General features: G+C 36.1%; 4 protein-coding genes across 8 annotated transcripts in view; 3 read left to right on the forward strand and 1 right to left on the reverse strand.

Annotated features, from left to right (window-relative positions):
• The first annotated feature begins 351 nt into the window (after positions 1–351).
• On the forward strand, positions 352–13269 carry sgpl1 (sphingosine-1-phosphate lyase 1). 2 transcript variants are annotated; one of them, XR_014029092.1, is made up of 15 exons: positions 352–504; positions 4187–4352; positions 5298–5365; positions 6122–6269; positions 6522–6601; positions 7641–7769; positions 8057–8145; positions 8370–8478; positions 8589–8687; positions 8796–8942; positions 9646–9884; positions 10058–10204; positions 10433–10553; positions 11345–11756; positions 12594–13269. XR_014029092.1 is itself a non-coding variant. In XM_081351339.1 (14 exons), exons 1-14 carry the CDS (start codon positions 493–495, stop codon positions 11507–11509), a joined length of 1719 nt encoding a protein of 572 aa, XP_081207465.1. In that variant the 5' UTR covers positions 352–492; the 3' UTR covers positions 11510–13269. The 2 variants fall into 2 exon arrangements, 1 of the variants encoding a protein (XP_081207465.1); XM_081351339.1 differs by having other exon boundaries at positions 11345–13269.
• On the reverse strand, positions 13209–16935 carry pcbd1 (pterin-4 alpha-carbinolamine dehydratase/dimerization cofactor of hepatocyte nuclear factor 1 alpha). 3 transcript variants are annotated; one of them, XM_081351367.1, is made up of 5 exons: positions 16525–16618; positions 15568–15741; positions 14279–14410; positions 14087–14167; positions 13359–13915 (listed from the first exon to the last, which is right to left on the reverse strand). In XM_081351367.1, the coding sequence occupies exons 3-5, from the start codon at positions 14384–14386 to the stop codon at positions 13823–13825; spliced, it is 282 nt and encodes a 93-aa protein (XP_081207493.1). In that variant the 5' UTR covers positions 14387–14410; positions 15568–15741; positions 16525–16618; the 3' UTR covers positions 13359–13822. The 3 variants fall into 3 exon arrangements, with proteins under 3 accessions (XP_081207492.1, XP_081207493.1, XP_081207491.1); XM_081351366.1 differs by lacking the exon at positions 15568–15741 and having other exon boundaries at positions 13209–13915; positions 16525–16935; XM_081351365.1 differs by lacking the exon at positions 15568–15741 and having other exon boundaries at positions 13444–13915; positions 16357–16547.
• Positions 16936–20717: 3782 nt separating this feature from the next.
• LOC308682120 (heparan-alpha-glucosaminide N-acetyltransferase) lies at positions 20718–52172 on the forward strand (the record flags this gene model as incomplete). The annotated part of the gene is made up of 18 exons (XM_081351610.1): positions 20718–20739; positions 20853–20947; positions 21187–21305; positions 22418–22536; positions 24635–24704; positions 25266–25332; positions 27672–27751; positions 35733–35809; positions 37006–37036; positions 37739–37899; positions 40972–41084; positions 41300–41421; positions 42697–42820; positions 43251–43337; positions 45330–45407; positions 49817–49887; positions 51796–51908; positions 51991–52172. The coding sequence occupies 18 exons, from the start codon at positions 20718–20720 to the stop codon at positions 52170–52172; spliced, it is 1731 nt and encodes a 576-aa protein (XP_081207736.1).
• Positions 52173–57537: 5365 nt separating this feature from the next.
• The window catches only part of ret (ret proto-oncogene receptor tyrosine kinase), a 28704-nt gene continuing 14152 nt past the window's right edge, over positions 57538–72089 (forward strand). Inside the window, exons 1-2 of one of the 2 annotated variants that reach the window (XM_081351313.1) lie at positions 57538–57743; positions 71923–72089. The exon at positions 71923–72089 is cut by the window's right edge and continues 67 nt beyond it. In XM_081351313.1, coding sequence (XP_081207439.1) covers positions 57680–57743; positions 71923–72089 — 231 coding nt within the window. In that variant the 5' untranslated portion in view covers positions 57538–57679. The remainder of the gene's footprint in view (positions 57744–71922) is intronic. The other variant, XM_081351314.1, reaches the window with a different exon arrangement.

Consider the following 72089-nt stretch of genomic DNA (forward strand, 5'->3'; position numbering starts at 1 on the left):
AAACATGACATAAAATGATTAATTATGAACCAACAACAATAATAATAAAAACAAATGATGTCAATAAAAATAAAAATACAGTAGCCCTACATTAAAAGATCATTTCGCAGACTAATATAATAAAAAGATACTCTACACACAGACCTCCCTGGAAATTACCATGTAAACCGTGTCGAATCTGCGAATCGGCAGCAGGAGGTAGTGACTTTCACAGATTCTAACAGCATGTGTGCTGGACTAATCACTGTGATGTAGGACGCTTGCAGTATATGAAGATCAGCGAATGCGGAGTCTCGCCTGAAAGCAAATCGCGTCCCCTTTTACTCATACAGCACTTCCTGATATAAGTTTGCTCCTCTGATTGTGTCATGCAACGGGGCATCCGCTCTCAAAACAAGCCAAACAAAGATCTTTCAGACTGTCTTCCCCTTTTCTCCCGGAGTAGTTGAAGAAGCGACTTATTCCAGACGGGTTGTAACCTTGGCAAACAAAATGGACTACAGGGTGAGTGGGTATGATGTCAATTAGAAATCAGCTGTGCTTTAAAAATAGTCTGTTCCAGCTATACAAACAAGCCATGGTTATGTCACAACGAAAGCTTCGACTATAGAAAATAAGTATGTTTTGGTCCATCGTATTATGTTACTTTGTTTTGTTAGTCGACATACTTCATTTACCCTGTAGAGCTGTAATGATGATTCAGAGTGTATCAGATCTATGAGTGACACTTTTATCTGATATATAAAAAAAAATCACTTTCACTGTTGGGAATTCAGGTGATCTTATCATGTAGAAAGTTTATTATCCATTTGAAGTGTTGTTGTTTTTTAGAGAGAGAGAGTGTCTGGGCCCAAATGTCATACCTTTCATGTTTATTATGTCCTATATCAAATTTTGGGTATGTCTTCTGTGCTGCTGAGTCACATCATGCACAGTTTGATATAGGTGATATAGGTGAGAGGAGAGCTATTATAAAACCGTTTCTCTGTAATAATCACTTGTCTTTGTAGAACAGCCAGGTGCAGAGAGGGACATTTTATGTTTCATTGTGTATGTGTTCTTCAGAAACCTTCCTGTGACAGGCTCAAACCCAGAGGAAGTGCTATTCTTAACAAGAGTGTACAATGGGGGCAAGATCTGTTTTGACTATGGTTTAGCAGCATCTGTTGAGACTGTTTTCGGCTCGTCTGGTGCTGTGTGAATGCTAGGGATTTAATATGTGTGAATTAAATTCAGGGCTTTATGAAAGGGATATTTCAACCCAAAAATAAAAGCCTATAAAATAAATATAGTCACCCATATGTCATTTCTTATGTGAAACACAAAAAAAAGATACTATGAAGAATGACAGACTCAGTCATCCATATATATATATATATATATATATATATATATATATATATATATATATATATATATATATATATGTATATGTGTGTGAGTGTATGTGTATAGTGTGTTTATATGAGTTTGTTTATTTTTTTCCCTAATGCTTTAATGTACACTTCAGTTCAAATGCTTAGGGTCAGTAATATTTTTTAAATGTTTTTGGAAGAAGTATCTTATGCTCACCAAGTAATTTATTTTATCAAAAATACAGTAAAACAGTAGCATTGTGAAATATTATTAAACATTTAAAATATCTGGCTTCTCTGGTAATATATTTTATTTAATATGATTCTTTCCTGTGATGGCAAAGCTGAATTTTCAGCATAATTACTCCAGTCTTCAGTGTTACATGATCCTTCAGAAATCATTCTAATATGTTGATTTGCTGCTCAAGAAACATGATTTGTACATAACATATGAACATAAACTTATGATTATCAATGTTAAACAGTTGTTCTGCTTGAAATTTTTTGTGGAAATTGTGATACTTTTTTCCCCAGTATTCCTTGATAAATACAAAGTTCCTAAGAATAGCGTTTATTTGAATATAAATCTTTTGTGCCCTTATAAATGTCTGCACTGTCACTTCTTATCAATGTTAAGCATCACTGCTGAATAATTGTCTTAATTTCTATCTAAAAAAATTCGTCCTTACCCCAGACTTTTGAATGGTATAGTCAGTGTATATGGGTGATTGCATATAAAAGCAATTGTGTATATACTTAGCTATTTAAATTATTTGAATTAAACCAAAAAAAAAATCATGCAGACTTCCAACTTTTTATTTACTATACACTTTATCATAGACATATTGTCTTGAGTGCTATGAAAGATAGACTGCGCTGCCACACAGCACTTTATGTGTGATCCTCTTTTTATGACGTTGGAATCATGAGCTCTTTGACTCAACAACGGACACATAATCAAAGCTTGAGTAGAGAGGGTGTGATTATCTGTAGTACACTAGGACCTGAAAGCAAGCGTTTAGGGGCCACAACATTTTTTTTATAAACGTATTGATTCAAACTAAACCCATCCAAGTGCTTCATACATGTGTTTTTTATCACAATCGTGTTATCTGTCATTTTCAGAAGACTTATAACATAGCAGACGTGTACATCTCTTCATCTCTTTTGCAATGTGTTTCTGCTGTCTTTGCCTTTTGCCCTTTTTACAAGATAACATAATCTCAGCATTTTATGGCACGTTATGCACTGAGAAGCTGTCTTGTTACATAAAACTGATGGTCACTGTGGTTTTGCCAAGTAAGACATTTTCCTCTATCAACATATTTTGTTGATCCTGAAACAACAATTAGTCCTAACCCTTACCCCTAAACCTAACCCTACCCATAACTTCTCCCTAAAATCAGAGGGAAATGATAGGTGAATAACACTGATGTAGAAGCACCTATTCTGGTTGTAAGCCTAAACTTAACATAAAGTGTAAACTTGTCTCTCAAATCTGATTGGTTGATTGAAATGTTGTTCCAGGATTAGCAAAGATGTTGATCCAGGAACATGTTGTACTTGGTGAAATCACGTTCACCGACTGATGGGATGCTGGCTTTAAAGATTTCGCGTTTTAGTTGAGGTTCCACATTTCATGCTTTTGTTATATTTGGATCCCGAACACATGATGCACCTCAGTCCTGGTCAAAGTTTCAGTTGTTCACTAACATGACCTGTTTACCTGCTCCTCTAAATCCGCTGTAGTTTGCAAACCCTGCTAAACCTGTCGGAGAGCTTGTCATGGACTCCATTCAGGGGATGTTGTTTAGCTCCTGTCTGATTTGAAAAATTTTGTTTTAGTATGTCTAGTAGTCTAATTACGTGTCATTTATTGTGCTACATTCAAGATAATATATGCTTCTAATATAACTAGTGCTCTTTACATACTCCGATTGCAAATTATAGCTTTTAGTCTGGCTTTTGAAGAAGAAATGAGATGCTCATTCATTGCAGTTTACTAGGAGTTGACATACTCATGAATATGGTTGGCTAAGACTTTGTTCTGTTGACCTCCACGTTTCCCACATGCTGTTATGGGACACAATCTGCGCTGTTATCAAGCAAGACCACATTGTGCTGTAAAAAATAGTGATTGTGAAATGCGTCCACCAGATATGCTTTTTTTCCCGCTCGTTTAAATGAGATAAACTAGCCATTTATAAATATGTACTTTTCAGTATAATAGACTCGAACTAGTATTTTTTTTAGGGGATTTTTTTTATTGCACCCATATCCTTAAAGGCCCATTTTAAGTCTTTGCTTTGGGTTTTGTGCGGCAAGTTTCTCATAATAAATAAGGTGTGGTCAGTAGGAACAATATCTGTGAATGTAGTTATCTACTAAGCTCTCCCTGATTCGTGTGGCTGAAGTTAGACATTCTCCTCCCACAGTTGTCTTAAGTGTCATTAGTGAAGCCAAGCTCTCGAGACAATTAAGTATGAGTCAATTCTCTATAGTAAGTATAATTTTGAATGGTTTTTATTGAGATTTTAATTTGCTACTAGCTGTTATTATGCTAATCTGGGAACTGATAGCCAGCATTTTGTAGTAGTTTCTAACCCTGAAGAATTTCAGTAGTAGGTTGTTTATTGACTCTTCTATCAATGTTTATTGATTGATTAATGTGGCTGAGGCTTGTAATTGCTGGTAAGTAGCCAATTATTGGTCTATGTGTTGAGTCTTATCTTGATCTGCTTAAGCTTTGTAGTTTTCCAGCTGTTTATTGAAATCGGATTGAGTTTATTTCTTTCTTGATTGACAATAACATGTCTCCTTTCCTCATGCAGAGTGCCTTGGAGGTGTATAAGGAGATGGTGCTGCTGTACATAGAGGAGGCTCGGCGCTTTGTGAATACTCAATGTGCTGGTCTGGAGCCATGGCAGATCATTGCGACCACTTTGCTGTCCACGCTCGGTGCGGTGTGGCTAAAGGGCTTCCTTTTCCAGCAAGATAGTAAGTGCTATTGATCATTCATGTCTTTGAACTTCTGAATGCATCAGGCATATTAAATATGTGGTCAGGTTTACACTACCATTCAAAGGTTTGAGGTCAGTAAGCTTTTTTAAATGTTTTTGAAAGAAGTGTCTTATGCTCACCAAGGCTGCATTTATTTGATCAAACATAAAACAGTAAAATTGTGAAATATTCTTAAAATTTACAGTAACTTTATATTTTAATATATTTTAGATTTTAAAATGTAATTGATTTCTGTGATGTGAATTTTCAGCATCATTACTCCAGTCTTCAGTATCACATAATCTTTCAGAAATCATTCTAATATGCTGATTTGCTGCTCTGATTAATATTTTTTGGAAACAGTGATAGTGGAAGGTGTCTTTTGAAGAGTCAATAAAGAAGAGAGAGAAAAAAAAACAATGAAATGCAATGAATGTTTTCAAATATTTTTTCTAATATGGTTAGTAATAGTGCATATAATGGTTGATTTATCAACAGTCTTTTCATAGTCATAAGCTACAGTTTTCATTGTTACTGTGAAACAATCTGAAACATCATTATGTTGCAAGCTAATAGTGGGTAAATAAACATGTTGTTCCTCTTTGCTATTCATCAGTCAGAAAGTCTTAAAACAAAGTTGCAAAATGTCAAGGCCACTTGAAACTAACAAAATCTGTGGCACTTGTTTTTTTTAATTCATTGTGTCATCAACCAGAAACAATGGTTTCTGAGGAAGCTGAGGAAAAAATCCCCAAAGGTCTCTCATTTGTTTAATTTTACATGCCAAACTTCTATTGACTCTACGTCTAAAATAAGAGATTGTTTAGAAAGTCTCAAGCATTGGCTGGCTGGAATTTTGTAAAACAACTTAAAAAAATGTCTCTGTGGAGTCATTTCATGTTACATCTTCACCACAATTTGTTCATTGTTCGTGTTTTCTAGGCCTGACGTCAAGAGTAAAGAAGCAATTCTTTAAAATCATCAGAAAAATCCCATTTGTCGGAGCAACTGTAAGCATCTAGTGGTTTTATAGTTCCCTTTCTTCCTTCAGACTTCTCTTTCTGACTCACTGATGGATGATTAAGTCACCATTGCCATGCCTAAGTGGAAATAAAGCTTTTATCACACTTTCACAATATGATATGATCCTGTGATTATACCAGGGTTTACTTTAGGTCATTAAACTGAATAGATTACAATATGTCTGGTTCCAGTCAGAACCGACTGCAGGTTGATTTTGATTCGAGTCTGTCTTGTCTTCTTTATGATATTTATTGAGATAACCAGCTTAACATTATAAATTATTACAACCTAAACACCCCTTAGACATTGGTTCTTAACCTTTTTTTCCCTAACTTTGTTTTGTTTGAACAATTTGAGACTTTCGATATATATTAAATTAATTAAACAATTATTTTTGTGATTTCTTAAGTTTCAAGAACTGTAGATTATTTAATAAAACAATAGTTGTTAATAATAATAATAATAATTGCATTTTGCAATTAAATAGTTTGTTTGTATATATATATATATATATATATATATATATATATATATATATATATATATATATAATTACTTTTTTTAAATGTAAAATACTCTGTTTACACCTCAATGGTTTGTTGAAGTTAAATATTTTAAAATAATTTATTTATAAAGGTTTATTTTCCCCTCAATTCCTCTGTCCCCTATATTTCTGTTTTTAATGAAACATTCAGAGGTTTATTTGACACTTTTTGTTTTCTCCCTAACCTTTCCCTCATCAGATTCAGAGTCAGCTCAACAAAGCATTGGATGACATGTCAGTGAGTCTGTGCACACTGAAAGAAGGCATGAGCTACACCAAACACCTACCAGCACAAGGCCTCACCCACACACAGCTCCTTGACAAGATCAGGGAATATGAGACACTGAGTGAGTCACCTTCAGCCTGTCCCAACTCCCATCTGTTATAATGATGGAGAGCCCAAAGGCATCAAAGATAAATCAGAAACTCTTAAAGTGTCAGCCAGATGTTCTCAGACTGAATTTGCCCTACGGTAGTATGCGTGCAGTTTCTTTGCAAGCACGTTTATTTATTAGGATATAATGCAGCTGGTTTATATTACAAGTTAGTGTCCCACTGTTGTTCGGTCATCAATTTCTTTTTAATACTTCTGATTTCAGGTGAGGTAGACTGGGCGAAAGGCAAAGTGTCAGGTGCAGTCTACTGGGGGGATAAGAAGCTCACAGATCTCCTGGTGAAGGTATAATGGCCTTTAAATCATTTAGATCAATAAATCCCAAACGGGTGTGTGTGTGTGTGTGTGTGTGTGTGTGTGTGTGTGTGTGTGTGTGTGTGTGTGTGTGTGTGTGTGTGTGTGTGTGTGTGTGTGTGTGTGTTCAAGGGGGTGTTTTTGATTTTGCTTTAACCTGTAAAACTGGATAAAATTAAAGAAAAGATTAGTCTCATGATTCAGCTAATTTTCAAGGAAAATGTGTTCAATGATTTTATACGTTTTTGTGGATCACATGCAGAATATTTGTGCTATCTGATGTCTTTGTTTCACCCAAAGTATTGATTTGCTTTTAGTGACTTGAATAAAAAAATATATATATATTAATTATTAAAAAAATAATAGTGTAAGTATTAAATGTGATAAATTGCGTCCAGTATAATATCTAATTTAATTTAATTTACACTACCATTTAAAGTTTGGGGTTGGTAAGATTTTTAAAAATTGTTTTTGATGGTCTCTAATGCTCACCAAGGCTACATTTGGTTTGATGGAACATATAGTTAAAACTGCAATATTGTTAAATATTATTACAAATTAAAATAAGTTTTCTTTTAAAATTTATTTTAAATTGGACTTTATTTATGTGACAGCAAAGCTGAATTTTCAGCATCATTACTCCAGTCTTCAGTGTCACATGATCCTTCAGAAATCATTCTAGTACACTGATTTAGTGCTTTGGATAATTATCAATGCTCAAAACTGTTGTGCTCCTTAATATTTTGTGGAAACTGATTTCTTTTCAAGATTCTTTGACAAATAGAAAGTTCAAAAGAACCGCATTTATTTGTAATTTTACTGTCACTTTTAAATAATTTAATGTTACTGACCCCAAATGGTAGTGTCAGAGTTAATGGGACATTTTTGATTTGGTGTCGATGAAGTGCTACTTGATGGGGTTGTAGTGATTGGCAAACACTTGTTTAGATGTTCACTTTACTTTTGAATCTAGCAAAGGCATTGTGAAACAAGAAATAAATCCTGCATTTTGTGTTCCTCTGATTTTCAGGTGTATGGTGACTTTGCCTGGACAAACCCCCTCCACCCAGACCTGTTCCCCGGGGTTAGGAAGATGGAGGCAGAAGTGGTGCGGATGGCGTGCACTCTATTTAATGGAGGGCCAGACTCCTGTGGCACAGTGAGTTCTTCTCAGTATCTTCCCTGATGGATTAATGTGGTTGCGTGAAGTTCCAAATAATTCACGCCAATTTCCCATTGCTCACTCACTGAACTCATTTGCAAAAAGGGTTCTGCTGCATTTTAATACAGTTGTTTGCACTTAAGAAAATAGCTAAATGCTATGAGGATCTCATTCATGGGCTACATTCACACAGCAACAGAATAAGTTTGTCAGTCCATAATTTTTCATTAGAGGACTGTTCACTGAAATTGAATTATTTGTTTTGTGTGTTCCTATCATGAAAGGTTACCTCAGGTGGAACAGAAAGCATCCTGATGGCATGCAAGGCATACAGAGACATGGCTCATGAACGTGGCATCAAACACCCAGAGATGTATGTACTGTCTCGGTCTAGTAAAAAAAAAATCCAGCCTTTGCAGTTATAATGCTCTCTTCTGCTTAGGTCAACCAACACTGTACTCTATTTATTTTTCTATTTACTGTTTTATTTTACTTGAAGAAACAATTTTTTTTAATCAGTGTAACTTAAAGGAAGTGACTTTATTCAAATCCACTGTTAAAAAACGATTTATATGATTTGTTTTGTCTATGCTGTAGCATTGCTCCCGTGAGCGTCCATGCTGCGTTTGACAAAGCTGCACATTACTTTGGGATGAAGCTCATTCATGTACCTCTGGACAAGAAGACCATGAAAGTTGATGTGAAGGTACTGCTGTTTGGTTTGTTCACAGTAATTGGGTGCATTTCTAATTCATTCAGTGTTTTTGTGAATATTGACGTCCATCTAATTTTAACGACTACTTTTTTTGACCATAGGCCATGAAGAGGGCCATCTCTAGAAACACAGCAATGCTGGTGTGTTCAGCTCCTCAGTTCCCGCATGGAATTATGGATTCTGTAGCAGAAGTGGCAAAGGTAAAATGGACATGTAATCCAGTGCTTTTGTATCATTGTATAAATTCATGTTAAAATATATATATGTAAAATATATTCTATAACTTATTCTATAACTTTTTTTTTCAGCTTGCCATAAAATACAACATCCCATTCCATGTGGATGCATGCTTGGGTGGGTTCCTGATAGTATTTATGGAAAAAGCGGGTTTCAAACTTGATCCCTTTGATTTTCGGGTCAAAGGTGTGACCAGTATCTCAGCTGATACACATAAGGTGAGAACTTGATATTGAGATAAATAAATAAAAATACACTACTGTTCAAAAGTTTGTGGTAGCTAAGATTATTATTATTTTTTGGTGAAGGAAATTAATACATTCATTTAGCAAGGATGCATTAAATTGATCAAAAGTGACATACTCCCTAATCATCAAAGAATCTTTAAAAATGCATCACAGTTTCCACATAAATATGAACTGTTTTTAACATTGATAGTTATAAGAAATGTTTTATGAGCACCAAATCAGCATATTAGAATGATTTCTGAAGGATCATGTGACACTGAAAACTGGAGTAATGATGCTGAAAATTACATACTGAAATAGAAAACCATTATTTAAAATTGTAATTATGTTTTACAATACTACTGTTTCTACTGTATTTTTGGTAAAATAAATGCATCCTTAATTAACATTAAAAAGTCTTACCAAGCCCAAACTTTTTATTGGTAGTGTATTTTGGAAAAAAAAGGTATATTTTATTATTTTAATGAGTAAAACAATTATGCAAATTAGCTACTCCCGACGTTTATTCTGAGATTTAAAAACAAAAAGGAAAAAATTTCACAACTGATATTTTTAATAATCTGTTGAGAGTAATCTGTCCAAATGTAATTGCAATTAAAATATAAACATGCAAAGTCTACTTTATTATTATTATTATTATTATTATTATTATTAAATAATTGTGTCTCCACAGTATGGTTATGCTCCCAAAGGCTCCTCAGTGGTGCTCTACAGTGAAAGGAAATATCGCCACTACCAGTATTTTGTTGCGCCAGATTGGCAGGGAGGAATTTATGCGTCTCCATCCATGGCTGGATCTCGGCCTGGAGGCATAATTGCAGCCTGTTGGGCTACTATGATGCACATGGGTGAGAACGGATACGTTGAGGCCACCAAGAAAATCATTGGGACAGCCCGCAAAATCAAAGCAGGGTCAGTATAATGTCATTTATAATATAACGCATAATAGTAAATGAGACACAGGCAAAGTGTTGCTTTGAATGTATATCAACTGTGCTAAATAAATTTGCATGGCAGTTAACATTTACATGGCAGGAAAGACATTGTGTGCTGAAACAACATCTAAAAAAACACTCTTCCCACAGAATCCGTAAAATAGATGGGCTGTTTGTATTCGGGGATCCAGAGGTGTCTGTGGTGGCATTAGGCTCCGATGTTTTTGATATCTTTCGCTTATCTAATGCACTGACTTCAAAGGGCTGGAATCTCAACACTCTGCAGTTCCCATCTAGGTATGGTTAAAAAAAGAGAAATGTGTTACTTGTGCAAGTTATGAAAATGAACGTACTGTCCCTGAAACAGAATGAAAGTTAGTCATAATTAAATGCCACAATTAAATTATGCAACAAAAAAAATAAACGTTTATACATTTTCACCATATTAACTTTACATTTTAGGTACTGGTCAGAAACGTTGTTTCTTAGATCATTGTTCATACATCTTTTATTGTTCCCTTTCAGCATTCATATTTGTGTCACAATGCTACACACACAGCCTAGTGTAGCAGAGCAGTTCGTCAGTGATGTGAAGAGAGAAGTAGCCATCATCATGAGGAATCCTAAAGAGAAGACCACGGGAATGGTGAGTTTCCTTTTTTTTTTTAGACATACCATTTCACTTATCATTTTACTCATAAGTTTGTCTTAACAATAAAAGGTCAAAATCTTACACCTTTGAATCGATTTACAATACTGTTTTAAAGTTTGGGGTCAGTAAAATTTTGTAATGATCTTGTCAACGATCTTGAGACGTTAAACCGAGGTCCTGACTCTCTGTGGTCATTAAAAATCCCAGGATGTCCTTCGAAAAAGAGTAGGGGCGTACCCCGGCATCCTAGCCAAATTTGCCCCTTGGCCTTGGTCCATCATGGCCTCCTAATCATCCCCATATACTGATTGGCTTCATCACTGTCTCCTCTCCACCAGTAAGCTGGTGTGTGGTGGGCGTTCTGGCGCAATATGGCTACCTTGATAGATTTTTCAGGATTCTTTGATTAATTGAAATATCAAAAGTTTAGTCTTGTTTTAGTTTAGTTAGTTTAATGCATCCTTGCTAAATAAAAGTATTAATTTATTTCACAAAAACAAAAAAATCTTACTGACCTCAAACATCTGAATGGTTATTCCTATACTGCTGCACTCCTAGAAGTTGACCAAATTCACCTTTAAATAGATGTTTGTCCAATCAAAAGTGAAAACTTCACATTTTGAGTACTTTATATACTATATACTGTATACTTTTTTCTGGCAAAATGGTCATTGTCCTGAAAGCAGATGGGTAAAAATCCTCTCTTTGCACCTCCAGTCAAGTTGTACACATATAATCTCGTCTAATGAAATTACTATTGTAAACTCTCCTCTTTTATGTCGTAGGGAGCCATTTATGGCATGGCCCAGTCCATTCCTGACCGATCGATGGTGACTGAGATCTCACAGGGCTTTTTGGACTGCCTCTATAGCACTGAGGTGGCCAAGATACAGAACAAGCCCCACAAAAACCATAAGAACCACATGAATGGAAACTCCAAAGTGCACTGAGATTGACTGCCAGGGGTCTCCACCCTTAGCTGGCCGAAGGGATGCTCACCACAATCATCTAATCATTCATTTACTTCATTCAGTCGTCTATTTACAACTAACTATTTTATGTATAAGCCATAGTCACCTGATATTTTGGGATTCGTGACTGAGGAGTGACGGTATCCTGTCTGTAAGACTATGGAGACAGCTGCACAAGTATCTATGTGAATCTGTGAAGGGTCTGGGATATCTTAGTCTAATTTTGGTGAGCAGTGAGTGCAGATTTACTTCTTTCATTTCTTATTTTTATGACCGGTGCACACCATATGTATTTGATCACACTCCCACTGTTATTTTTGGAAGTGTTTGACACTTAAACCTCAAGATACCAGGGAATAATGTTGTCAAAATGTTTTAACATCTGGTGATTTTTCACCCAAGTTATTGACAAACAGTTTGGACAATTTCTGAGAGTTAAATAATGCAGATTAGGATAAAATCCATAATCTGATCAATTTGGAAAAACCACAGTGTTAGTTTTTAAATATTCCCAATATTTTATTCTCAATAGAAACTTGAAAACATAACAGACCATTTTCGAATTGTAGGGCTGCTCAGGTGAACCTATATTACAAATGTTTGGTTTTATTTATTTATTTTAAATTCCCCATATCTAGTAGACCTTTGATAGTCCAGTCGCAAAACATCCATCTTACTGAAAAGATATCTCACTGTTTTTAAATTACCTGATATCAGGGCAAAATGTAACAAATCCATTGACCATGTTGTGTAGTCAATATTACCTGGTTGAAATTCCCATCCCTATGGGTTTGTAATGACCACATTTCACCATATCTACCTCAAATCTATTTCAAATAATTGTAAACTTAATCATTGATTGTCTCCCTTTTGTCTAAATCCTGAGAAATGTCACCTAAGTGGACATTTTGATCACAAGTCAATGCCATGCTCCAGGTTATGGTTTTCAGAGAGTCAAAGTTTTTCACAGTATGGTTTGAAGGTTTTCAGCGGTCTTTCCAATTGATTTATGAGTTTTCCTATGAGTTATATTTGTGTGTTTTGTTTGGTTTCTTTGTTCCAGCTTAACTCAATTGAATGACAGCTAAGCCCTGGAACAACAAGAAGGGAAATTAATTTGTGCATGAAGTCAGTGATATGAGGAAGTGATGACATGGTACCATGGAAACATCACATCAGATCTTGTCAGCTATATAATCCCATAAGCATTTATAATATTTGTGACCACTGTGTGTTTTTTTAATATTTTAAATCACTAATATAATGTCTCATATTTCAATGTTTTTTCATGTACCTCTTTTGGGGACTCGAGTAGGAGGCAGGATAGTTTTTTTTCTATGATACTACTGTAGTACAGTGTATTCTCAAGAACTGTAACATGCCTTAGGCTAAGACATAGATGTGGATTTTTGTCTTCAAAAAGTTACCCTTCTTGCCTAAATTAAGCATTTTAATGTCATTATGCAATAATCTGTAATTACTGTAACTACTGAAACTGAGGCACCTTGATCTGAATATTTGAAGCATTACATGACCTCTATGGTTATGGTTGTATGAAGCACAAAACTAGCAGCATTCACCTAAATGCCTTTCACAGTCGTCAGGGTGTGTGCGCTATTAGGTTAACATAGTAGCTAAATCTGCCTCAGGGACTAGGCCTTTACCACATCATGCAATCCGTTTCAAGTTTGTCCTGTAATGTTTTCTTGTTCCTAATATAAATCAATAAACATGGTCCTAAAAGAAATATGAATATTCTGGTCGCATAATATATTGACTTTTCACTGTTTTACAGAATGACATGTCTGATTGTTTTCAAACTTGAATACTGAAAAGCAGTACGATTTTTAAATCCAAAAATGCTTTTTGGGTCCATCGCTGATTAAATGGGAAGCAAGTGAATACATTGATTTCACATGCCAAAGGTGACAAACATTCAGTTTATTCAAATTCATTGAGGCACTAACCATTTCATCATTGGATCAAATGCAAATAAAGGCACCATACATTTAGTTTAAAAAATACTATAAGCCATAGAATACAGTAATGTAATAGTGTTTCACCGGTCTCTATGGTGTTCTAGCAATTCTCTGATCATTTATGTAGTGTGAAATGATTTAAAAGATGAATGTACCATTAATACTTATCGGGAAAAGATCAAGTGTAACAGGCAGACAACACAGTCAAAACTTACATGGTGATAACTATGATACATGAAGATTTACAATATTTTTGATCCAGTTTTACAGGCTACAGAGGTTGACTGACAAGCTGTCAAGAGAGAGGATCCATTCAATAGACAGAGGCCTGATCTATGAAGGTTGCGAGGGTGATGTCACGCTGCGAGATTCCTCCACATTCATGAGTACTAAGGGTGATTTGAACCTACCAGAGATAAAACAGGCTGCATTTATGTTCTTCACACGCGTTCATGGTCTTATTAATGATTAATCAGTACATATTATTACAATAAAATGACTAATTCCTTATTTAGGCACTAATGCAATCACCGGGATGACCATGCTAGCCTTACTGATGATGGGCCAATCTATTTACCTTGTTATACACATTAAACCATTCGGGATGATGATCCATTTTCTCAGCCTGTAGTGCTACTCTGGACATGAACCCAAAAGCCTAAAGGGAAAAGAGCATGTCATAGGCAAGGCTATATATATGTTGTGAAGTATGTCACTCTAAATAGTTTTAAGCCTTAGTCTCTCTTGGCAGTTTTACATAGTTTATTACCTGATTGAAGTCTTTGAAGAGAAACTCTTTGTAAATGGCATCTCTCCCCACCACCTCCACCCACTGAGCATTCCTCATCATGGGCAGGATGTGCTCCCTCTCCTCCATGGTAAGAGTCTGAATCTTCCCAGCCTTAGTGTTTAAAACAGTTCTGGTTAGAAAATATCCTAAAGTGAAGTTCGTAAGAATGAATGTTACAAAGCGTGTCACATCTCTGTGAGTAAGGTGTTTATATACAATCCTGAGCAAAATGTCCAAGCCAAAAATGGCTGAACAATAAGGTTTTAATGGTGTTAATCATAAATTATTGGTCAGGAAATTAGCAAAATATAAGAAAATGCACTACTTTAAAAAACCATTGCGGTCTCAGAAAACCATCAAAGAAAGAATGATGTTTTTGGCAGAATATGGGAAGATGTGTGTGGAGTGATGAATTACAATAAAACACAAATTACATGGTGATGCTCCAGAGCAATGTCCTCGAAAATCTCTACCACAGATACGCGTGTAGGAAGAGTGCTATTGTGGGGAGCCTTTAAGCTGCTGGGATTGGTGAGCTACTTCACTGTGAAAGGTCATTTAATGCTTTGGTGTAACAGGAGAATATTACAGAATGGCTTGCTTCCCCTAAATGAAAAGTAACTTATATTCTAAAGAGGAATGATCAGATGTCATTTTTCAATGCTCCTGCCCAAACTGCAAAGACAACCAAGAAGTAGCTTGAGAACAAGTCCATCAGGATCATGTTTTGCCCTTGGTCACAATCCAGATTTGAACCCTATAGTGAATATTTGATCTCACATTAAACCCAAACTAACTGGGAGACCTTTTTCAACTACTCGTGAACTGTTTGAAGCAACACTGACTCTTCTTCCCGCAAAAAGCTGTCTGCAAGTTTACCCACACGGCTTAAATATTTAAAGAAAACAAAGGGAAAGGATATCCCATGCTAAGTTACTTTGTCTACAGTTATTTTTCCAATTCTTGCTAATGTCCTGACTAGTGATTTTAAATACCATATTTTGCCATGCCCAGGAGAGAGTGTGTGTGTGTGTGTGTGTGTGTGTGTGTGTGTGTGTGTGTGTGTGTGTGTGTGTGTGTGTGTGTGTGTGTGTGTGTGTGTGTGTGTGTGTGTGTGTGTGTTTACCTGCATAATAATATAACTAAACAAAAAATAATTATAAAAATTAAATAGTACTGTATTTCATTGTAAATGTTTTACATACTAAGATATAATCATTATTTGTTAATAGAACAAATACTATTTGAACAGTTTTGCAAACACTCACACTCTTAAGCAACCATTCTGAGGGGATGTTTCAGAAAAAGGACTGTGATTGGTTGTTGTGAGCCCCATATGGAATCAATGATGACTTGCATTTTCAACTTTAGGAGCTTCCACCATATGACTGTGGTCGGGGCAATGAAATTCCTAAGCAACTTAACCCTTCGCGCCCTTTCCCCTTTAAGTAAAGATCACATGAGCTTTAAACACAGGTCTGTTACAAAAAGAAGACATTATTACAATATATTGAAATGTGCATTTATAAAAAGGTAACTGACTTGAAAATGTAGGCTTTCTACATTTTCTCTATATGCTTTGTGATACATTTTGTGCACTTTTAATTGAATGAAAGGGAAATTAAGTTGATTTGTGTCAGCATTTTCTTTTGTACTATCCACACACTATAATCCCTGAATGAACCATCAGTGAATTGCGTCAGAGAGCCTGTGCAAACACATGTCAGTCATGATGAAGCTCCAACACTGATAAAGCAGACTGACATCAACAGGTCTCTTAGCGACGGTGTAATCTGTTGAGCTAATGCTGCTGCACGAACAGACACGCCACGACAAAGGCGAAGTAAAGCCATGGCAGTTCTATCAAATCAATAACAGACCTTGATATGTTAATGATAAACTGAGCACTATACTATGTGCTTTTTAAAAATATATATACACATGAACAAATGTATATTGCAAAACACGAAAAAAATGATACAAAACGAATAATACGAAAATAAAATAAAAAGATTTTAAAAATCACTGTTAATATAAAGATAGCACGATAACGTTACCTGTTCAGCCCATTCCAGTTTTATTTGAAGCATCTCGTTTGTGTCAATGTTATGCATTTAATTGCAAAGTTGAGAGTTATGTACTAAGACACTAGAGTGGTTGTTAATCCACATGCAATAATAAGAATAAAAAACTTTTTTTTTTTAAATATATATGTTTTCTCTTACCATGTTGAAAGTGCTGTGCGTGTGGTGCTGCTATGGTCTCGTGCATGCAGCTGGATTTCGGATTTCAACCTGTGGCTAGAGTACGAATGTACGAATCCTACTATGGTGAAGGGACGACTTATGAATATTAACTAAGTTGCGTATTGGACGCTCTTGAAAATCTACCAGGTTACGTCAGCACGCACTATTTAATATTAAAGTAGGGGCCTTCTTGCTGCTGCCCTGCCAGAAGCCTGAACAAAAGATGAGTGTGAATCTCTGAAAAATCTGTTTTTATAGTCTATGGTGAAAACCTTTTTCTTTCTTTTTTTACAGTCTATGGTGAAAACAGAAAGGCGTTTGCAATTCCAGACAGTGAGAGAATATAATACAATTTGACCATGAACAAATAATAACAGCAGGATCCTACCAAGCGGGAAGGAAGTCGACCGGAAGTTGAAGTCGGCCGGGTGTCGCCATCTTGAGCGGAACTTCACTTGCGTTAGCAATCCCATTGACTTCCATTCATTTTGGCGTCACTTTGACAGCGAATAACTTTACATCTGAGGCGTTTGAAGACTCCATTTGTCCATTTTTTATTTCTAAAGAAACACGACAATGTATAAAATGCTCCATTACCTTGTAGCTTATGTTATGGCCCCGTAGAAGCAGTTTTTGTAAAAGTAGGCTAACGATTGCGTCATAACCAAGCGACTCTTTGTCGCACATTAGAGAGATTACCGTATGGACAGGAGGAGAAGCTCGCTGGCAATCGGGGGACGTAGAGGCAAAATGACAATATAATTAATTAGAATACCTAGCAAAAGTTGATCCTGCTCCAAGCTCATGGACAATTCCTACTCACACTCTCCGTCTCTGCAAGATTCGGAAGGGAATGATTCAGATTTCTCTTGGCACAGCTACTAGAAGATAGACGGGTTGCTCACGTGGTCCGTGTAACGCTTTGCTCGGTTTGAGTCTGCGCGTCAGGAAAGGAAGTGCTAAGAAATCGCTAAAAAATGGGCTTCACTTGTCTCAATTGAGTTCCAATGGGGTCGCTGTGTCCATTTCTTTTACTGTCTATGGATCCTACCTACCTTCAGACGACAAAAACGGTTAAAAAATGGCTTCTAGCATCAAGCATATGTTCGGGAAAATGCAAGCCATTTAATTTGTTAAAATGCGCATTTCGTATTATTTGTAACGACTGCTGTATGTTCATGCCTGAATTTGGCACAACCGGAAAAACGGAATAAATAACATGACAGAGAGTAACTTACAAACATGAGACGTTCTCATTTCCCCTTTTGCCCTAAGATAAGATAATATTATTTTAATGAAGATAATTTCTGTTCTTCTCTTTTCTACTTAAATACACTTATAAGTTATAACATATTTTGGATGCTGATCATTGTTTTTAGCGCCTTTTATGAATAAAGTATCATCCTCACACACTTGCATGCAGTGTTGAATGCTTGAGTCTGATTAGTTGACGAAACTCACGGCTAAAGTAGTTCCAGGCAGGTCTCTTGACCGCATTACAGTTCCATATCACTTCGCCAAAAGAATTCAGTTATTTCAAAGGTCTTTCTTTACAGCCCACAGAGCCAATACCCACAACGACACAGCCCGATGGTATAGGATAAAAACGAAAAAAAAAAAAATTGCCACAAAATTACGTTTTTCACTAGTGCAGATAAACGTAAAGTTGGTTTCGCTATTAGTAGACGCTAGTGAGAGACGCACAGACTGAGGTAATTCACACACGCTACTCTCTCTCTCTCTCTCTCTCTCTCTCTCTCTCTCTCTCTCTCTCTCTCTCTCTCTCTCTGTTAGCTCTAAAATTACGTTTTGGAATTAGCAACGGAGCTCCTAGACTTGAGATAAAATGCATATTAAGCATAGGCTAGATCTTAAGACACATTGGGTGTGCATTCCGTCAATTATTCCTTATTTATCTAGCATGTACGGACTAACGTTAGTCATACACTAGTCAATTAAAGGGATAGTTCACTCAAAAATGAAAATTCTGTTAACACCGTCTCTCCCACCCTCATGTCATTCCAAACCCTTAGACTATCGTTGATCTTCGAAGCACAAAAGAATAGGCTATCTTTTTGATGAAATCTGAGAGATTTGTCTGTCTGTCCCTTCATTGGCAGCTACGCAACTACCACTTTGCGCTTCAAAAAGTTCATAAAGAGATCGTAAAACTAATACATATGAATTGATCGGTTTAGTCTCAATTTTCTGAAGAGACGCGATTGCTATATTAGGGCTGCCCTATTAATCTAAATGAAACCGCACGCGATTTGGCAAAGGCTGAGATTATTTTAGCACGGCTGATCAGTAGTAAATTTTACTCCATCTGAAAGTCAGAAATGCCCCACCACAAAAGTATGATAAAGCAAGTCATTCCAGGAAATCCCTATGGGCATCATACTTTCACTCTAGCTGAATAAACAGAAGATTGAAACGCTTTGATTGATTAAACATGACTAATAAACACACAACTGCCTTATTCTGTGTAAGAACAAGAAGCCACATCATCTCACAGAAAAATGCTCAACTGTCATTATGAAGTGAGTTTGGAGTAAAAGCATGTTATTAAAGGGGTGGTTGATTATGATTTCGCTTGTGACATCACAAACCCTAAAATTTGCATAAACCCCGCCCCCGGGAAAACATAATATAGATTATCATGACAGAATATGCTGATCACTGACTAGAGAGGATAGTTAACTCCACATCAGCTACATAAATACATCGTTAACCATTCAGTAATGTCCTGTTGCATTCTACATGTTGTCACTTCCTCTTGAGTCTCTCCATCTTTGTCTGACTCATAAAACATAATTCATTTAACTAATTTCAAATAACTAATTTGAACATAAAAGTTTTGCACCTCTGTGCCAGGAGCAGCAGCTCATTTGCATTTAAAGGGACACACTTAAACACTCTCAACACTCTCAAAAAGTGACAAATTTAACATACTATAAAAAAATACATCAGAGACTTATTTTACATCTTGTGAAAAGGGCATTATACCACCCCTTTAAATTTTATCTTTTGTTGGACAAGAGGTTTATAAATGCTTCTCATGTTTGGAAAGATGTTTGACGCATATTGCTTTTTCAAATGCACGTTATAAGTGACTCAAACTCACAGTGCTTTCAGATGGAGACGCGTTTACAGAGCCCTACATCAATGATAATCTGCGCATAAAAAATAATCGCAGCTTTTGCGATTTCATGTAAATTGCGATTAATCGTGCAGCCCTACTTTATATGATGAACAGATTGAATGTAGCCTTTTATTCACATGTAAATATCAACTCCCACATCAGTTGTGGTAAAAGCATGTTCGCTTGACATGCGATAACCAATGAGGTTCATTCTCGCGTTTGAGCTTCCGCAAGAGAACCAATGAGGTTCATTCTCGCATTTGAGCTTCCACAAGAACCAATGAGGTTAATTCTCGTGTGTTACACAGAACTTTTGAGCTTCCACAGAAACCAATGAGGTTCATTCTCTTGTGTTAATCAGAACGTTTGAGCTTCCACAGGAACCAATGAGGTTCATTCTCGTGTGTTATGCAGCATGTTTGAGTTTCCGCAAGAACCAATGAGGTTTGTTCTCGCGCGTCAAGCAGGTTCATTTGAGCTTTTGTTTGTGTTCGCTGATCAGTGTTTATATGTGAATAAAATCCTAAATTAAATCTGTTCATCATATAAAGCGATTGAGTCTCTTAAGAAAATTTGAACTAAATCGCTCAATTCATATGGATTAGTTTTACGATCTCTTTATGATCTCTTTATGAACTTTTCGAAGCGCCAAAGTGGTAGTTGTGTAGCTGTCTGGAGGGACAGAAATCTCTCAGATTTCATCAAAAATATCGTCATTTGTGTTCCAAAGATCAACGAAAGTCTTACGGGTTTGGAATGACATGATGATGAGTAATTATTGACAGTATTTTCATTTTTGGGTTATCTATCCCTTTAACCTTCATATCTTCCGTCAGTCTTGTGGTGCCTTCTGGTAATAAAACTCCAACACATCTCAAAGATCACTGTAATCTCATGTACAGTGATCTTTGAGCTTCCTTTTATTTTCATTTGCACAAAAAGAAGAAAAAGAAATACAGCAGATTTGGATTCGACAATGAAGATAATCAATATCTTGAATGTTTTCTTTTTTACTCTTCTCTCAGCAGGGATGTGTGAAATACGTCATAAAGGTAGGTCATAATTATGATATTCAAGTTGTTTAAAATGTGTATTCATGAAATAACTCTATTCATTGTATTGTTAAGATACTGCAATCTCAGTGCCTCTGTCCTTTTTTTTTTAGTTTACAAGCTGAAAATGGATGAGGCATTGCTAATATTCCATAATGAACTTCCATACAACATTAGTGTTTACTACACCTCAGATTACTGTTATAAGGTACTTCAAAGTTGTTTGATTTTCTTGATTGTGACTTAGGAGTGTTTCAAGCATTTTTGTACCAAAAAGAAAGAGACAGAAATAGAAATAAATTTGTTCCATTCACAATACAGTTTGAATTTTGTGAGCAATATAAACCTTTATGCAATTTCCCATACTAACCTGTAGAGCCTGCTTGAACAGTCAAAATGGCTTATATTAAATAAATGTTAAATAACAGATATCTACGTCTTCTATAGTGTCTTTATCAGCCCCTTGCCACAGTTGGGAATGGTCTTAATATTTCTGTGGTGGTGAGCACACAATTCACACTGACTCTAAGAATGCTACCTGTGGATGGAAACAGCACTCTGTGCGGGTAAGAATCACCTTGAGCTACACCTCAACATGCTAATTAAATATATTATTTAACATCATCCTGAATATTAAGATATTATTATTTTTTAAATTGACACTGAAGGACCTTACATATAGGCTAGATATATAGCCCCAATAGCAGCCAATTGCATTTGCAGTCAGTGAGACTATTTATGACCATGTGTTTGAATGTGACCTGGCTTTAGTGCTGCCTTTTGAAGAATAACTCACTGTGCATTGATCGCACTGCATTTTGGGGTTAACAAGCTGACACTGAAATAATGATGAAAAAGACCATTAAGACATCAAAGCCCGTGGTCCTCTCACGAACCCTAGCTGGGATGTTTCCAGCAGGAAAACGTAGTCATTTTTACAAACAACCTGGGCCTCAAACAGCCCTCAAGTTTTGGGCCATTTTCAAACGAGTTGTCGAGGGTGTCTGATTTCATAAGACAAGTCACAGTATCTCTCCCACACTGTGGCTGAAGTCAAGTCCTGGGCTTCTTTAAGATCGATACCGAGGTCCCTTTCCAGACAGAGCCATTATCGATTTACCTTCTCCCCTAAAGAACATGCTGGCCACTATGTCATTCCCAGGTCGATCAATAAAGGCTTATAGTGCACATTTTGGGGGATGAAAAAGGTGAAATGGGTTCAAAAGTTGCAGTTTTCTCCGTTGCCCTCTAGATGGCCCTCTTCAGCCTCTTGTATGTCATTGTTTGTTATAATTCTGCTCCATGCTGCTACAACGAGGCATTTATATATACAATACAATCAGAAAATACAAAAATATTGGTGATAAACCATATAAATCATTTTGACTTTAATAAATATAAAGACAAAGTTGATTTTTGGACTACTTAAGGTAAACATTTACATGACAGGCTACTTACATCAGTCAGCAAACAATTTGTGGTTAACAAGAAAACAACAAATTCATACATTTGAAAATGCTGGTGATGATGTGTAACAGAAAATGTAAATAACATTTCAAAAGAGGAAAGCTTTTTAAACAAAACATAAAAAATTCAATAACCGTCGTCATGACTATAAGGATGTGATGGATGGATCAGTGTTTTATTACATGTTGATGACATTATTTCTCCTCCCTAGTCTGAGTCAGACATTTGAGGAAGCTGGCCATTATTCTCTCTGGATGAGGCAGCCTAGCTTGCTAAATGATGTAACCTGTTCTCTCAATGTGGATAGGAGACCGAATAATGCATACCTGCGTAAGTATACATACTGTGTAATTAACAACATTAAGTAAGTCACCAAAAGACATGTATTGTGCTTCAAAGTTCAGCAGGGAAGTGCCTCCCTCATATCCCAGGAGTCAGTTGAGACTGTATTGATCCGATGAACTACTAATTTCTTGAAAAAAAAAGGAAAAAAGAAAAAAAAAACAGCTCAAAGAAAAGCTTTTCTGCCATGTTTGTTTTGGAAGATGCCCCGGGAGGGGAGCATTGTGGGAAATACATTAGAGGAGCGTGAAGGATTAAAGCATAATGGGGTTTTGAAAGCACCACGCTCTATAATGTACAGTCTACTTTGCAATAGTGCAGATTATGTTGTAGATCAGACTTTTAAGGGCAAGTAGCCATTATCTGTCAGATATATGGCCAGTGTGACTAAACTCCCGGCTGTATGATGAGCTTCCATTAGCCGGACTGGTTGGTGATTACACTCCAGCTCCAAAGGGCTCTTACAACGTAAGTGATGGTGCTAGTGATCAGCAGATGTTAAGAAGAACTGATTAGTGGACACTGAACAAAAAAACAAAAAAACTGCTGTAATCAAATGAATTGCACCACCCAGAGTGACACTATTTTAAGCCCATCTTGGCCTGAAAAATTGAAACTCTGACCTCAATCTTGGGTCTATGATGAATACAGGCAGTAAATTATACAAAAATGTAGTAATTGGCCTGCTTAAGCTTAGATACGAATTAACATTTAGACTGAACTGTGCAAATTAGAGTAAATTTAAGTGTTGCTGATTCTCAACTTCAGCAATTAGTGTAAAAAAATGTACTGTGAAATAAGAGTATAATTTACTGAGGATTATTAGACAGTGATGATCAGCGTTGATTGTATTACAAAGGAGGCTTGGTAGCTCTTGATTACAGCAAGGTTTTCAAACTTTTTGATGACCTCCTTCTTAATATATATATATAATCTCAAAATAATAATAATATCAAATTATATTTAAATACAATTATAACTTTGACAGTCCTGAACTTACATATAAACAAAACATGCTAAATTAAAGTACCTGTTTTAAAATGTTAGTTTGTTTTCTATATTTTTCTTAGTAGCAACCGATCTTCTCAAGTTACCTCTCAAGTTGAAGGACATTTGTGGCATGACAAACATGACATGTTTAAAAGTACTCTTAAGTGGGCAGAGTGTTAGATGTACACTACACGGCGTGTTTATTTATCTCAGGGCCAGTTTGTCCAGGCTCCTGAACTCAGTCGTCACTATAGTATCATCACAGCTTCACTGTTTCCCCTCATGTCATCAAGTGTATTCACACTTTGATCAAATGGTGCTTTCTCTGTTTGTTTTTCCGCAAAAGGCCTCCACTGTTCCACCAAACAGTGATCGCTTGAGATCACTGGGTGTAACGTGTCCATTTGATTAGCCATTATATTCTGTGTTGTCCATGTTTTGACTGTAAAAGATGATAAACGGTGGGCTTCCAATTTAGACCTTACGTAAGCATTACGCAACAATGTTGAACTCAAAGTGGAAAAAGTACATCAAATGCTCCTGATCTCACTTCAGTATGATTTTCAGTTTTATCTTGCAGTGTACACAAACTCAATAAAAACGTCTGTAGCTTCCTAATACTTGGAATATGACACATTCATTCTTCCTGTTTTACACCTTCCTCTAAGCGACCAGTATCATGGAGGACGGCCTCTGGCAGCCAATATGATCCATTCTATCATGCACTGTGAAAATATCGCCTCAGTACATGGCATTATTGGAGACCCAAGGCTAGGGTTTCATAGATTGATTGTACGCCTATAGACTGGTTTCAGATTACATAAAAGGACACTGCTGGATTCTTGAGAGCTCCCTTGTGGCGTAGCATGGGTGACAGAGGCTGTTCAGAGCAAAGGCTGAGAAAATCGTGTAAACTGAACATGTTTTTAACCCTTTACTTTTAATTACTCTAACAGACTACTTACTTTCTGCAAGGAACATTCACAGGATCCTTATTGCTAAACATTAAAAACAAGTTCCCCTCACAATAACTGCAGAAACAGCAGAAAAAGTGTGTTTAACCTTTGCTCTTATGTGTTTGATATTGATTCTTTAGCGCTGTTGGCGGCATTCTTGATTCTGGCTTCTGTCACTGTATTTTGGGCCTCTTTGCCTTTTATACTTAGGTAACAATATTATCTGTTTTTCTCTTTCAAATTTGAGTATTTACACTACCATTCAAAAGTTTGGGTTAAGTAGGATTAGTTTTTTTAGAAATTATTAATTTTATTCAGCAACAATGCATTAAATTGATCAAAAGCGACAGTAAAGACATTTATAATTTTGCAAATGTTCCAAAATCCTTAAAAAGGTATCATGCTGCGTCCAAAATCGCATACTGTATAGTAGGTACTACATTTTCTAAAAAAAATGTACATAGTTTTTTTTTTATTAATTTGCTTTGCAACCAAAAAAAAAAAAGTTATATAATATGAAAGTGTGTAGTATTTATAAATGAAATTCGAATGTAATATATCCGCCATGTTGTCATTATCATGTGACCTATAGCATCCGTTGCATCATTTGATCAAATAAATGCAGATTTGGTGAGCATAAGAGACTTGTTTCAAACACAAAAAAATATTTCTGAATTTTGAATGGCAGTGTATGTAAACAGTTTTTTTTTTCATGTTTAAACACAACATTTGTTTAAGTTGAATTCACATGAATGTTTTATACCTCTACAGATGCAGCTGTACACAGAGGCTAAAGAATCGAATCTGCTGTCACAGGTCTCAAAACTCCATGGAAATGGTGAGGGCAAAACGGTTCATGCATCATACAATAGGAACATATGTTATGCGTCAAACACTGTGAATTTGTTTATGGTTAGTTCATAACAGTCCTAATCTGCAATTTCCAGGATGATCACATCTAAAATGAAAATGGCTCATAGAGATGTCTATGGAGCCTTGTAGTGGATATAGTTAATTTTCTGTGGTATTGCTTGATTGTCCTGGTCTGAAAGTTTGATTAGCTTTGTCTGCGGCCTATCATGCAGTTGTTTGGAGAGCCAGAGCAGGAAGAGGGTAATGTTAATTTCTTTCTGATGGATCTCACTGCCATCGCAAGACCATATGGTGAATGGGAACATCTTCCTTTGGAAATGAGAGAAACTATTCATGCTCTCCAAACATGCTTGAGGCTGCTCACGCTACCCAAACATGGGCAAAGCCACGACTGATTTTAAAATTTTATTTATTTGGAGTTCTAAATCCAGAGAGAATGTGTTGATTATAATCATTATTCTATTAGTTCTGTGCAACATTGTCTTAAAGATATATATGCTATTATTGTTTATATATACAGTATATACATAGTAGGTTACTGTGCAAAATTATTATTTCCAGTTATTTACAGTATTTCTACAGTATATATTTTGCTGTAGTGTGTCAGTAGGAAACATCAGTTTACTTTTCCAAACATTCTTGTTGCCATTAATTGTAATAATCCAGTAAGATTTTTGTATGCAAAGGTGGAGTCAGAAAAAACAGACACAGATTAAATCCAGAAGAATGCTTGAAGAAGCCTACTTGCAAAGCTACCTAAAAAACTATGTGCACGTTCACCTAGGACAAAAGCTGTTTTAAATGCAAAGGGTGGTCACACCAAATATTTATTTGATTTTGTTAACAGAAGTTACTTAATAATTAAAATCTATTTTGGACGTTATTTTTTAAAGCATCCTCACTTTACAGCATTTTTACACAAGTGCCTAAAACTTTTCACAGTACTGTAGCTTTGCAGGAAGGTTTCTTCAAGTGTTTTGGAGGTGTTTCCTCTGTCTCGATTATCTTGGTTTGTGTTTTTTAATAAACTGTTGCTGCACTTGGATTCTCACCTCTCCTCATCAACAATTATATATATATATATATATATTAGGGCTGTCAATTGATTAAAATTTTTAATCGCGATTAATCGCATGGTTGTCATGAGTTAACTCGCGATTAATCGCATTTAATCGCACATTTTTTATTTGTTCTAAATATACCTTAAATTAATACTTTTCAAGTTTGTAATACTCTAATCAACGTGGGCATTGATAAATATAGATGCTTTATGCAAATGTATGTTTATTATTGAAACCATAGTCAATATAGCATGAAGACGAGACATGTTTCAAAGGTCATAGATGTTTTTCAAAGAAATTGTTCATGTCTATTAGACACATGTAGAAAGAAAAAAGAAATACCAGGTTCCCATTACTTCTCTTTCTTTGCACTGAGCAATTTACTAACACAAACATGTTTAGATTTTTGCATGACAGGGCAGCTCTTCTGAAAATGCTAAATGTACATTTAGCATTTATTATTACATTGTAGTTTGTCTCTCTCTGTGCCCATTTTGATGAAGCTAAATTCTCAATACATTCTCAATAAAACGTATATTTTACTGTTTCTGTTGTCAAACAACGGAATGAATTTGAAATGGTGACTGAAACGCGACCAAATAAACATAACCAGCTCTCCCTTCCAAGACGTTAATCTGCACAAAAATTCTGATAATCGAGCCGTCGTCTGGTGAAATCAAATACACATAAGCTAAAGACAATATCCGTGCTCTGATTTCGGCTATATTTGTAAAATTAGAGAAGCAACATAATATCTGTGTTCAACTGAATTAAAGCGCTGCTCCTCCGCGCGAGACGCAGAGAGAGAGAGAGAGAGAGAGCGAGAGAGAGAGAGGCGCGCGCGCGTGCTGGGAGAGCAGTACCGGCAGTACCGGTATATTCTCAGAAACTAAATAAGGTTTGGGCGCTTTGTTGAAGGGAAAAAAATCGCTAAAGGGGTCTGCAATGTGGCTAATTTGCCAAAACTGTGTATCTGCATTTCTCCAACTAGGTTTTGGGCCACGGGTCAAACAGAAAATACGCGCTGCGTTAATCGTCCGTTAAAAAAATTAGTGCCGTTAATATGATTTTGCGTTAACGCGTTATTAACGCGCTAAATTTGACAGCCCTAATATATATATATATTACATTATGGCCCGGTTTCACAGACAGGGCTTAGATTAAGATAGGGCATTTAAGTATCTTTTAGAGGAAAAAACATTACTGGTGTGCGTCTTAGTAAACTTGTTTTTGCTTATTTCAGGAGGAGGCAAATAATGAACATTGTGTGGACAAAAGCAAAACAAAGTCATCCAGACTGAAGTCACTGGACACATTTCGAGGGTATGTGCCAAAAAAAAAAAATTTTCATTTATTTGGACTAAAACGGTAACAACTTATTTTTGTTCAACTCTCTCAATTCCATGAACTTTATTTATCAATTGTCATTAACTTGATGGCCACATTCACTCAGAGAATGTATTGTGAGACTAAGGAGATTGCAAGGGGTCACAGGCTGGACATACACTCACTCGAGCCATTGTTTCTAGTAGTCGCTCTAGGCATCAACTCTAATATCTTTTGCTTCTATGGTGGGGAACAGTGGATTGCTGTTGAGCAAGGGTGATGTGATTTAATCGGGAAGCCCAGCAGGGCTTGATAGTGGCTTGGGGGCAAACACATAAGCACGCCTCTCCCGAAACAGGAAGATGCTGTGGCTTTGACCTCTCACATCCCAGTAATTGATGTAATAATACAGGCATCATATCAGCACATATTCAGCAGGCTGTAGATCTGGAGCTGGGGAGGATATGGCTTTCCAGATCGAGATTTGTGTAATGGATAATCCATGTGTGTTGCAAAAGTGCTTTTCAGATAGCAATCAGCAGTGGCAATTTGTACTATCAATGACAGTAAGAATGACAGTAAGCTTTTATGGTTCTTAGAATTGCCCGTCACCATAATATTTTCCCCACCTTTTTATGTGAAACTTTTCAGAAATGTTCCATTCATATTCATAATATTCCTTGTAAACCGTAGTGCTGATAAAAACAGATGTTCCACTCAGTCTACACCTGCTTTTGCTCTTGTATATGAAACAGTCCATTTCCTTGTTAAGCCTAATGGTTTTATCAGTGTGGCTGGAGACTGGTTCTTTGTTTCGTCCTTCATTTCAGCCTACGTATTCTGTAATGTGGAAGTAGTGCTGAATTTGAATATGATATAGACATCATCTCATACATATAGACTCAGAGGATGACATCACAGCTGGCTTGTCAGGTCTGTTGATTCATGATGTCGAGGTAATATTGGATTCTGCAACAAATGCATGCTATTTCACAAGAGCTTTGCAGTTATTGCAGGTCCAAAACAAAATCAACACTGTGCAAAGTACACATGGGATCCCTGATTTGGCTATACGTGAAACTTAATAATGTCGGTAGATGTCTTTGGCTCTCTCTGAGAGTATCAACCCAGAGAAAGCCCGTAGTGTTGCAACTCCCTTGCTGTATAACATGAAATATGGCCTGTCCAGCAGTGAGTCAAAACTTTTCACTGAAGACAGAAGCATCTGTCATCTGCCCACCGCCCTGGTGAAATTGTTGAGGCTACGTTTTTCCTCAGAGCTGAAGAACAGCGCCCTCAATTCATCAGATGCCATCAACATGATATATAGTATAACTGTAGACTTTGTTTGCATTTTAATTTTTTTAAAAGGATCTGGTTTTTAATCTCGCCAGCCAAAAGCCTGCAGCCAGTTTCCTCATATTTGTGATTACAAATTGAGGTTGGTGGTTTTGTAATGATAAGTTACACTAACAGCAGATGTACCCACAACAAAATGTTCCCAATTAGTTAAATATACCCATTACTTTCCTAAGCAGGAAACTCCTTACTTTTAATAACGGGTTTAGTTTTGTTTTTGATGTTTGGCATTTGCTATGTAATTTGAATGTAAATTGAACTCCTCTGTTTTAATAATTTTTCACAATTATGTTTTACCTGTACTAGTTTAATTTGATATCTCAGGATTTTTTACTGTGAGAAATGCAGTAAATATATAAATCACAAATGTGCCCATTCAGGGATTACAAAGGGCTATAGCTCTGGGATAAAATGACAATGACAAATATACACTGGGACTTACTGCCAAAATATATTTTTTTTACTATGGTTAACAACAATTGATAATGAGAGGCAACACAAAAACACAACATTGTTTTACTGTCTGCTGCAGTTTTTTGATTACATTCAGGTTATGACATAAAGACAAAGGAAGCTTAAAGCTATAAAATATTTAATGTCCACTATAAGGCTTTTTTTTAGAAGATTGAACGCCTCCCTAACACTGAGGGTTTTTTAATTAAAATGATTGGCTATAACATTCTATATAGCAAACATTGTGCTGTAGTCTCATCTTGAAAATGACTTAACCTTTGTCTTTGTTACTATGGATACTAATGGATGCAGTCGCAAAGTGTGTGTGCGAGAAAGAGAAAGTGTGTGTGAAAGAGAGAGAGACAAGAAAGACAAAGGCATGCTTACTTTAATAGTGCTCTTTAGAGGATGGCATGTGATTAAAATCTTGTATCAGCAGGTTAGGCCTAAAAGGAGCAGTAATGGTCTCTGTCCTGATCTGCTAATTGAATTTGGTAAGGAAAAATGTAGATCGTTTAGATATAGTGAAGTTTATCTGAAGGTCTATACGGTGCTTTGTTTTCTCAGTATGTTCTTATACTGAGAAACCATAGAGAACACACTTCAACATCATGATTTACGTGTTGTCAGTTTAATAGCTGAGGGTTTACCTCTGAGTTTGATCACCAAAATCAATTTTTTGTCCACAGGTATGTTTTATGCTGCGTAGTGCAAACATGCAATAAAAAACATCTCCTGCTGCTGCTAATTCAATGTAGCGTTCCATCATGCACAATAAGTTGCAGCTTGGCTTCGTTGCTCTAAGTTACACGTCTACAATAAATTACATCCGATGGCTTTAGTCAGCACTTCTGGGTGGGGCGATTCAGAGGACAACCGTTCATTTCCTGAGTGATTCATAATGCTTAGGTTGCATTACCTTACACAGCATTTCGTCTTTGATATATAAAACAAATGCTAAACCCGCTTGCCTTATGATCCATAATACTGATACAGTTTACCTCAAATGTAAAAGTGAGAGTTGAGGGATCGGAGGATATTTTATAAAGATATGTTTTGTTTGTTTGTATACAGTTTGAAACTTTGGAGTCAGTCTCTTATGCTCACTAAGGCTGCATTTATTTGATCAGAAATACAGTAAACATATCTTGAGAAATATAATTACCATTGAACTAACTGTTTTCTATTATATTATTTAATATTTTAAATGTAAATATATATATATATATATATATATATATATATAAAATATATATATAAATATAGCTGCGAGCAGCGATTACGGGCCCAAGCCGGTGGCACCGCCACCCTGGTGCCTTTAGTTACATAAAGGCACCGGGGTGGCGGTGCCACCGGCTTTGGCCCTTCATCGCTGCTCGCAGCTATATTTATATATATATTTTATATATATATATATATATATATATATATATATATATATATATATATATATTAGGGCTGTCAATCGATTAAAAAATTTAATCGCGATTAATCGCATGATTGTCATGAGTTAACTCGCGATTAATCACAAGTTTTTTATTTGTTCTAAATGTACCTTAAATTAATACTTTTCAAGTTTGTTATACTCTAATCAACATGGGCATGGATAAATATGGATGCTTTATGCAAATGTATGTTTATTATTGAAACCATAGTCAACATAGAGCATGAAGACGAGACATATTTCAAAGGTCATAGATGTTTTTCAAAGAACTTGTTCATGTCTATTAGACACATATAGAAAGAACAAAGAAATACCAGGTTCCCATTACTTCTCTTTCTTTGCACTGAGCAATTCACTAACACAAACATGTTGAGATTTTTGCATGACAGGGCAGCTCTTCTGAAAATGCTAAATGTACATTTATTATTTATTATTACATTAGTGTGTCTCTCTCTATGCCCATTTTGATGAAGCTAAATTCTCAATAAAACTGTTTTCATTGGTATATTTTACTGTTTCTGTTGTCAAACAACGGAATGAATATGAAATAGTGACTGAAACGCGACCCATTAAGACATAACCAGCTCTCAGCGCGCGCGCGAGAGAGAGAGAGAGAGAGAGAGAGAGAGAGAGAGAGAGAGAGAGAGAGAGAGAGAGAGAGAGAGAGAGAGAGAGAGAGAGGGTGCGCGCGTGCTGGGAGAGCAGTATACGACCGGCGGTACCGGTAGATTCTCACAAACTAAATATGGTTTGGGCGCTTTTTTGAAGGGAAAAAATCGCTAAAGGGGTCTGCAGTGTCGCTAAGTTGGCAACACTGTGTATCTCCATTTCTCCAACTAGGGGTTGGGCCACGGGTCAAACAGAAAATACGCGCTGCGTTAATAGCGCGTTAAAAAAATTAGTGCCGTTAATATGATTTTGCGTTAACGCGTTATTAACGCGCTAACTTTGACAGCCCTAATATATATATATATATATATATAAGACAGAAACCTTATTACCTTATTCTGATTTTATGATACACTCAAAATATCCCACAACAAATCTTTTAAATTTAATGTAAAAATTAAAACGAAAGTAAGCACTGTTGGGCTCACGTAACCCTCTCATTAGAATCAAAATGTTTCAGCATTTGCGATGTATTTGGATGCTAAACTATTCTTTATTATAGGCTTTGTTCTTCACTCGTGTTCCAATATCGACAGAAAAAATCATCCTCTTCACACGCGCAAAAATGTGCTTGAAACATCACAGTGGAGCGGTGCTTACTGTGAATGTACGAATTGTACTACTGACTATTTAGAGCAGTGTAATTTTTATATGTTAGGTTAACTATTTTATTATTATATTTTATTAAGGCTATAATGAACAGGCTGCGATGTCAAGATTGCAATGCTGGAATGTGTGTTTGTGTGTGTGTGTGTGTGTGTGTGTGTGTGTGTGTGTGTGTGTGTGTGTGTGTGTGTGTGTGTGTGTGTGTGTGTGTGTGTGTGTGTGTGTGTGTGTGTGTGTGTGTGTGTGTGTGTGTGTGTGTGTATGTGTGTTCATGTTTTTCTATCCCGGTGGGGACTTCAACCTGAATGCACACAGACTCATGGGGACTCGTGTCACAGTGGGGACCTAAATAGAGGTCCCAATGGGTAAACAAGCTTATAAATCATACAGAATGAGTTTTTTTTGGAAATGTAAAAATGCAGAAAGTTTTCAGTGATGGGTAGGTTTAGGGGTAGGGTTAGTGTAAGGAAATAAAATATACAGTTTGTACAGTATAAAAATCATTAAATCTATGGAGAGTCCCCACAAAGATAGTAAACCGTGTGTGTGTGGGTGGGTGTGTGTGTGTGGTGTGGGCGCGATTGAACAGTGGACACATAAAAACATACTCTGTCATTATACAGGACGACATTCAAACTGCAAAGTGTTAACTTATATTTGTGTACAGTTGCAATAAAACACAACATTGTGCTTTTGTAAAATAATTTCAAGCAATCAACCCCCGAAAGGCGCTAATTTTAAAATTAAACTAAAATGCTCATGGCTGCACGGGCATTCATAACGGTGCGCATCCACGGCGAGGAACGAGCAGAACAGAGTGAACGTTTTTCAGTTAATTCCTACTTCCATAGGAATTCATTTGAAACGCTCGCTCAACCACTATCAATGTCAGTGTGGACGAACATATTTTACTTTCGTTTTTAAGTTGGCGATTCAAAAGCCTCCAGCGGTGTCACACGTCGATTAACCGGTGGTAAAATATTCTCACCGTCACATACCTAGTATATTTTTATGTAGATACAATAGGCCTACCTGATTTTGAACACAAGAGGGCAGTATAGCCCTATGTATGACTTGACTTTTATGGGACTAAATAGTACAATTACTATTTTTAAACTTATAAATATTTATTAAATTGAAAAAAAAAAGAATAAAATGGGTTTAGTTGTGATATTTTTATACTTTTATATAGAAATAAATGGTGTTTAATTACATTTTTAGAAGATGAGGCTTTAAGTGTTACTTTACTTTAGTCCCTCACTATAGCAAAACCGTTTGAGATGTTTAATATCCGTTCACAATTTAGCATCTTTAATGTATCTTTATCATTTTGAAAAAGTTTGGTGTGAATAAAATAAAACAGTTAGGAAGAGTAGCTCAAAAACTCAGAGTCTGAAATATCCAAAAAATCCACATTCAAACCAAAATATCTGACTTCCTTTTGCTCTGAGCTAATAACTGTAAATTAGAAAGTTGTCCGGCTCGGTGAGACCAATATATATACTGATTTTTGTAACTGTTGGTAAAACTAACCCACCCACTTTTGTCAAACGCATGTTGAAAGTGACACACTTCCTGCTGCCAGTTGGTGGCGCTATAACTTTGACTCACAATAGTTACATCCATCTGATCGGCCTCTTACCACGAACATACTGCTAAAGTTTCATCAAGATCAGTTAATGTATGCAGAAGTTATAACACTTCGTCTCCTCTCTTTTCTCGCCATAAATTTGTTTCCTCGCCACGGCCAAACCGTTCGAGATATCAAAAATCCGTCCGCAATTTAGCATTCTCAATGTCTTGACTTCATGCTGACTGAGTTTGGAGGTGATTGAATGAATTCTCTAGGAGGAGTACATCACATTCCACAGCAAGCGTTTTCCAAACAACCCATAATAGCCGACTTCCTGTTGGGCTGGCGTGAAACTTGACAGAGGGAAAGTTGTTCGGCCCGATGAAATCTATATGTGTACCGAGTTTCATATTAATTCATGCAAGCGTGTTTGATATATGGACCAAGTTTTCAGACCCTGTTCAAGAGGGCGCTGTTGAGCCCCCCTGCCACGCCCGTTTCTGAATCTTTTCACATGTCTACTGGCTAATAAGTGTTATGTGTCTGTCGAGTTTCATCCAATTTCAAGCATGCTAAGAGTCTCAAACGCATCCGAAAAGAATATTAAAATTTGATGCGTTGCCACGGCAACAGTATCTAAGATATCAATAATCCTTTCACAGGTCTACATCTGCCGTGTGTTTACATTATACACATAAAGTTTGAAGCAAATCGGGTAAAAGTAAGAGGGAGATTTCAAAGCATTTTGAAAGTGACACACTTCCTGCTGCCAGTTGGTGGCGCTATAACTTTGACTCACAATAGTCACATCCATGTGATCGGCCTCTTACAACGAATACACTGCTGAAGTTTCATCAAGATCAGTCAATGTATGCAGAAGTTATAACACACTTCCTGTGTCCCATTATTCGCCATAAATTCGTTTCCTCGCCACGGCCAAACCGTTCGAGATATCAAAAATCTGTTCGCAAGAATTGATCCTCAATGTCTTGACTTTATTCTCACCGAGTTTGGTGGCGATCGGATGAAATCCCTAGGAGGAGTATTTCACATTCCATTGTATGCGTTTTCCAAACAACGTATAATAACCAACTTCCTGTTGGGCTTTTGTAAAACTTAGAGCACGAAAGTTGTTCGGCCCGATGAGATCTATATGTGTAATGAGTTTCATATTATTACATGCAAGCGTGTTTGATTTATGGACCAAGTTTTCGGACCCCATTCCAGGGGGCGCTGTCGAGCCCCCCTGCCACGCCCCGGTACCAGCTTCAGCCCGGCCCTGATGGCCGCAGGTTCTGACGTGTGTGCAAAATTTCAAGAGTTTTTGAGCATGTTAAGGGCCCCAAAAGTGGCAAAAAGGCAAAAAAAAAAATAATGAAGAAAAAAAAAAAAATAATCCTTACGAAAACAATAGGGCCTTCGCCCTTTCAGGGCTTGGGCCCTAATTAACTGATGATGGCAAATCTGAATTTTCATCAGCCATTACTGCAGTCTTCAGTGTCACATGATCCTTCAGAAATCATCCTAATATGATGAGTTGGTGCTCAAGAAATATTTCTTAATATTATCAATGTTAAAATGGTTCTGCTACTTAGAATTTTTGTGGAAACCATAGTACATTTTTTCAGAATTATTTGATAAAATAATAATGCAATTAAATGCATCCTCACTAATTAAAACTAGAAATTTTGTTAAAAGGAAATATTACTATCCCCAACTTGTGAATGTTGTAGGCTATAAATTCACTGCCTTTGTTGAATTCTGATCATTAACAATATGAAACATTAATAGACTTAATATTTGCTTAATATTCTTTTTGGATAGTAGCCTTTCTTTACTCTGTATTCTATTTTCAGTGTCGTTTGTGTTTACAGATTCTCCCTGACGGTCATGGTATTTGTGAACTATGGAGGAGGTGGTTACTGGTTCTTCCAACATGCACCATGGAATGGTGGGTTATTTTGCTGATAGGTTACATAATGATCTATGATGAGCTTTCTAATTGTTACTCTATACAGGGCTCCATATTGCAGCTAAACTGACTGCAAATGTGACAAAAATCAGGAACACTTTGTGTGCATCTATAGGCAGTTTTGTCAGATATCAACTTCTTGTGTTTCTGAGCTGTGATGTCCGATTCGTGAACTAATTAATTTGTATTATTGAGTCAGTCAATGAGATTCACAAAATAGTGAATCGTGATGTGATTTTTGCTTTCGTCTAGTTTGAAATGAACCAAGAATCATTCACTCAGTGAGCAAAAGTACTTCTTTGTTGAGCAGGCTTGTAATTTGTTGACTAAAAAAATTATTTGACTCTTAAATGCTTCATTTTAACATTTATCATGTTCAACCCTTGTAGCTTGTTTTTCTTTTTTCTTTCTTTTCCGTTTTTTTTTCTTTCTTTTTTTGGCTGGATCAGAGCTTGCAATACACACTTATGTGTTCTAAGATATTAAATGTTTTTTTATTTATAGAAATAAATGCCACTAATTAAGGGCTTCCAATATGAAATGAAAGGCAAAATGATACATCATAAATCTTCACAGACAAAGACCCACTGATATCAAATACTTACATTTAAAGTGCTTTATTGCACCTTAATTCAGCTTGAAATGTATACTTCAAATCTACAGCATGTCGTTTGGATTAACATCCTCAAAAGACGCAGATGAGAAGGGGTTGCATGTTAAATTTTAATGGGGGTCTATTACGAAGCACATCTCCTGGAGTATTCACAGATGAACTCAATTTAAGGATCATAATGGCCTCTTCATCATATCAGCAGAATTGTATTGATCATAAGGGAAAGCAGATGGATTTTCATATTACTGTGAGGCCTCCTCTGTCATGGCTGTGTGAGCATTTATAAATCATTGCTGTCTGAAAATCGAAAAATAATGAGAAAACAATGTTTTTAAGGGCACACAATCTTTTATCATCAGGTAGTATGCTCTAAATGACACCGTTTGTTTACAATTAAGTGTGATTATATGGATAAAACTTATTTTGTCAGTCATTCAGCAATTTAATTATGAATTTACTACGTGTCAATCAAACAGCCAACTTTCCAGCAACTGTAGACAGACATGCACCAGAAGTGTGTGTGATTTTCATGCGTGAATGTCTTTTTCCATGTACGTTACAGGTCTCACAGTAGCTGATCTTGTGATGCCTTGGTGAGCTGCCAGCATGTACTTAACGAATCGATGGAGAATTATTACTTTCCATTTTGGAGATTAATATGGAAAAGAGTGGGACTTCAGTCCAACAGTTTGGATCTCCCTTCAAAACCATTCAGATTTAAGGCTTTTCCAACCCAGTACCATTTATATTACTTTGGCTATGCCCTTAAATCTTTCTTTCTCTGAGAGTATGAAGCTTGTAATACCCATTTACTTCTTCAAAAAAGGCAGAGTAATGCAGCGTCAGCCTTAAAGGGATAGTACACCCAAAAATGTATATTCTGTAATCATTTACTCACCCTAGAGTTGTTCAAAACCTGTATGAATTTCTTTCCTCTGTTGAACACAAAATAAGTTATTTTGAAGAATATGGGTAGCTAAACAGTTCCTGGTCCCCATTGACTTCCATGGTAGGAAAAACAAATACTATGGAAGTCAATGGCAAACTATCACTTTAAATTGTGGGTTTATTTGTTATGGAAATGTTTAAGGACAAAGATTGTTCATAGAAAGCTGCGCATACTCAATCTACCACTTATTCCTTCAATGTTTTTTGACATACAAAAATCAGTAAAACAGAACATTAACCAGGGCAAATATCCCAAATGCACACATATTAGTAGTGATGCCCAATGGTGAAATGACACAGTATGTTTCTGGATGTGACAATAATACTGTCTTTAATCCTTTGGCAAGGTTTGTGTTCATCATAGGTACTTCTGTAGTGCTAGCATTCAACTCGATGCATAGAAGAGGTGTTTCATGGCTACAGCTTCTTCGCAAGGTTACTTGGAGAACCATCGTCCTGATACTCATCGGGTTCTGCTTCATGAACTACAGCCCAAGAGATGGATTTTGTGAGTAGGCTATACATACATTATTTTTCAGTCTTCCTCCACAACAGTTGTTATTTTATTTTATTGGTAACACTTTACAATAAGATTCCATTTGTTAACATTAGTTAACATGTACTAACAATGAAAATACTTTTACTAAAACTGAAAAAAATGTTAATTTTAACTTCGCTAACATGAACTAACTATTAAGTTGCATTTTTATTAGCTAACACTAACAAGGATTAATAAATGCTTTAACAAATGTTTTGCTCATATAGTTAATGTTAATTAATGCATTCACTATAACTAATGGGACCTTATTGTGAAGTGTATTCATTTTATTTTATTTTATTTTTGAGGGACACTAGGGACATTGGTTCACTTGGTGCCTTAGGACCGATAAAACATGTTTAACTGCTAAATAGTTTTTATATAAATGTCAGATGGAATAGTGCTACAGTTTTTGTTTAGAAGGAAAGGGTATTTAGGTTTAAATCCTGACCTAACAAGCTGCATCTGATCTTCCAGTGATGCTGTTTTGAGCATATTTTTCATTTTATGTGAGAAATTTGTTTAATTTTCAATTAATTAATTAATATATACTGTATATATTGTTTTGTTTTGTAAGTTGCTTTGAAAGTCCAAAAAAGTCAATGGTGCACATGCACAAAGTTTGAATTGACATGATGCATCTTCTTGTATCGCATTGGATTTATCATAGCACAATAGAAAGCAAGAAATCTCATTACTGCTGTTCTATTCTGGGTGGCAGTGACTGATACCAAACAAAGAGTGACCTGCACCTTTCAATCTGACTGTGAACTTTTCTTCACGTAATACGAAAGCGTTACATATCTAAGTCACCAAATCCTCGTTTTACAAATGAAGTTCAATAGCCTTTTCTAATGATGTAAGAAAAGAAGCCAAAATGTCTAATCCGGGGCCTCAGAGCAGCACATTAGGTCTGTCAGGGTTAAGCAAGGAGGGCAGGGAGGACTGTCTGACAGGTCAGTACAGAGCAGTGCTCATACATTAGCCAAAGCAGTATTAGCTGTCTGCCAAGATGGATGTGTAACTAAGTTAACAAAAATATTGTGATACTTTCCAGTGATCCAGTGGCAATCATAATATCTGGGCCCGTTGAACAGAGGTGCGCAGAGCAAAAACAAGCTTGCCGTTAATGGTCAATTATCACAGATAGGGTTTCATCATGCCAGCTGCACAGTGGATTTTATGGAACTTCATGTAATGCAATTACAGCTTTTGCCCTAAACTGCAGAAATTACCTCAGCCTGTGAATCACTCAGAATGATGTTTAGAAACCATTTTCCCACTATATACCTGCATTCAAATGCAACAATTGTATTACAATTCATTGAAAATCATTTGACGTAATGATCTATTTACACATGGCACCGTTGAAGATTTAGTCAGTCTGTCTCTGCTTGGCCACTGAAGCCATTATCATCCTTGGAACTTAATTTAAAGAAGCATAATCATGGAAAGATGTGCATTAATGGTTTTATCTACCAAAACAGTCCCAGTTTTGCATAGTTTACCCTTTTCTTTCATTCCATAATTTCATAGTTTACAGTTAAACAGGTTTAAATCATTACATTGTTGATTGTAAAACGGATCTTTTAGCTAAATTCCTGATTGTCAATTTCTTTGATTGATAAAGCAGAGCAGAGCAGATTTGCTCTAGAAAGTGTGTGTATATGGGTTTTAATTGACAGATACCATTAGTCACCGAACCACTTCCTGTCTCTATGTGCAGAGGTGGAGTGTTTCCGCTTTTGATTTGATTTGTTAGATCAATGATCAGTATTATATTGTTTCTTTTGGCCCTTCGTATGTGCCACAAAGAGGTTTTCAATTAACTAATGTGCAGATTACCATCAATCTCTCGCTCTATATCGCTCCCTCACATCACCCTGCCCGCCAGAATCTCTTCAGATAAGCATTATTAGTCTCCGGCAGGGTAGATCACACCTCTACTCTCCTGCAGTGAAAGACTTCTCACCTCATCCTGGGTCTGTGTCAGCATAACCATCATTAGTCTGTGTTATAAACATAAATCTTCTCTTCAGTGAAAAACAATACACCACCCTGTATAAGTGTTCAGACTTTAGATGTACAGTAAAGTTCCTTTCTGTATATTCACTGTATAGGATACACAGTAGTTCTACAGGGAAATTAAATGACAGTTATATATTGGGATTTAATGATTTAAATATACAGCTATGTTTGGGATAGCTACGATTTTTTGAAAGAAAAGTTACCAAGGCTGGATTTATTTGATCAAAAATACAGTAAAAACAGTAGTGTTGTAAAATATTCTTATCATTTAAATAACTAACTATTAAATAACTTTTTCTATTTTAATATTTAATATTTTAAAATGTAATTTAATCCTGTGATGGCAAAGCTAAATTTTCAGCATCATTACTCCAGTCTGCAGTGTCACATCATGATCCTCCAGAAATCATTTTAATAGGCTGATTTGGTGCTCAAGACACATTTCTCATTATTATCAATGTTAAAAATGATTTAAAGTTCAAAAGAACAGCATTTCTTACTGTCATTATTAATCATTATTAATGACTTGTCACTTTTGATCTATTTAAAGCATCCTTGCTGAATAAGTGTAAGAGTGCTATCACTTGAATTAATTCTGCAATTGTTATTTTTTTACTTTACTCTTTCTTTGTCACTTTTGGCTACTCATTTATTCAAAATTTCTTTTAATTTCAAATTTTGTTTAATTGCATGTCACAATTGAGTTTGCACTAATTGACCTACAGTATTATCTCACAATGCAGTGTATTTTTCAATGATTTGAATTATGACTAGCCTGCACTGATTTTACAGCAAAGGTCTGAACAGTATATTCCTGTAAAATCTGATATTTGACAGAGTTGAATCCAAAGATAGATTCTAACTTGTCAGCTACTACAGACACACAAGCCCACCATTTACTTGCTTGCTGACTCCTATTAAATGCAAACCTATTAAAAATACATCATATTGGAGTGTTTTTCCATCAATAGTATGTAATTGTAATCTTGTATGTTTATATGTATAATTTGTTAGTATCCTGGTCCTGGCTACGGATACCCGGAGTGCTCCAGCGTTTGGGTTTCACCTATTTTGTTCTGGCAGTGATGCAGACTTTCTCTCCCCACAGAGAGATTCCCTTGAGGGAGGTGGGTTAAACTCTATGGCTCACATTTCTCTCAGATCAGACATCTGTACAGGAAGACACTTGTTCTGAAATAATGATTAATTTCCAGAGGTTACAGTAAAATGAAGTCAGTGTGTTGACAATGATTTTTTTATATTAGCTTATTACTGTTGAGTTTTATAACGTGTAAGACTGAATGATTTCTACCCCTGTATGTTTTCTGCATGTTCTCCTCAGCATAAGTGGTGGAGCCCCATTCAAGATGTGGTTTTATACTGGCCTGAATGGCTCATCATTGTATTGCTGGAGACCATGTGGCTGTGTCTCACTTTCTTACTACCTGTTCCAAATTGCCCCACGTGAGTTCATATTAGCGTCAGGCTTTGTGATGAATTATGATTAACTATCGCACTGAACAATACAAACACTGTGATATGGAATATAAATCCTGTGCATTAATGTGTAATGTGTCTGTCAAGCTAGAATTAACTGCAGTTCATCCCTTTATTAACATAATAATAATGTCATTCATACATCAAGCTAATTCCTTGGGTGACATATATGTTAGCATTATTACAGAAGCGTGCCGCTGAGAATATATGTAGGACGGAGGTAATGTTGGACATTTACATCAAGAATGCGCATATATATGCATCGCAATATGGTCATTTGTGTGCTGTTGTGTTTGTGAGTCTTCGAATGCTCAAGGGTTTGTGCCGTACAAGCCCGTGTTGTGCGGCTCTTATGAGATCTGTGATTTATGAGTGTTTGGCGGCCGCTTCAGAGGGGATAATTAGCCAATCTCAGTCTGTCATGTGCACTAAAAGGAGGCAGAGAGTAAGGATTCATCATCCTTTCTCAACCTCTCTCAGTTTTTCTCCCTGAATCCGCTCAACCTTCCATTTATGTCCTCCTTCTCCTCTCCTTCAAGATTTTTTTTCAATGTGTCTGACCCTGCATGACATTGACGATCACATGCAGAGCACGATAATTCTGCCTGAATAAAAAACATTTTGACCTCACAATCATTGTCCTTGTGTGTTATAGCACAATGCAGCATTCAAATTATGCTTTCCCTCCAAACACACTTCCATCTAAATAATTAAAGCAAAGACTCCTCAAATAAACATTTGATTTATCTTGATTTACCTTGCTCTGTCACCTTTGGCTGTTTCTTTGTTGAGATTTTTTGGAACAATATGTGCTGTGAACAGTGCTGGTGAATGATAAATTATTTTACATTTCTGTTATATATTCATTTATAGACAAGGAAATCATATACTAACTTTCAAAAGTTTGGGGTCAGTATATTGGGATACAATATAATGATCAAACGTAAAGACGTTAAAAAAGTTATATTTAAAATAAATGCTGTTCTTTTGAACTGTCTATGTATCAAAGAATCCTGAAGGATTTCTGAAGGACCGTGTGACACTGAAGACTGGAGTAATGGCTGCTGAAAATTAAAAATAGGAAACAGTTATTCTAAATTGTAATAATATATTTCACAATATTATTCACAATAGTATTTTTGATCAAATAAATGCAGCCTCTGTGAACTTCCTTTATAAAAATATCCCCAAACCCAAAACTTTTGAACTGTAGTGTATATTGCGTTATGTTTCCTCTGCTAGTGGATATTTAGGAGCTGGTGGTATTGGAGATGATGGTTTATATCCCAATTGCACAGGAGGAGCAGCCGCGTATATAGACCGGTGGTTATTTAAAGACAATATCTTCTGGTATCCAACATGCAAGGTGAGAATCACGTATTGATCATCTTTAACCAGTTCAATGCATTAAATATATAAAACTTAATCCTTGATTGTGACTGGCCAATTGGGTTTGTATGGAAAATATTTGTGCATAATTAGATCTAAAAATTATGGTTGTACTGCAACCAATTTCCTACACTGTGGTGTTTTGTATCTCTTGTATCAATCCAGTGTTTTGCAAATCAATATGTCCATATATTGACATGCGTAATGAGTAGACATGAAGATTCACGCAGAGGTTATTTTGCGATAATGACCAGCTAATTGTTCACTTGTTTAAGTGGAAGTACAGCTAGTTAAAATGATTAAAATGGCAATTAAATTGGTATTTTAGGGATTACAGTAAATGCTATATGTATAAATTCTGTTCTCAGGTATTGTTTTGCCTTTATTCACAACTTTTTCTGTTTTAGGTCTTGTATCATACAACAGAGCCCTTCGATCCAGAAGGTGTTCTGGGTACAATTAATTCCATAGTCATGGGATTCTTTGGCATGCAGGTAATTTAATATATAGTCCAGTATTTAAACAATTTCAAATGAGCAATTGTGATATTGCTATAAGCAAGAATAGTTTTATAAACAAGAAGTTAATATTAAAGGGGGGGTGAAATCATGCATACTGAGTTTTTTACACTGTTAAAGAGTTGGATTCCCATGCTAAACATGGACAAAGTTTCAAAAATTAAATTGTACGTTTGAAGGAGTATTTCTGTGCCAAAAATTGTCCTTCCGGTTTGTCACAAGTTTCGGAAAGTTTTTTTCGAGGTCTGCGTGACGTCAGTTGGGGCGGAATTTCCTTATATGGGTCCTAAGGGCACTTCTCCCGGAAGACCGCGGGCGCGGCACTCGTAGACCAGTGCAAGAGAGCGAAAGCAGTTCGCCATCAAAGCGCTCTGCTCGGCTTTTGGAAGTCAATGTCACCAAAGAAGTGTTTTTGGTTGCCAGGGCAAGACAACCCTGCACAGATTCCCAAAGAACCCGGCGTTAAGGGACCCGTGGATGGAGTTTGTTTTTTCAGAGCATCATCAACGGAGTTGTGTAAGACTGTTTGTTCCCTGCATTTCGACAATGATTGTTTTATAAACAAAGCCCAGATCGACGGATTTGCAGATCGTCTAATGCTTAAGGATCGAGCAGTCGCAATGATAAAGGTTCGCGGTCGTGGTTGGAACCGGGCGGTGAGTAAAACTGCTTCAAATGTCTCTGTGTTGTTAGTGTGGCGCGTTAGCACAGCTTTAGCTTCGCCCACACGGCCCGCCCCCAGCCGCTCTTTTTTTTCCCGGAAAGACTCGGTACAGCCTATCTTTCTTTTATAAATATAATAAAACTAAATACTTTTTGGAGATATGAAGGATGCAATGCTACTCTATAGGTACTCAAGATTAACAGGAGATGAAAATGAGCATTTCACCCCCCCTTTAAGTAATTTTCATTTTAGGTACTACATGGACAATTTTTTGGTTTAATTGTTCTAAATAGTTCAGCAAAAGCAGTTCCGAATGCAACCTAACAGTTTGTCCGGAATGCCACAACAATTGAAGTGATACAAACAAAAACTGCAAAACACTTGGAATGCTGTCCAATCAAATTCAAGGTTCAGATCTAGCTGTATAAGTCCAAAATTGTAAATAAATTGAATAAAAATAAATTCACTTATCGCAGGACATTACCAAAGACAACTGAACAAAAGTGAACCAGTGACAAATGAGAAAGAAAACCCAAACCTAATCCAAAGCCCAACATGTGACTTATCCAAACCGTGTATTTGACAGACTATAGATCATTGGCTTGTTCGGCATTTTCTCTTCTTGACTCATTGATGAATTTCACTTTTAGTTCAACTAGCAATGACAAATCTATAATATAGAACTGGATTTTCTGGCAACACTCTTAGACAAACAGCTGTTCTACCTCACTGGTCCTTGCTGTTGTGGACAGATGTGTGTGTCTCTGGCAAAGGTCAGAAAAGTTTCTCACCCTTTGATGGTGACAGTGTCCCGGTGACCGGTGAGAACTAGCCGTGCAAACTCAGTTGCATTGCTGAAATCCCTGTGGGCGGAGGCAAAAAACAGTTAGCGCCAAGCCCGTCAATCAACATGTCTTTGAGAACACGGCAGGTGTCGGCCTCTCCGTCTGTGTCCGTCCGCTCCAGCGTCCTCGGCTGAGGTTCATTCGTCATCACCGAATTAATCAGCGAGCGCAGCCAACTTCACAGCCGTGCATGGCTGCACAGGGAGCGTTGAAACTTGAGCTCTTTTTCAGGGCCACAACCACCGCTCACATCCTCTCTCTCTGTCCTAACGTGATATCAGTAGTATGAAGTATAATAGGCATTATTGTCCAGCAGTCTATTTGCTATTAATTATTTTAGTTTGCTAAGAGGATCATGACCTATTTGGCCTAAAGTGCTAGCCTAATACATACATTTTTGCTATACTAAAAAAGTATTAAGTCTAACGTTGGAAATAATCTTGGTTTTTGTCTCCACAGGCTGGAAAGATTCTTCTGTTTTTTCGTAAAATTAATAAAGGGATCCTGGCACGATTCCTGATTTGGGCCCTAATCCTGGTACGTGCACACACACACACACTTATATGAGAAATTTAAAAAAGCAGACTTCAACAGCAATAATTGCACAATGCAGCAAAGCCCTCTCTGTAAGTGTTATATTGCTTGTAGTTGTAGACAGTTTATTAAATAGGTGGACGTCATATGATATGTGTATATATGCACTGAATGAATTCCAAGGCAGAGATTGCTATCACACCCCTCTCGGGACTGAACCGGATGGCTTGTTCGGCTCACGGATGTCTGTTTTTTTTTTGCTATTATTGCATATTAATTTCCACTGGTTCTTTGGTTCAACATGCACGACAGGAAAAAAACTGTTTTATATCATGTTTAATAACTTTAAAAACATATAGGCATTAAAGAATCATGTTTACACTTAATGACGTTTGCTAATCTCATGAAAAAAAATTTTTTTTAGTCCTGCATGAAAATTGTTACTGTACACTGCTGTTCAAAAATTTGGGGTTAGTATGTTTTAATGTTAAATGCATCCTTGCTGAATAAAAGTATTCATTTCTTTTTTTCTTTTTTTAAACAAAAAATCTTACCAACCCCAAATTTTGAAGTGTATAATGTATGATGTTTGGAAATTAATTTTGAAATGAATAATTCTTTACTCATCAGCATTGTCTCTGGGACCCCAAACATGTAAAGTCAGTCTCAGCAGAACATAAGATTTAAACTAAACTATGACCTCTGCTAGGTTGGTGCGGAGATTTGCACTGGTGAAACCAAAAAGTGATTAGATCTTAGATTGAGATGACGATAGTGAAAGGCTGGCAGATTTGCGGGTTAAGTGCTCCATTTGGGTGGTCCCACAGACAAAAGGAGCAGAAGCTGGGGTGGGTGGGAAGTGCATGAGGATGTTTAAACCCCCGTCTCAGGGGATATATCCATGTGCTACTAGAAATGTTTTTCAGGGGCAAAGAAAGCAGCACTGGTCACTCACTGCTGCCCGTCCCTTGCAGAAAAGCTTTTTGATTACACCATGTGGGGTGAATTTACCCTCTCTGCATTTCCACTCTGTATTTTTCTAGTTTTAATGAGCATGACAAGTTAAGCAAGCTCAAGTTATATGGCACATTTAATCTAAAGTGAACTGTGTAGCCATTTATTCAAGGTTATTATAGGAGAATCATGTTTCTGCACAACGCAGCATATGTTGATCTGAGGATCTACACAAAAAGGGAGTTTGCAGGATTCTTTTCCATGAAAGACCTTGCTGCTGTGTTTTGTTTTGGACTTCTGGAGGCAGAGCTGCTGGAATGCCCTCTCTAGAGACAACAGGTGCTGATGGAGGGGTTTTGTCTGGCAAACTCAAGACATAAAGCTGTGGATGACGGGGGCAAATGACCTTAATTTCTCAGCAATTGCTTTGCTTGCCATTGGCTTATTATTAGTATGCACAAGAATATTGCATCTCATTTGTTTTTACTCACTAGGACTAAAGATTTGAAGATGGGTCATTTATAAAAGTCCACGTTTCTCTAAATGTCCCTTTCATACGACATCTGTTTTATGAATTCAATTCATTTATGATGCAATTCAATTCATTATTTATTCATTTATGACAGACAAATGTTGTGTGTATAATATATATATATATATGAATATATGAAGACCTCCGATGCAAAAGCCACCTCTGTCAAAAATTTGAAAATAATATTGAGTGATTTCTCTCCGCATATACGGTCATCAAATACTTTCACTTCAAACTCACTAAATCCCAGTCTCAGCCCAATCAGAAATACCGGTACTTGGGTAGAAACCTAAAAAGTTTAATATTAAACAAAAACTTTAGACGGACTTAGAGGCTTTATATATATGTATATATATATATATATATATATATATATATATATATATATATATATATATATATATATATATGAAGACTTCACATTCAAAAGCCTCTAAGTCCGTCTAAAGTTTTTGTTTATATTCATATATATATATATATATATATATATATAATTTATCCTTCTAGCACCACTTTAATGTTTCCTAGGGAGCTTTTTGTTATCTAATTATTTTGGTGTTAAAATGCTGATCCGAGTTTAATATGTAGAGACAGCTATGAGTAAGCCATTTGTAGGTTGACTTTCTGGAAAAGTATGAATACTTTGGCACTTTCAAAACATTGCTCTGTTTGTTTGACTTGCCCAACAGCAACACTGGCTCATACAATGGTGTGAATTGGGAGCGGGGCTATCTGTTAATCCAACTAATGAGAGACATAGGAAACCTGTTTGGGAAACCTGTTTGAAAACAGTCATCTCAATTTGAAACATATACATTTACATATTTTTTTATATATATATATATTGTATATTCTATTAGGTTATCATTTTATCTTTCTTAAATCATTGGTAACTTGTTTTGACTTTGTTCTTTCATTTGCATATACATTTATTTAGTTTGTACCCTAATCACACATCCCTTCCTCTTCTCACAGTGAAGTATATTGCGATGGTGTGCTTGTTGTGAACCCAGATCCACAGTACGCAGATGTCTGATCCCAGTATTTTAAATTTCATTATTCCCAAGCCCTATGACAAATCGGGCCATTATAGCTGTATGTTGAATCATATTGGCCAGCATTATGGGGCCACACTGCTCGAGGTGCTGAAATAAATGAACAGAGATCTATTTCACTTTACCTAGAGGAGCAGCATGATAAAATAAACTAGCCAAAGGCAAAAAATTATGCCACCTCTGTTCACACACTGCCTCAGCCTCTGATTGTGCAACACAAAAATGGTTTGTGTATAATATAGCACAGGCATAATATTTAAATGTTTTCTCTTTCTTCTTTTTTTATTCAGATTTTGTGATACATATATCATGTTCACATAGTATTACATAGAATAGCAATCTTAGCTGTTGGGAAAGATTCCTTATTTTTGTATGCTGTCAAGTGTCTGTTTTAATATTTTATTCTTTTCCTCTCAACTTTTTCCCAATGCTTCATCCCTACTCTGACGTCAGTCAAAATATAGATTATTTTGGATTATTATGGATTTGACCACAGAGCATATAACTAAGTATTCAGGCGACCAACAAGACCGTTACAGGCCTCATGCTTTGCGATTAACGCTGCATAACACAAGCAAACAATCAATTATCATTGACATCTCTGGAGAGCTCTGAGGTCTGAGAATGTTTTAAGCAGAACAGCCTCTTGTGCTGTTAATGTGCTCTCCATACACGTTATCCTAGTTAGGCAAAAATTACCTCCAACCATATCAAGAGTCATGAAACGGTGCACGTCTAGGGAGAGAGGGGTTGTCTTGTCGCAGTTTGCATGAATCCTTTGTCAGATTGTGGGATGATTTGAAGCTGTTTGTGCTTCGGCATCCCAATAAACAAGGCCCCTGATTTAATTAAAGTTCAACGATCACAACTCCGCAGTTTGAGATTAAAATTGAGCGATTGGCCCACATAGCAATGATTGTCCCACATCCTGCCTGCATAGCCTGGAGACTCAATCTAGAGCCAGCCAGGCTATTTCCACACCATTGATTCTGTCATCTATACAAATGATGGATATCCTCCTAACAAGCAGGTTTGGATGCTGAACTGTCTGTCCTCACAAAAGCACAAGATTTTCTTTAAATTAGCCTTTTTTAATAATGATACTTTTACTAAAAAAAAAAAAAAAAAAGTCTTCCTCAGTATTTTTGTCTTGTTTTCCAGTAGAAATATCTAAGATATTTAACTCAAGATACTTTTACTTGAGAAGCAAAATTACTTAAGATATTAAGTCGGTCACACTTTAGATTAGTATCCAATTCTCACTATTAACTAACTGTGACTCTTGCCTCAATAAACTCCTAATTACTGCTTATTAATAGTTAGTACGGTAGTTGTTAAGTTTTGGTATTGGTAGGATTAGGGATGTAGAATATGCCAATAAGCCAATATCCTTCTTTTATCCTTTCAGTCTTTATTTTTCTTACCCCATTGCAGATTTTTGTTCTTGTTTTAAGCGTAAAGTCACTTAATTTTGATCATTGTTTTCAGAAAACAAGACCTGATATGTAATTTTGCTTCTCAAGTTAATGCATCTTGATTTAAGAATGTTTAAATATTTCAATTGGAAAACAAGACAAAAATACTGTGGAAGAAAATCATTTACTTTTTCAGATGCATGCCTTTAAGGGGTAAACCTGGGAATATAAAGCAATGTAACGAAATAAAGGTGTAAAACGTGAAATGACTGAGAGTTTTGCTGTAGGCATGAGGAGATGGATCTGTGTTTGGTGTGTTAGTTTGAGGGGCTTCACCTCTCGGGAGTGTCAGCTAATCTGCTTGATTCTTCATGGCGGTGCTGCATTTGGGTTGTCTGATAATGCTTGCTTTACAGGTCTGCATTGATTTGAAATCTGTTTTATTCTGATCCTCAGGGAATCTCTGCAGCCATCCTTTCTAAGTGCACAAGAGACGAAGGATTTATACCTGTCAATAAAAACCTTTGGTAAGTGCTTCCTAACCCTCTAAATCCAGCCACTTCTCAATCCTCAAAAGAAGGGATGATACTCCAGCAGGCACAAATCAGAGGCTGCTAAAACGCGCGTTTACTTACCTCTAACGACAGAACGTCCTGTAAATAATCACCCCACTGGCACAGGAGTGAGGCGCAGCGGGTGATACATCCACTGTCCAACTAGATCACTCTTCTTTACAGCCAAGAGAGAGTGAGCAGTTTTATTTTCCCAACCATATATCTTGCCAAAATCTGGCTTATCTCATCCGCCTGTTGGGAAATTGAGCAGGATGAGGTCAGCCCTACATCTTCAGAGCGGTGCACATTAAATTATTTGTCACCTAATACCTCAGGATAAATAATGTAGGGTAAGTTACTGTATGTACAAATCACAGTCTATGGTAAAAATACTTTTATTTAACCTTAAAAAAAAATCACTTTAACCCCCACATGCTTAATAATCTGTAAGGAAAACATATTGAATAGATGCTGATTAAATTCCGCAGTATACCTTCTTTTCTTTGTTTTCTAATTTCACAGAAAAAAATCTGTAAAATATTACTTAATTTCTGTAAAATTACACATAACTCTGTAAAAATACAGACAAGTTCCTTTTAAAAAACGTAAAATTGCTGTAAAACCAAAATACAAGCAATTACCTGTAAATTTAACAATGGACCTTTAAATTACAGCAAATGCCTTTTATTTTACAGATATTTGCTGTATAATGACAAAACGGTAAAATTCTGTAAAAAAATACAGACAATTACCTGTAAAATTACACTTTTTTTTTACAGTGTATGTAACAGAAATGTTCAAAACACATTCATACTGTTGTTGATCTATTTTACAGTGTATGCAAAAATGATCTTGTGAGGTTTAAGCTTAAAGCAAAAACTGTTGCCAGTGGGAAAATTAACTAAAATAATTAAAAATAAATTACTATAATAAATGTAAAAAAAAAAAATTCAGGCAGTTTTATTTTAGTATTATTTATATATGTTGTATATTTATTATTTTTTACATTTATTTTAATTTTAGCTATTTTATTTTTTTATTTTTCCATTTATTTTTTATTTTAGTTTTAGTTACTTAACTTAGAACTTAATTTCGATTTCAATTAGTTTACTTTTACATTTTTTAAATATATTTTTATTGTATCTTACTTCACCTTTATTTCAATTAACGAAAAATATTTTAATAGTTTTAGTTAACAATAACACTGTTTTAAGGATGTTTCAACTAGGAAACCAGGCAAAAACGCAGATTATTTTTTGCATATGATACTTGCATTATAGTTTGTACATTAAATATGACCTTATCTTGCCTTTGCTGTGTGTGCTCTGTCTCTGTGACCCTGCTCTACTGTACCTGTTTGAGTACAGGCATATACCTGCTTGAATTTTTATGGACAGTTCATCATGTCTGCTTATTGAGCCCCTGAGTATGTCTGTCTTCATCCCTAAAAGTAATTAACTCCAAGCCAAGAGTCTTTTTTGGCTCGACTTCAGCTGACATAAACGATGCTCTGGGATGCAGCCATTTTACATTAGATAAATTCCATCGAGCATCCTGGCACTTAGGAACAAAGAGCCACATGACTTATTGACATGGTTGTACTGAGCAGGTGCCAAGGCTTCACTTTAGATGCTTATGTTTCTTATTGGCTTACCTTAAGCGCAGAAACTACTATGCGTCCATCCATTATTTAGTCCCCAATTCTGCACAGTGTTGTCTTCGTTGTTACAAGAAAAGTTTAGCAAAGTTTTTCAATAGTGCAATGCACCTCTGGTCCTTTATGCATATCTTTCGGAGCTTATTTGTGGATTGAAAGGTCTTAAAGATCTGTCTTATCAAATGGTTCAGATCATACAACACAGATTTTCTGTCTGTCTTCAGGTCCCTGTCATTTGTGACCTGCATGGGCTGCTTGTCCTTTTTGCTGCTGGGTGTGATGTATTTTGTCATTGACGTTAAGGAATGGTGGGGCGGCCAACCTTTCATTTATCCTGGTACGAGAATGCACTTGTTTAAAGCAATGTTTTATAAGCCAATCCAATCCAGAAATGCTTACTGTGCATTTTTTTTTTACAGGGATGAACTCCATATTTGTCTATGTTGGCCACTCTCTGCTGGGCTTTTACTTCCCCTTCAGCTGGGAGATGCATTTCCAGGACAGTCACTGGGAGAAGCTTTTCCAGAACATATGGGGTACCGCACTTTGGGTCTTCATTGCCTACCTGCTCTACCGCAAAAAGTTCTTTCTTAAAATCTGATGCTGCTGGGGTTTTTGTCTCATAAAAATCCATTGATTTCTCTTGTCTTAATTATTAAATTATTAAATTAAATTATTAAATAAGTATAACATTATGTTTAGGTATTTAGTATTATGCATGGTACTATTTGATGTAAATTAAACAGGACCATCTTGGGTGCATTTATATTTTTATATTCGTGAGTGTCTGAATTTGGTGTATTCCTGTGTTCAATTAGTTAATAGGCATAAGAACTAAGACCAGGGGATCAGATTTACTGTCTTACATGGACACCTGCAATGTTTTATTTGATGTCAGTTGTGTTAAGACCTGAACGTAGTGATTAAATCAAATTCACTGAAGTGGTACTTAACAAATTAGAACAAGCGATTCTGCCACTTGAAGGGTAGCCATTATATCTCGGTTGCCATGGCCACCCCCCCCTCGCTACTGTGAGACAGAGAGTGGGTACCATCTGCTCTTCAACTGACAGCCCTTTAATAGGGGTCAAGCTGGATGGCTCACTGAGGAGTGTTTCTGGGGCCAGCACTTTTCATGCTCACACTAATGCAAAATCAGGGAAATTACACCAGCAGATCTCATGCACATACGGAAATGATCATGCAACGCAAAAAACCCTGATGTTGTCTGTCAAGTCATATTCATGAGATCGAATAAATTCACAACCACACATCTTTGCAGGCTTGTTTATAAGACCCTGTGTTAGAAATTTCCCAAAAAAACAGGTTTGGAATGACATGAGGGTGAGTAAATTATATATTTAATTATATTTGTCAGAGTGAACTGTCCCTTAAAGATCATATCCTGGTATCCCAGACATCTTTTAACTTGAGCAGCATCCCATCCTCAGAAGACACTATCACTTGTTTACATCGTAATGATTGGTTTAGTCCCCATCTTTTCCAAGCGTACCCTTCTGTTACTAAACAGAATATATATATATATATGTATATTTCCAATTCTCACTTCTAACTAGTTGCTTATTACTAGGATATTGGCTGTTTATTAGTACTTATAAAGCACTTATTAATGCCTTATTCTATGACTATATTCTGTATCCTTAATCCTACCCACTTAATTTAACAACTACCTTACTAACTATTAATAAGCAGTAATTACAAGTTTGAGGCAAAAGTCAAAGTTAATAGTTAGTTAATAGTGTAAATTGGACCCTAATCTAAAGTGTGAACATTACTGGTGTGCATCTTGAGACAAAACAATGGCACTGACCAATTTTAAAACATGTCAGTGCAAATTGCTTTCAGTTAACAGCTCAAACATGCATTCTAGTCTGGGACTAGGTTTAAGAAACTGGGGACTGGATTTGTAAATTAAAAAGATTTATTATTAGATTTTATTATTTACTTTGAGGTCTTTGTGTAATTTGGTGAACTCCTATCAAATTACAGATAGATTTGAACCTAAAAACTGTAGAGTTTGATTGAACTTTCGGCCCCTGATGTCAACAACAAAAGATATATAGAGTTTACTCCTTTTTAAAAGTGTAATACGTGTATTTATTTAGCTATTTTAACTATGCATAACAATTTGGCTTATACTTTCAAATAGACTTGCAACGCATTTTTGGGTCATTGCCTACCTGTTCAACAATAATAAGTTCACAAATGAACCATTGCTTGACTCTAATATAATATCAGAGGTTAGAAGAGGATCACCAAAGTGTAAGTGGTCAGAAGAGATGCTGTCAGGATGCAAAGATTTAATCTCAGAGAGTTCTCAGAAATGGCTCTGTGCTGACCTTTCACTTACAAACGACTGATGAGCTTGTGAACAAACAGGCTAAATTATGTTATCAGTACAGCTATATATATATATATATATATATATATATATATATATATATATATATATATATATATATATATATATATATATATACAGTTTTATATCGTTTTTGTATCATCTTCAATCTAGTGCACCAGAGCTCTGGATTTGTAGGATGTTTATGATCTACTGAAGCGGTTGAAACATGTGAACCTGTTCACTCTACATGAAATTCAATTGAACCCCTTTCTCTCTGTTAGTTAATGAGAAGGCTTTTCATTTTGAGGATCACATTACCCATTTAAACTAAGTAGAGCCTATGAGTGAAGCAAACTGGTCAACTGATTTTGGGAATGGACTAATGACTAGTGTTGTGCTACTCCATGTCCCAGTGGGGAATATGGACTTCTTTTAAGAGCTATAGCTTTATCTACCACAGTAAGCACTTTTTGAATCAATATTTTATTAATAAAGTACTTATCATCATTATTATTTAATGCAACGCATAGTGATGCAAAGCTATATTAGCAAAATACCACTGAGAATAGCTCCACCATGTTTGATTTAAACAAAGCTGTCCTATTGTCTACTTGTGTAATACTAATGAGAATCTTTTTGACAGAATCTGACAGTAAAGATTGTGAACTTATCTACTGTAAGAGAAGCTTTCATCTGAAAATGATCTCATTAAGTAAGCACATTAAAAAAGAACTTGCGCCAGAGGTATGTCATGAATCTGCTTATGCATTGCCTATCTATATTGATTTACATTGACCATATGTCTGAAAATACCACTGTGTGTCTGGTTTAGAGTAACCTGAGCTTTTTTTAATCTGCATCATGTATATGGTTATGAGCCTACATGCTGCTATGTAAACAAAACCATCCTGTGGCTAATATGCAGAGTAAGTGAAATATGTATACAGCATAATAAACATCTGAACAAAAAGGTGGAGCTGGAAACAACACATTTGTGCTCTTTGTATGTTGATGGGCCATAGTTATATTTGTTGTGTATTGTTGTTGTTTGACCAACATCATTCATTTGCATTTCAAACTATTTTATAAATTACTATATAATTACACAATTCCAATTCTATACTGTCATTCAATTCATTTAACTCTGTTAGACAATTATAAACTAATTATTATTTAAATTAAATTAAAATATTTTATAGAATATTTATACTCCACTTATAGAAAATATTTAATAATAAATCACAAATATTTTAATAATGAATATTATATCTAATTAAAGATTTAATTATATAATTAATTATATATAAATTATTTGTATATATATATATATATATATATATATATATATATATATATATATATATAAATAAAGACAGCCCACACAGTAAGTAACTCAGTATAAAATTATTAAAAAGATATAGATATATTTACAGGAGAGAGAGAGAGAGATTTTTGCACAAGTTGTTTGAAACCAGCACAGATGATTATAACTGTAAAAAATTGCATGTATGTAATTGGAAAGCTTATAATCACTAAAAAAGTAACCTTAAAGGCAATTTCCCCCTGTGTTCCCCTCTTATAACGCAGATAGCCTATCTGTACTCTCTCTCTCTCTCTCTCTCTCTCTCTCTCTCTCTCTCTCTCTCTCTCTCTCTCTCTCTCTCTCTCTCTCTCTCTCTCTCTCTCTCTCTCTCTCTCTCTCACCGTGCTTTCAAGAAAAGTGTCAATTTTCGAGTAAGTTGTCACGTGTTGTAACATTTTGGCTGTTCATGAACTATTGTTTCACAAATCTTTTATGTTCCTTTCTGCTGTCTTTTTGTTTTGTTTGTTGTTGTTGCTTGTTTGTTCCGAGTATGAGAACTTGCTGCAATGCTGTTGTCACAAAAGGTCAATGTATGTTACATAAACTATATATATATATAGCTTATTTATCCAAGACTTTAAAAGTGTGTTGATACAGGAACTGACTTTCAATAATGAAAAATACTTCCGGTGTGACAACTAGCCCCATTCTATGTATAAGCCTAAAAAATAAAAATGTAAACTTTAAAATCATTCACTATGAAGAGAACAAGTCAAAACAGAGGTGCAGGGCAAATGTATGAGCGAAATAAGATTGTCAAACTAATTCACAGTAAAATAAATAAATGAAAGTACATCAAATATCCTTGCATGAACATTTTGTTTGCTCCACAAAACAGTTTAATAAGAATCAGGTGCAAAGGCACTATAATCATCAAACAGGACAAACACACGCAAAGCCTATTGTTCCTCATATCCTCTGAAGTGTTCAAAACAACAGTGTTCTAGAGAATTAACACTGTCAGTAAAAGCCAAGGTTTAAGAAGGTTGTTGTGAGTTCAAGATGGTGTCGGCCCGTTTTGGCCCTGATGTCTGGCAGTGTCTAGGATCAGTCTATGTCTGTGCCGGGGTGCTCTTGGACCAGCTGACTGTTTAGCTCTCTGTGAAGAGGGGTAAGCATGATGCATTACTCTGCCTCTAGGGCAACCCACCAGTGCATCACAGGGCAATCACTCCAATCAACGTCTGCCCTGATGGATGCCAAATGAAACTATAGTGGAGACCTCAAATTAAGCATACATAGGAGAAAGAGGGCAACCAAAGATGCTTTGGTTTGGTAACAAAATAACTTCTCTGTTGCTTTGGATCCAAAAGAATTATTGAAGTATTTTACATTCATAAAAGCCCCCAATTCTGGTGTATTATGGAAATAGCAAAAATGTCTGTCCTATATAGAAATAAACAAGTAGAGGCAACTGCCAGACAGTGCACTTTAATTGAACATATTAAATTTAATTGAGCTATATATATATATATATATATATATATATATATATACAGCATAATAATATATATATATATAGAGAGAGAGAGAGAGAGAGAGATTCATATATATATAGAGAGAGAGAGAGAGAGAGAGAGAGAGAGAGAGAGAGAGAGAGAGAGAGATTTTTGCACAAGCTGTTTGAAACCAGCACAGATGATTATAACTGTAAAAAATTGCATGTATGTAATTGGAAAGCTTATAATCACTAAAAAAGTAACCTTAAAAGTAACCTTTAAGGCAATTTCCCCCTGTGTTCCCCTCTTATAACGCAGATAGCCTATCTGTAAATGTATCTATATCTTTTTAATAATTTTATAATGAGTTACTTACTGCGTGGGTTGTGTCTGCACTGCATATTTAAAAGGATAGACTCTGGAAAATGTCTGTGTTTATAAAAACTATTAATAATTAATAATATAGCCTAATGCATAACATAAATGAAAACCAAAAAGTAATTTTACCCAGTTACCTTTTCTATGTTACGCACATTATTTCAATGTCCCCAAAATGCAGATTTAATTTATTAGGAACTCTTTGAGTTATTGGACAGCCGCCGATGTGATTCAGGACGGAAACACACATCTGAGGAAATTGGCTGGATGTGATGTGAACCTCCCCCTGCTGCGCTGTGTGTGTGTGTGTGTGTGTGTGTGTGTGTGTGTGTGTGTGTGTGTGTGTGTGTGTGTGTGTGTGTGTGTGTGTGTAGCCTATGTGTGTGTGCGCGCGCGCTGACGGTCCAGCAGCTCGCGCTGCAGTCAGTCACCCGTCAATGGGACACTCACGTTAAGGACTTTTGTGGCTCCTTCGCGCAAAACATAAACACTGTAAAGTTTTATTTTGGGGATCAAAATACTTTTGCCTGTTCATTGTGAAATTACACTTATGATTGACAAGAATGGGAACTACGCGTGGAATCGTTTGGGGAGACATCGCTGTGCTCCTGCTTCTCCTATCTGAAGGTAAGGACTGACTCCATAACAGTCTGATGTGATGTCACCTCGCGCGAAGTCTACGATATCTAGCCCTCTCTGTGCGGGATAAACTGTGTTTAGAGCTAGAATTTGTGAATTACTGTTCAGAGACTGTACTTCAGCTGTACACTTGTCGAATTTGAACTTAAATAGAATTGTCGCCTCTGGTGTGCATCCTTCAGAAACCAGTGACAACACAGGGGCTGTGTGTCAAAACCTAGAGAGCTGCCTACCTAGACTGTCTGTAGAATCTCCAACGAACCTTGAGTCCCTCAAAGACATTTTTATTCCCTTGTTCTTCAGAAGTCTTCCTAGATCCACAAATCTGAAGAACCATTTAATGTAGGCTACTTCTTTTAATCTCCAAAGAACAGATAGTGTAACTTGTTCTTAAGAAGACGGTTCTTTGCTCCAAGGTCCTGAGAAAAATAACCTCTATTTTTAAGGGTGTAGACAGTTGCTCACTAGTTTTTGAGACAACGCAATGATATCATAACCGTAACGTAACTGCTCTTTTTCTGCATGCTTTATGTCATTAAATATATATTAAAATATGAGGCCGCATAATTTATATAAATAAATCTATAAAACATGAAACACAGTATACCAAGTAGAACCTTTGAAAATGGTGTTGTCTTGATTGTTTTGGTTTTCTCAAGGACATTTTTGACTCATGGTAAACATTTTATTCTGTTTACTTAAAAAGTGAATGATTATCTAAAATCATCAAGGGTACACTAACAAGTCAGTTTTGCTTTCTGGAAATTATGGATTTAATTAGAGTAATGAAGAGCAAAGTAATGCATTTCACAGTGTTTTCACTATTTACATTTTATCATAAATTATACATTTTATAAAACATTTCTTTTTTTACTATCGTACATTTAGTTTCATTTTGCATCCTGTTTTCTCTGTAGCGTTGGCTACAAACAACAGAATTCATCTGTATATCCAGGGGGTCTGCATCTGCCCCCCAGCACATGAGCCACTGAATAGAGAGATTTACCAGACAGTTTCATAGTGGCAATCTGGAGCTGAAGCCAAAATATGTGCAACCCTAATGTGCCAAATGGTCCGTACAAGGAATACGCATGTCTCTATATACGTCATTATATTATAATCCCATTTAAAACCTCTCTGCCCAACTGTACTAACACACCTCTCTCAAAATAACTGGAGTTAACTAGTCGAACACGTTCCTGAATAGACCCTGTGGCCTGTTGCATTAAAAAGGAACGGTCACATCGCAACAGCTTGAATACTGACAAAAGTGAAACATAGCAAAGGTTTCACAGCTATTCTGGTCATTCGGAAGACATTTGGCAGTGTGTGAATGCATGAGTGTTGCATTTGTTTTAGCTCAATAGTGGTTCTTCAATGATGGTGGTGAATGAATAATCATTACTGAAAGATTCAAAAGTAAGAAAAAAAAACAAAGATGTATTCTGAAGTTAACTGAATCTCTCAGTCTAAATGATTATGGGAAATTGAATTTTAAAAGTCGTGTTGACTCATCAAGTATTCATCTGTACAGTAAACTACAGGAATTATACAGTTAAATACAAAATTTCCTAAAATGGATGTAAGGTCTGTTGGAAGCAGTTTATTGTTTCATTTTTTTTAAGGTGCATGTTGTCGTGCAAGGTGCATTACAGACTTCATTGTGCTTTTTGATTATCATATTACTAGATAGAATAATACATAATGCATAGTGTGGTATGATTGAAAGACGATTTTTAAATTATAATAAATCATTTTAGGGAGAATTTTTACTTTTTATATATTGATGTGTGTTTGTATGGGTCTGTTTATTTATATATTAAAGGAATAGTTAACCAAAAATGAAAATGTTGTCATCATTTACTCACCCTCAAGTTGTTCCAAACTTTTATGAGTTTGAACACAAAAGAAGATATTTTAAAGAATTTTAGTGAGCAGACAGTTGACAGCACCCATTGACTTCCATAGTAGGAAAAAAAATACTATGGAAGTCAGTGGGTTCCATCAATTGTCTGGTTACCAACGTTCTTTAAACAATATTTTGTGTTCAACAGAAGAAAGAAACTCATACAGGTTTGGAACAACATCAACATTTTTATTTTTGGGTGGACTATCCCTATCATTTTTCCATCCATTCTTTGTGGGCAGTGGCTCATCATGTACTTGTCTTATTTTTCAGTACGAGTTTACATTTTAATTGATCGTTCTCAACACAAACTTTTAGAATTTACCTTAAACATTTATGTGAATATGTTGTTGGTAATCACCAGGTGGTAAAGAACAATACGGTTAGATCTCATCTGAATGGCTCTTGTTTTAACCTTTGTTCGAGATGATGCGGAAGCACCTTGATGCTTTGCTGTGAGGAAAAACAAAAGCCTGGAGCCGAGAGGTGGTCAGAGGGCAGGTGTGCAGCAGGTGTGCTTAGCTCTGGGCAAACACATTGTGTTTGTCTTCCGAAAGGAAATACTGCCAGTAAAATAATAGAGTACACAGCTCTGATAACAGATGAGGCTTAAAACCCCTCATTAAAGACACAGGATGGTTGGCAGCGCCTCCCGCAAAATGGATCTCATCTATTTTATGACAAGCCATCCCATGAAAATGGATGATGACAAAAGCAATGGGTTTTGTCCATGCTGGGAATACATGTAATTGTGTATCTCTGTCTGGTGTCGCCCCACTTGCTTTGATGGTTTGACATTTAAAATACAGTTTGTTTGGCCGTATTAAACAGTTTGTCCTTGAATGCGTTATTAGTATAGTGACACAAGACCTCAAGTTTACTCTCTTGTCTTACATTTCTTTATTTATCTTTATTTGTCTCATGAAAAACAGGAGCTATATAGTCACCAAATATATGGTAGACAACAATAAAAAAAATAGCAATATGCTGCATATTCTAAATAAAGCAATAAAAATGTTTAAAGGGTGATGTCACTTCTTGTTGTTGACGTTCAAAGTATTGTCAAACAAAACGGAGGCTAGCTCAAGCCTCCCTCTTCCTCATTCCGTCCCCTCCCCCAATGTAAATTCTGGGCTTTGTGTGTTCCTTCTCCTTTTCCCTCTTCCTCTACTATTTGTTCATCAGAACGTTGTCTCTTTGGTCGTGTGTCAGCCATATCAAAATTCAAGAAAATATCATTCTAACATTAGTCGTTGTCTAGGACATCCCTCTTCATGCTTCTCTCTCCTCCACTCCCCACACCCCCTTTCATGTGCACGCACACTAACCCCCCAACCCCCACCCCCAAATCATTCTTGTCGGTTATTGGCTGGAACATTGTTTGTTATGTTTCGTGGCCAAGACTGGGCCAGTTTTTTTTTTTTTTTTTGTCGTTTGTGGAGCCTGGGCTGTCTATAGAGATCGTGTTTTTTTACAGTGTGTTCAGGGGACAGGCGCCTAGCGGATAGTGAGGAGATGTTTGCTGTATGTGACAAAAAATGTTTCAGCCTAAAAAACACGTGACATCGCTTAGAGCTTAGTAATAAGGCGATGAGCTTCTTTAATGAAGGAGAGTATATGTGCGATTGATAATCAAATATATCCTTTGACCTCTAAAGTCACACAGCAGTTCATAGCTTTCCATCAAGCTAGTTGTTTGCATTAAATAAGTCCAGAGCCCATGTCATGTATTGTGTGTGAGGCATTGATTTGTGGATACACAGCTTTGACCCTGTTACTTTATCTGTTGGAGTGCCATGGCTTCTGACCTCTGAAACCCTCAACCAAGAGGTATTTCCTCATGATCAGGCCACAGGAGATCACCCATCCGATGGGAAGTTACATTAGGGAATCAAGTTCAAACCGCCTCACAATCCTTCCCTGCATTAGGACAATCATTTTCATCAACTGTCAATGCAGAACGATAAATCTCATTACGTTACACTGTTTTATTTTGGACTTGCATTAAATGGTTTAGTTTAGTTTGTCTTTAGCAATGTATATACAGTAAATCCTGCAAATTTCCCCACTGTCATCGCTACTTTCAGCATGGTTGTAAAAACAGATATTATTTAGGTAGTTCATTTTCAGTTTATCTATGCAGATTGTTTATACCTTAAAGAAAGAAGGAAAATCTCTCTTTTGTTTACTTAAATGTAAATGAAGTTCAATTAGTCTATACTGCCTTTAAAGGCATATTTTTAAGGCAACTGTTTGATAGAAACCATATATAATGTTGTCTTGTACTATGCACATTGGATTATACTGATGCACTGAAAATAAATGTTTCTGAACATACATCTAACCTAAAAAGGCTTAATGGTAATAAATTAAATATATTATTTATCTGAATTATTTAGCTATCATTTATCACAAAATCAATCTAAATGCATAAGGTACACCATTAAAAACTAAAATTAAGGGTTAATCAGGTAGAAATAGCTCCTTAAGTGTAATTTCAGTGCTTTGGTGCCACTTCTTGTGTCAATATTGTCATAATGTAGGCTGTGGTTCAAGGTTATTTTCGTAAACGAAAACTGAAACTTATTAGACTAAAAAACTATTGGTCAAAAAAACATTTTCGTAAACTGAAATAAAATAGAAATTTCAACATTAATGAAAAACTAAAACTAAACGAAACTAACAACAGTTACTGAAAAACTAACTGAAACAAAATAATAATTAGCAGAAATAAATAATCGTTTTCGTAATTAATAAGCTCTCCTAAATAAGCCTACCGGAAAATCACTTTTTTTCCATTCCACTGTGCTACTTTATTTTTCAATGCCCGTTGCGCTTGAGTCTCGCGTCTTCTGCAGCATCACGTGCATGACACGACGCTCTAAAAACGCAGCACTCAAGTTCAAATAAGTTCAACTTTTAAAAGATGCATATCGAGACCGCTTCTTTTTTCCGTTTTTCAAAGCAAAACCGCTTTCTGTGTGAATCCCTAAGAAGCAGAAATAAGGCCCAAATAAGTATTTCCACCTCATGCAAATACAGCTTTACCTTAATTCCAAGTATAAGATAACCATCTCATGTGAAACTAGCCTTAACAAGATAGGCCTATACCACACATATTAGACAAGATACCACACTGAGCAGAAAACGGAAAAAACAAATAGCATGTCTATAGCCCAGAAATAGACGTATATTTGTCAGAGTAAAAGTAGGCTATACTAAATGTCTGGTCTGCTGAGAACATTTTAATATGTGTATATCTATGAGTATATGATTTTAAACAAAAAGCATAAATGGATCAATACAAGAATAATGTTTGAAAGGATTAATCATATAAATAAACTTAAAGAATAATCATAATAATCATACGCATATCTTTTTCTTATACACCACGTTTAACAAGATTTCATTTTTAATATTATTATATAATTTTTACTTTTTAGTTGCATTTGTTTGGTTCTTTGTTCATCCTCAAACAATTATTTTATTTTTATTATTAAAGGGTTAGTTCACCCAAAAATGAAAATTATGTCATTAATGACTCACCCTCATGTCGTTCCAAGCCCGTAAGACCTCCGTTCATCTTCGGAACACAGTTTAAGATATTGTAGATTTAGTCCGAGAGCTTTCTGTTCCTCCATTGAAGGTCAATGGACGGCATACTGTCCATGTCCAGAAAGGCAATACAGACATCATCAAAGTAGTCCATGTGACATCAGTGGCTCAATCTTAAGTTTATAAAGCGACGAGAATACTTTTTGTGCGCAAAAAGTAAACAAAAATAACGACTTTATTCCACTATTCATTTCCTTCTCTCTGGGCCTCGAGTGAGTTCACGTAGTGTTTTTTGCGTAGCGCGTCTGTGTTGTACGTCACACGCATCACACATGACCAGCGTTGGCCAATAGTGAGCCTACGTGTGACGTACAACACAGACTGGCTGCGCAAAAACACTACGTGAAATAGCTCGAGGCCCAGAGAGAAGGAAATGAATAGTGGAATAAAGTCGTTATTTTTGTTTACTTTTTGCGCACAAAAAGTATTCTCGTCGTTTTATAAACTTAAGATTGAGCCACTGATGTCACATGGACTACTTTGATGATGTCTGTATTGCCTTTCTGGACATGGACAGTATGCCGTCCATTGACCTTCAATGGAGGAACAGAAAGCTCTCGGACTAAATCTACAATATCTTAAACTGTGTTCCGAAGATGAACGGAGGTCTTACGGGCTTGGAACGGGCTAAGTCATTAATGACATAATTTTAATTTTTGGGTGAACTAACCCTTTAAGAGGTTTTCACAAGAGTTAAATGTAAACTGCAAACATTAAACTTTGCTGAAATTAAATGTCTTTAACTGGAAGTGTTCTGTTAACTCTGCTAAACTATAATTACTAAAACTGAAACTAAATATATAAAAACTAAATAGAAATGTGTTCACAAAATAAAAACTAAACTAAAACTAACAAAACCATTAATGAAACTAACTAAAACTAAACTGAAATTTATAGGAAATTTGAAAATGATATTAAAATAAAAACTAATTTAAAAATGCAAAACTATAATAACCTTGCTGTGGTCCTCAGGATGATCCATTGTACATGGACAATAATGAATTTATCCAAAACCTTATTTAGACTAATTGCACAGCTTTTGTACCTATTGCAGTCATATCCCAGATCCTTCAGTTAGTTATGGGTCACATTTCCACCCCATGCATCAGTGGAATCTAATTTGCTTTTGGTGGAAGGACAAGAAGACATTGATTGAAATTGTGTCCCAAGGGCGTTTGGGGCTCTCGATTACTACATGGATCTTTACATGTTATTTTCTAGTGGTCACTGATGCATGGTGTGTTTGACTGATCATTTACAACAATGAGCAACCAACACAACGTCTTAGTTAGGACTTAACTGTCCTCGTTTGGTCTTTTCTTGAGTGCGTTTGGAGGGGGAAGGGTGCTGGATTGTGAGATTCATTTTGAGATTCATTCATTACCAGAAAATGAGTCAGTGGAGTTTCTTAAAACAACTGCAGGACTTTTAAAAATGCACACACAACCCATCATGATACTGAAATCCTTTTCACTGTGAAAAGTGGTGACCTGCAATTGTTACCTTATTCATACCAGATCTAACCTTTAAATTCAGATTAGTTGGTGTAATCCAATATATTTTATTTGCTTCACTGACTGTAAATAATATTCTGACCTGAATAAAGTCAATACATTTACATTTAAGGTTCAAATAGTTTTCAGTGCATGGGTAGCTTTACATTGCCCTCTTAAAATTCAAGACTTAGCATTTAGGAAATGCCAGTTCTTGATGACCTAATGACTCAAACTCACTAGTCCATGTAAATTCACCCACTGGCCCATTTCAACCGTGCACTGTGAATTTTAAGACTCAGCAGGTAAAAGCCACAAAAAAACATCAGTATGTGCAGTTTGAAGCAGTGGAGCGCTGAGGAATATACTGAGCAATGAATTAAAAAAATTGGACTTCAGGTTTTGTTTCTGTGTTTAGTCTAATCTTAATTGTTGTTTTGTCTCTGGCTTATATTAGAACATTAAATGAATAATGTTGGTAATTGCTTATGGTAATGATACCATCCTAGAGAACATGTTGTTCAAAGGTCCCTCATTTATGAGCTCTAATGTCCCATCCAATCCCAAAAGAGATTATAAAGTAAATTTAAACATACTTCCTTATCCCACAGGAGATGTGAAATTAGATTTCTTAATGACGGACGTCCATTCCGTGCTTACATTGATGGGATGCTGAATTACATTTCTGACATTGAATTTCTGATGATGATGGATACTATAATACGGTTGTTTGATAACAGCTTTAGATGTATACTTTAGATATGTTTAATTGTACTCTTTTCTGATTAGAAATCTACCCTGTTGCATTTGGCTAATTCAATAAAATTGTACTAATTGTGCAATTCTTGTCCTTTGTAAATCACTCTTCCATCTCAGACCTTCTCAGTGCTCCATACTAAAGAATTAGAAACCCGTGCACATTAGAGTGAGGGGAATTTAACCATAATAATCAATAATAATAGTCCCGTATTGAATTATAGCGTAATTGGCAGCCTTTTAGTTAATTAAAACGTTGTGGTCACAGAGTAATGATTCTCATTACTATATTATAGAGATGGAGTCTTAATCATTTTGCTTTGTAATTAAGTATGTTTACTTTGATTAGTCATCGTACGCTGCATCCATAGTGTGTCATATGGAAGACATTAGCTGAGATAACACACTGAGATTAATTATGAGAAAAAAATATTATTAATAACAAGAACAGTTATTATTATTGTTATTAATAACAATTATTATTATTTTATAGTTTATCATTTTATTCATCATATTTGATTATGAATACATGTTCATAGGTTTAGGATGCTGCTACTACAGTACTTACATTTAACTTTGCTGATTTTAACTAAGTGGCTTTTTTTTTAACATGAGAGTCTGATGGCATCCTTTACATATTTGTAAAAATGCCGCGCTTAATGCAGGACGGTCATCGGCTGAATGTGCTCAGCTGTTGATTAATATTGCTATTGATTGGCCTGCAACTTCTCAATTTGGTCATCACTGGAGACAGATGCTATGTACATTGACCTTGGCTGGAAGGGCAGGGGCCAAGGGGCCGAAATCAGCATGCTTTATGGGGATCCCAACAGAAGGAAGTTCGGATTGTCAGACCGGATCATTATCAAGATTGCAATATAGTGATATTTACAGCCATTGTAGCTGCAGACATGAAGCTAGATGGGAATGCTATAGTGATTGCAACAAACACATCCCTGTGTTTACATACAGCATGTCATGAATGGAGGCCTTTGAGGAGTAAGTGGATTATGGAAAGTGGATTGCTCTGACTGCGAGCTTGTTTCCGCCTTTGAGTTGAGTTCAAGGAAATGGCAAGTAAGACCCATGCGCTCTTCCAGCTCCCATGATCTCATAGATGGTACATTTGTGCGGCGGTGTGCATGTTGAGCTAATTGAATTCTTGTCTTTGAGCAGTCCGGTCCAGAGGTCGTCCCCCCATTAACCTGTTCTCTCGCTGAGCGATCTTGCTTGAAAACATGCAGACCTCACCAAAGTGGTGATTGACTCTAACTCAGGACATTGTCTATGCCCATTTGATTTCAAATGAATACTATCGTGGATTACTGTATATTCAAAACTGATTGGTCTCTTGTTGTTTGAATAGCTTGTTGCATCATCAGAAATGTTTTCAAGTAGCTGACTGAGAGCTGGCACACCTTCTTTTGACCCATTACAACAATGAACAAATCACTAATGGAAATTATGTGCAGATGTTTCATATAATTCCTAATATGACACGTGATTTCACTCGTTAAGCTTTTCCTGACGGTTGTGCGTATGTGTGCGCTAAGTTCAAAGTCGATTCGCCTGTGAGCTGAAATCAATATTGCATCATAGTGTTTACAACCATGATCCATGATGTGGCTGTGAGAGGTCAGAGGAGTGAGCTCAATCTGATCAAGTGATCAGCCATAACTCCTTTTATCCGTCCTTCTGCCGTCATCCTAATTCTCACAGAATGCTCATCCACGTGTCACATCCTGTCATACTCGACTCACTGAATACCTCGTGTCAATCTTGGGATGTCACAGAGTCATTCCTGCTGTGTACTGCTTTTGATTCTCTGAGTTGATTAGCTTGATATAAACTGCTTTCTGCTGGCTTCCGGCCTGGAGATAAATTGAATTTAGAATGATTCAAATCAGTTGGATAGACTGTAGTTTGCAGTCTAAAAGTTTACAACTCAAAGGACTTTGTTTCCTTAAGATTATCTTTTACCTCAGCTAGGAAAAACACTGATTATTCTGCTTAAAAGGTTAAAAAAAGGTCTTGAAAAGTGTACAAATTATGAAGATTATTGTTTTTGTTCAATTTGAATGTAAAATGAATGTGTATATGCTTTTGAACCTGAAAAGGATTTTTGTATTTAAAGTTGTCCTGATCACTTTGTTCTTCATTAAATTTAATCACACAACATTTACGTGAATAATTAAGGAGAGAAAAAGGTCGATACATTGAAATTGCAGTTTAAACCGTGTTGTTAGTGCAATTTATTCATGCTTGTTGGATCCTTGTCAACGTTTGATCATTAATCACTGGAAGCATTTGGTTTTTGCCAAGACTTCTCTACTTCTACTATCTTCAGATTAGAATACTGGCTTACTGAATACAGCACGGTTTACACTGGTTCTGTTCACACGTGGCATTACCTTGTGTTTACATTTGTCCACATCAGTTAGCTTCTGTAACCAGATAACAGGTCGGATATTTTTTCCCTGCACAAAAAAATCAATCGGAATGCTGCCACGATTAACTAAACATAAAAGTGTTAGCGTGTATTATATTTAGATGTACTTCTGCTGCATTAAAGGTTTCTATTGACAATATATTTTTTTCAGCATTGAGAATTATAGCCAATCACAAGTGCGTCTATTTAGCACATAAAGCAATGGCCAATCAGAGCAGATCCTGCTCACAAATAGTTTTGTTCGGCGCATGCTAATTTCCTGTTCTCTCGCAAATGCTCTCATTGTAACCAATAAATTGTAGACACAATGTAAATAAGTTTATTGTGCAATGTAGACAGCTTTTTGAACTGGAATATTCATGAAAGTGCTAAACTGAAGTTTCACTTATTATAAAAGCAGTGTTCTTTCTCTATTCTCTTCATGTAAAATAAAATAAAAAACTTAACTCAAAAACCCTCTGCAGTTGTGGAGCTGAGTGATTTAGGTATATTTTATGGTAAGAAAGGATGGTAAAAGGTGTGCTAATATACACTCACAGTTTTCTGAAGTACTGCTGAAAAATCGGAGTCCTAATCTTTATGGTAAATCTATTGCTAATATATCGGTGTTCGGGACAAGAGTTTTTAGGCTAAGGTCTGTCATATTTTGTTTTAGTTAGAATTAAAAATGATTTTATAGGGATGCACTGTTATTGACATTCTGGCTGATACTCATAATCCAATAATAATTTTCTCGCTGATAACTGATAAATTATGTATAATTGTCTCAAATAATTAAAAATAAAAATTAGGCATCACAACATTGTAATAAAGTACAGTATGGAAAATTGGTATTTATTTTGAGACCTAAAGATGACAGTGTCATTAAATTATTAGTGTTTTTAAAGATTAATTTTAAGTGAAGGTAATCTAAATGTAAAAATACGGGAAATTACAGTGCACAATTAAATATACAATATTGGCCTATATGTGTTTTAATAGTGACTGATTTATGTTGACTGATGACCGATATTCTATTGCATTTTAAGCCATTTTTAAACCATTAAAATATATGATAGTGTCAACTTTTGGCTGTCCGATCAAATAATGCCAAAAGTTTGGTCAAAAGTTATTACTTCTGGTTCATTCATATTGCATCGTGGGATACAGTGTTTCAGTGTCCTCTGTTGTATACCGAACAATTTGGCATACTATTCTTACCGTACAAAAAATAGTGTATACTTTGATATTAAGAAATATTTGTAGAAGTGATCACCCTCGCTTGTATGTTTACGTAATTTGTGCAGTTTCTAGATGTATAAATCTGTCATCCACAATCCCTGAATTCTGCAGTGGAGCAACAAGGCAAAGAGTTGTTCTTGCATTACCATGTTCTTAGTCTGGGAATCCTTGTCCCAGGAGGACCACACAACTACTCCAATTTCATGCATTTATTTAAGTCCAAATGAAAGTAAATGCCACCAGCCCTGCTCTAAATCTCAGAGTGACATAGCGCTGCTAAGCACTCCACCTGATACACTGTTACAGGATGATGAATGAGTGTCACAGCAAATCCAGTGGCTTGTTCAACACAGTATCTGCATCAGCTAAGAGTAATGCTGCCATCCTTCAGCTCTCCTGGAGCTATGGTTTATGAGCCAAGCACACAAGCCTTTCTTTGTACTATTGACTTTCTCTAAAAAACGCACCTGAAATACAACATGGATCTCACCTAACACTGCTCAGACAGCTTCTTTTAAAAGCAATGAATCTTCAAGAGTTTTTTTTTTAGGCTTAGAGCCTGGTCGTGGCACACCTGTAACAGTTTTATGGATGGTTTTATTATATAGTAATTTTTTAGGTGTTAACATTTAAAGACTTTAAATGACTTGTCTTCTATGTCTATCTTGAATAGACATATTTTGTACTGAAACAGGAAGACAGGGTGGGACATGTCAAAAGGCTCATCCTTTGTTGAGCGTATATTCTTTAGTTCAAGTCACATTCTTGAACCTTTATTTGCTATTTTATGGAGTGAGAAGTTAACATCACCCTGGTTCCCTAGACAAAAATCCAGTAGGATTTTTCCAGTGGCTTTACGATTACTACAGAAAATAAGCTCTGTGACCAACAAATGTTTATGGTTTTTACATGTTTTGTTCATCATGATCATTTTTACAAATAAATCAACCCGATCTCCCGGCACTGCGTATAGCACAAGTTTCATTTTGCATGCTCTTTATATGCAGAAATCACCTTTTAGATACATATGGTACGCAAAATGTCCCTGTTGGCTTTAATTGGTTGTCATTCCAACAGGCATCGGCCTTCCTAAACACAACTTTTACGAATTCTGAAGCCTAAATACAATCGGTAGAAGTAGAAGAGCTGACAAAACGTGAAAATATCTTGAGCTTGTAATCACCACTCACCCTACTAAAGGCATTTAACCAAAACCCCTTTAAAAACATATTGACTTCAGGACGATGGAACGGGAAGGTGGTATTATGGAGAGGCATTCTCATTCTAGATTGGATAAAAAGTTGGCATCAACATTTTTGGTCCATTTCCCTAGCCTACATGATAAAGATTGTAAGCTTTTGTGCAAACTTTTAGCTGTACACTAGCATGTTGATGGCTTCAAATCGAATAGATATGCACCAAAAACCACAAAAGTTTAATTTTGAATTCACGAGGTCTTTAAAGAATGTTTTATGTCTGCAAATGTGAGTGGTGACCCCATAGCAAAGGAACACAAACCAGGTCTGTGTTGTCTTTGTGTCTTGACAAGGCATTTAATAAAAATGGTTGCCGTGTTCCTGACTGTGTCTCCATCCTTCAGGAAGGTTGGCCACATTGTATCCATCAATCCGGCCTCCTGTCATCCCAGCACAGCTAAATTAAATCAATGTCTGAAACCAGAGACAAGGCTTCAACTGCAGCAACAGAAATAGAAAATCTAGTTTTGCTGTCTGCTAATGATATTAGTACGTTCCTAAGTGGCCGCCCATCGTCGTCGGACAGGAACACAGGAGAGATATAATTACAGCCCGAACACTTGCATCTCCATTTACTGGTAAAACACATGGGGATCTTACAGTGTTTTATAGATTACCCTTCCCCCCCAACTATCCACACTCGTCCTGCAGGTAATGATTCATTTCTAGGCAGTATTATGTTATCCACTGTAATTAAACTTCTCAAGGTGAACCCAAGGACAATCGTAGACCGCATCATATTGACCATGTGAGAAATTCATTAAAAGACCAGTGTCAATGTCATATGAGACGCTGTTTCATTTTTCGATGACAGAGGAGCGTGGGCTATTTCAACAGAAAAGCGGATGTGTTTAATGAGTTCCTTGTGTAACCTTCCTACTTGCATGGACGTTTCTGTTGTACAACAGATTGAGATAAGAAGCAGATCAATAAGGGAAGATTTGATGGAGTTAAATGCAAACTATTGAAGGCATCATGAGTGCCAGAGAATGTTCCTTTTTTATCATTTAGAGAGAATCAACAGCCAAATGGACTGGCAATGTATTATTTTCTTTTAAAGCAGAAATGTGAAGATTATAATTAAATTATAATCTTATATTACACTTGCATTAATTCTTTTGTTAAAATGCTGTATTATTTGAGCTGTAAAGTTGTCATTTTTATGGTTATTTTTGGTAACAAAGTTGTTAAGTTAGATTTTCAAACCTTTTCTTTTCTTCTACAGAAAAGGTTTGCAAGCAATTAATTATTATGTTTATATATATATTTTTAGGAAAAGTTGGAACAAGTCGATTGAGCTCAAAATGGATTGAACACAAAGTATTTCTTTAATGTTTGTGGGAGTGATTAATTTGCTCAGATTTATTCGTTGGTAAGAAATGTTTAAAAGTAGGCTATAGCCAAAAGTTAACAATGGCTGGAATTAAACTGAATTGACGAATCTCCACATTTTATGTGTATTTTTGGACAGGTTCACTTGGACTGTATTTTCCTCAAAGGGTGTACACAGAGAGCATCTACGTGGGTCAGCCGCAGGGATCACCAGTGCTTCAGGTCCATTCAATGCAGGAAACCACTAAAGAGAGGCCCTATTTCTTCCTGTGCCCCCACAGAGACACTTATGCATCATGGTTTCAC

Source organism: Scardinius erythrophthalmus (genome assembly GCF_964197995.2).
Source record: "Scardinius erythrophthalmus genome assembly, chromosome: 21".
NCBI lineage: Eukaryota > Metazoa > Chordata > Actinopteri > Cypriniformes > Leuciscidae > Scardinius > Scardinius erythrophthalmus.

Bases quoted from the DNA above. Each gene is read 5' to 3' on its own strand.
- sgpl1 (XM_081351339.1), top strand. The intron at 7,770-8,056 runs GTGAGTTCTTCT...CTATCATGAAAG, and splicing joins GGCCAGACTCCTGTGGCACA to GTTACCTCAGGTGGAACAGA. The intron at 8,479-8,588 runs GTACTGCTGTTT...TTTTGACCATAG, and splicing joins CCATGAAAGTTGATGTGAAG to GCCATGAAGAGGGCCATCTC.
- pcbd1 (XM_081351365.1), bottom strand. From the start codon at position 16,413: ATGCATAACATTGACACAAACGAGATGCTTCAAATAAAACTGGAATGG. The intron at 14,411-16,356 runs GTAACGTTATCG...TTAAACACTAAG, and splicing joins AACTGGAATGGGCTGAACAG to GCTGGGAAGATTCAGACTCT. The intron at 14,168-14,278 runs GTAATAAACTAT...TTTTCCCTTTAG, and splicing joins TCTTCAAAGACTTCAATCAG to GCTTTTGGGTTCATGTCCAG.